The sequence below is a fragment of the Elgaria multicarinata genome, chromosome 9 (genome assembly GCF_023053635.1).
Source record: "Elgaria multicarinata webbii isolate HBS135686 ecotype San Diego chromosome 9, rElgMul1.1.pri, whole genome shotgun sequence".
NCBI lineage: Eukaryota > Metazoa > Chordata > Lepidosauria > Squamata > Anguidae > Elgaria > Elgaria multicarinata.
The window spans coordinates 32,116,234-32,187,971 of record NC_086179.1 but is presented as its reverse complement, the minus strand read 5'-3'; the positions used below and the strand labels follow the sequence as shown (position 1 = coordinate 32,187,971).

General features: G+C 45.4%; 2 protein-coding genes across 3 annotated transcripts in view; both read right to left on the bottom strand.

Moving 5' to 3' along the window:
* HMOX1 (heme oxygenase 1) overlaps positions 1–1,834 on the bottom strand; it is a 10,207-nt gene extending 8,373 nt beyond the window's left edge. The window contains exons 1-2 of the mRNA XM_063133455.1: positions 1,637–1,834; positions 775–895 (exon numbers count right to left, since the gene is read on the bottom strand). Coding sequence (XP_062989525.1) covers positions 775–895; positions 1,637–1,656 — 141 coding nt within the window. The 5' untranslated portion in view covers positions 1,657–1,834. The remainder of the gene's footprint in view (positions 1–774; positions 896–1,636) is intronic.
* A 19,538-nt stretch (positions 1,835–21,372) lies between these two features.
* On the bottom strand, positions 21,373–56,941 carry TOM1 (target of myb1 membrane trafficking protein). 2 transcript variants are annotated; one of them, XM_063133453.1, is made up of 15 exons: positions 56,822–56,938; positions 48,514–48,598; positions 45,708–45,786; positions 45,028–45,177; positions 43,865–43,999; positions 41,955–42,089; positions 39,749–39,865; positions 39,381–39,514; positions 39,244–39,277; positions 37,346–37,460; positions 36,460–36,580; positions 29,874–29,949; positions 25,003–25,062; positions 22,934–22,973; positions 21,373–22,517 (listed from the first exon to the last, which is right to left on the bottom strand). In XM_063133453.1, exons 1-15 carry the CDS (start codon positions 56,874–56,876, stop codon positions 22,375–22,377), a joined length of 1,479 nt encoding a protein of 492 aa, XP_062989523.1. In that variant the 5' UTR covers positions 56,877–56,938; the 3' UTR covers positions 21,373–22,374. The 2 variants fall into 2 exon arrangements, with proteins under 2 accessions (XP_062989523.1, XP_062989524.1); XM_063133454.1 differs by lacking the exons at positions 21,373–22,517; positions 22,934–22,973; positions 25,003–25,062 and adding an exon at positions 28,255–28,368 and having other exon boundaries at positions 56,822–56,941.
* Between the last annotated feature and the right edge of the window lie 14,797 nt (positions 56,942–71,738).

Sequence of the window (71,738 nt, the reverse complement as noted above, 5' to 3'; positions counted from 1 at the left end):
AGGATAAGGGGGGTAAATAAACCCGCTGAATCTTGCAGTCCTACTTGAAATGCTCAATAAGGGCTGGTGGCCCTGATTTCAATGGGGCTATGAATCCTTTCTGGGTTTCAGTCAGAACTCTAAGGAGCTATCCAAGGTGCTGAGCCCTTCCCCCAAATAGGTTCAGCACCTTGGGTAGCTCCTTTAGAGATCTGGCTGGTTCCAACTAATACCCAGTGTGAATTTACAGCCCCACCAAAATTGGAGCCAACAGCCTCCACTGGAAATGGTTAATTGTATCAGCACAGTTTATTATTTATTTATTTATTTATTACATTTATATCCCGCCTTTTTTCTTCCAAGGAACCCAAGGTACATAAGACTCCTCTCCATATTATCCTCACAACAACAACCCTGTGTGGTAGGTTGGGCTGAGAGTCTGTGACTGGCCCAAAGCCACCCAGTGGGGTTTCATGGCTAAGTGGGGACTAGAACCCGGATCTCCCGACTCCCAGTCCAACACTTTAGCCACTACACCACACTGGTTCTTCAAGCTTAACGTGAAAAGGCAGATTGAAGGCTCTGTTCTGGGTACTGTATTGGTTTAGATCAGCCTTCCCCAACCTGCGATGATAGGAGTTGTAGCCCAGCACAACTGGAGGGCATGAAAATAGAGACAAATGTTTCCGTGTTATTAAATCAGAAAAGTTTCCAGCCACCTAGGCCTGTGACCTGCACCAGCATCCCATCGTCAAGTCACCCTCCCCCTGCCCCCCCACACCAGGTCTTGGGTACCTTAAATTCCCGTAGCGACACCTTCCCCTTCTGGAAGCTCATCATGAACTCTGTGCTCTCTGCTTCTGCGTGCACCTCTTTGGTGCTTTCCTTCAAGGCTTCCGACAGGTCCCGAGACATTCTGTTGGGTACAGGGATGGCAGGGAAAACGTCAGAGTTTAAGAAACACCTTAGGCAGCGGCCTTATCCTGAGTCAGACCATTGGTCCATCTAGCCCAGTATTGCCAACACTGACTGGCAGCAACGGCTCTCCAGGCTTTCAGGTAGGTTTCAGGCACTAAGCCGCAGCCCCACCTCAGGAACACCTTGCCTAGGGGGAAATTGGCATTCTGTGTGGAAGCAGTGGGAAGCAAGGACATTTACAGGGACGGGGGAATATTAGCATCCTTCCTGGAGAGGGGAAGGAGCTGTCTTCATGAGAACGATCCAATTACTCCAAAGCCTGCTCCGAAGTGGAATTCCTTTGGACAACAAAGAGTTGTCGTACCTCACCTTACAGATTTAAGGCACAACACTATGCATGTTTAGACAGGCAGAAGTCCTACAACTCCCAGCATTCCCCAGCTAGCTGGGAGCTGTAGGACTTTCATCGGTATAAACATGCATAGGATTGCGCCCTAACAGTCGAACAAACTTTCTTAGAATAGAGTCTACATCAGATGCGTGAAATGCTATCCTCACTTTACAGGAATATGTGTATGTATGGGTACACACACACACACACACACAGAGAAAGAGAGAGAGGGAAGGAGAGAGACGGTAGACAGCGGTGCCCAATGGCCACAAATAGTACAGACTGAGTTTTAATGCAAATAGTACAGATTGAGTTTCTCTGAATGGTTGTCTCGAAATCCACACTCACCCTTCAGTGCACTGTGCCATTCTTGCCTCTTTGGGTTCTGTAACTGTTATCCGTTCTTTTGTATCTCTTTGGGCTTTTTGTTCTCTTCTCTCCAGAGTCTGAGAAGCCTTTGAGTTAGGCAGCTCTTATCCTGCATCTTTCTTTATACTTTTATGCTGCGATCACGTGCTCAGCTCAGACCCATGTGATCTCAGGGTACAGTTGTCTTGCAACATGCATGCATTGCTTTCCCCTCCCCCTTCTTTTCTCACTGGGGAAACTCAGCCCTTCCCTCTTCTTCTTCCTTCCCTGGGGAGGGAGGGAGGGAAAGTCACCTGATGCAGCTTGGCAACTAAGCACAACAGGATGTCAAGTCACTTTAAAGAATGCTGGGCACTTTGCCCAAGCATTAACCCTTCCCCTTCCCCGCAACAACCTATATTCTTGAGTATGGAATAGCAGTAGGAACTGGGACTCTGGTTAGAATATGCTGTTGCTTTACAATTGGAGCAGATGAAGGAGAACATTTTATGGCACTACTCTTGCTAGATTTAGGGAATGATCCTGATGTTGGTTGAAGGCCAGCTAAAAGGCCCTGTAACATGTCATCGGTACTGCTCTGCAGGTCACTGGAAGTCCCCCCAGTATGGAGGTTCCTCAGTAGGCATCTTCAAGGTATGTCAGGGAAAGCACCCATTGCAGACTTCCTTCTGCCCCCCCCCCACTCCAGTGGTAACACTACATGAATAATGTACCAACTGGGCCACTTACAGAAAAGAAAGTATATTATTCTACATCAAGTAGTATATTTGATGTAGAAAGTGTATTATCTATATCAAGCAGGATATGACACTTTGAAAACAGTTTGGAAACTATATGGAGTGTGTCCTGGGCCCCAACAGTTGTCACTGCTGTTATAAACCGTTTTAAAGCTTTAGTGTAGATCCTGCCCAGTCCAGGTGTAAAATGAGCTTGACTTGATCTTGTTCTTTGGATCCCAATTTAGTGTGCTTCCAGATGAGGCTTTTATGGCAGCATTGCCCTGCCTCGTTCACAGAATTTTATGGGGGGACGGATAACCCTCCTGTGTGTCCTGCTTTGTCTGGCTTTTTTCTTACCATGGGAGAAAAGACAGAATAAATGCACAAAGACTCCCGATGGGTATCACTAGGAACCACTGCAGAGCTATAGAAATAGCACTTCTGATAGCTTAGTAGAACCTCCATGGTCAGCAGCAATATACCTTTTCATACCAGAGATTGGGGACAAACACAGCTAGGAGGAGGAGGAGGAAGCCTGTGGCTTTCATGACTTTTAGGCTTCTGAGGGGCATCTGGCTGGATACTTTTGGACATGGAATGCTGAGCTAGATAGACTGCAAATCTGTTCCACTAATGCTGTTCTTGGGCTCTTAGAAATCAGCAAGAGAAGTTTTTCCTGGCATGGAGATAAGTGGTATCCCATACCAATCTTGTGGGATCATGCTACTGTGAAAGGCTCAGGAGCATGGGCAGTAATAAAGTTAGCAATGCAAGGCAGAAATCAATAATTGGAATAATGGTGTGATAAGGAGACAGTGTGGGATAGTGGTTAGAGTGTTGGACTGGAATCTATAGCAACTTGTGGCTTTCAGCCTAATTTCAGAAGCCTTCTGCAAGTGATCACCTCAGACCTCTGGCGCGAGCAATCGGTCCCTCCTCTGGTAGCCCACTGGGCAAGGCGGAAGAGATTTTTAAAAAATTATTTAATAGATTAATAAACATATTTTAAAATATTTCAAAGTCTTTCTCTAAAATTATGGGACAGAAAGGTCAGAAAGAGAGAGAGAGAATGGCTAGTGGATGTTATCTATTTTCATGGTAAACAGGTTGAGTTAAGTAGCTGAAAGTCCAAGAAAGGCAATACATTGGCTTTAAAACATAAGAACCCTGCTGGATCAGGCCAAAGGTCTCTCTAGTCCAGCGTTCTGTTTCCACAGTGGCCAACCCGACATCTCAAGTGCAAGCCTGAAAGCAGTGCGTGATTTACAGAAGCACCCTCTTGTTGTAGCTGACTCAGCTGAGTCTTTTTACAACTTCACTTTTCTTCTCTCGAAGCAACCGGAATATTCCAGAACGCCACTCTCAAGGCCCTCAATTCTCTGCTGCTTTACTACCTGATCCATGGTTACCTCGCTGCCATGTTTATTCTGACTATAACATAAAACTATTATATAATCATGCAAGGAGTCACCATTTGTGTACCCTCTGTCAGGCTGATGAATGTTGTTCTCATGAGTTGATATAACAAGGGACCAAATATGTTCGTGACTGTTTAATTGTTCTATGTGATGATGACTGTGTGGGCCTATTATCAAAGAATTCTTGAGAGATTTTAATTTAGGAAAGGAGCAGAGATGAAAACCTTCAAGTGACTACTTTTCACTTGAATAGCACATGGGACACTTTCAGGCACTGATTTACGTCATAGAAAGTAGTGACCATGTCATCCCAATAGTGTCATTGACGTCACCCATCTGTTCATCTTTGTTGTCCAGTCAAATCTTTCAAGCTTACAGCGGTCTGTCCTGTTGAATGCACAGAGACAGAAAGGGGAAATGTGGGGAAATGTAGCACAAGCCTGTGTTGTCACAAAGAGCCCACATTCATCAGGGTTTAAGAATAACACCTTGCACAGTTACTTTTACTATCCAATCTGGTGTGTATTGGATAGAGTAATGGACTTACTGGGGACATCAGGTTTTGAATCCCTGCTCAGTCATAAAGCTCTTTGGATGACCTTGGTCTGATCTTTATATCCCAACCTAACCTACCTCACGAGGTTGCTGTGAGGATAACATGCGGATGGGAGATACCATGTGTATGCCCTGGACCACCATGGATGAAGGATGGGATTGCCTATTGTTTTTATTACTTTTTGTTATTTTTTCCTCCTTATGGAACCCAAGGCAGCATACATAATCCTGCTCTCCATTTTATCCTCACCACAACAATCCTGTGAGGTGGGTCAGGCTGAGAGCCTGTGACTGGCCCAAAGTCACCCAGTGAGCTTCATGGCCAAGTGGGGACTAGAACCCAGATCTCCTGACTCCCAGTCCAACACTCTAGCCACTACACCGCACTGGCTCTCACATTCTTAGAGTGATTTTAGTTGTCTTTCTTAATCATTACTCAATTGTATCTTCTTCATTATAATTATACCCATTTTTCCTTTAGTAAGGCTAAAGCAGCTAACATGGGGCTACCATAGACACTAACCAGGTCCCTATTTCCTTCGCTTCACCATTGTTAGAGCACATGAGAGGAAACCTGAAAGTCAGCCTTACGTTCTTTGCAAGACTGGCTGTCTGTATTCCAGCTGCAGGGAACAACGCCAGAGCCTAACCTCAGAGGAAGATGCATGCATTACTCAGCAAAAGTGAAGCCTTCTTTACAAGGAAACATGGTATAGTGACACCGCAAGATGTTCTGCTGAAGTCTCGAAAGGAAATGCTGACTCAGGAAGCAGAGTGTACAGCTGAGTAACAGGAAAGCGCAGCAGCTTTTGGGGAAGTGGGAACAGTTTTGTAGAGGGAGAAAAGGTACTAACAATTCCTGAGCAAATTCAGCCGTTGAGAAGAAAGCAAAATCCATTTCACAAATGCTTCAATAGTACAGTTGTATTTGTTCACAGGCAGGTCATGGTTAATATTCCTGTCTGGAGATGAAGTCATTTAACTGTCTTCAGGAGCCTTCCCCAACCTGCTGCCCTCCAGCTGTTTTGGACTGCAACTCCCAGAATTCCTGGCCCCTGGCATGCTAGTTGGGGAAGGCTGAGCTACAGGCAGATTGTACATAGGGCTTGTTATTATGGTCCATATGCCTCATATGCTAATAAAACAGAGAGGAGTACCAAGGACATTGTAGGGAAGGAAACAGAGTTGGATGCAGGAGGGATGGGTGGTCCTGAAGAAATGTTTGTCATGTGAATCAAAGTTGTCATGTAAAACAATTGGCTTTCTAGCCCTCATGGTAACGGACACAACTTGCAACAAACAAAACATTACAGGGCAATCTGAGTACTCAGTACTTGTCCCCACCAATTCATTAGAAAATAGATATGATATTCCATGCAAGGCATTCATTCAAACACAAAACGCGACATGCCACGGGATGCTTCCAGATGGGGAACTCCTAGTGTTACCAATTAGAAGGCGTTGGATAGCTGTTACACCTTTTTCTCCTTAATAGATTGTCTGGAATAAGACAAAAGTCAGAAGGAGCAGTAGGAAAACACAAGGAGGTTTACAAATGCAAGACAAAGACCCTGTTCAGATGACAGGCTAAGCCACGGTTAGGCTGCTCACCCTTTTTCAGCAAATAATTAGTGTGTTTAAACCGTGCTTATGTAGCCACCATAGTTAGGAATGGTTCACACGACACACTAAGTCATGATTCAAAATGCTTAACCACCATGGTTTAGCATGTCACCTGAACAGGGTCAATGTTGTCAGCGTCCCCTCTTGAAGGAGGCAATGCAGTGGTGTGCTAAAAACCTCCAGAAGCATGTATAGTCTACTTGGTGGAGTGTTTGTTACAGGCTCAGATTTTACATTTAAGACTGCAGCCCCAAGCTTAATTCCTTGCAAATAAGTTCTGGTGAAATAATGGGATTTCCTTATGAGCACATGTGGAGCTCCAACAGACGAGTGTTTATTGCATGCTCATTGCTGGGCACTCACAGATTTTTGCGGGTCCCTCTCACGTCATCGTCTGCCTCCCGCCCCTTCTAGCCTTCTTCATGCGACAAAAACTCACCCCAGGAAGTCCGACTAAAGAGGGAAGTTGCCGCTGTGTCCTGCTGTGTGCAGGAGAAGCAGCGCGATCAAAGCATCCCACTGAATGGGCCATGTGCACGTTGTTTACTTCGTCTTTCAAATGCGATTTCCCCCTTTGTGATGACGCTCGTGGTTAGACTGGGATGCAGGTTATGCCCGCATCATCTTCTTGTGATATCACAGCCAGGGGCCGCCCTAGACTTGCTGCCAGCAGCACCTGGAGCCCTAGGCAAACCATGCAATCTGCGCTGCCACACCCAGACCCGAAGGGCAATCTAAGCGGAGGTTTTTGGTCAACTGGGAATCATTTTACCCCTATTTTCCATGTAATAAAGAAGCAAACCTCCCCACACATCTTCGGAAGCAGACACATTATCATTTATAATATTGTTTGTTTGTTTTACTAAGCAGTGTATCAGTACAGAGGTTCTGATAAAGACAACAAAGCTGAGCACAGTCCTGGAAGAAGGGTGCTGTTTACATCCTCGGGGAGACAGGGCAAAGGCAGCAGTGGCTGCTGTTGGAGGGGAACGGCCCTGCCTCCAACTGGGAGCAGCAGCAGAGCAGGAGATATCAGCCCCTCGTTCACCAATACAGCCTCGGTCATATTCCCTCTGTACCTGCACAGGTATTGAAATCATGACATCTGTGTTGTTTTACATTACCTATTTTTGTCCCTAGAACTGGGCCTATCTGGTCGGGCAGTCCCTGATCACAGAGAGGAGAGGAATACGTTACACCGTGCACCTCAGAGATGTTCTGGCTTAGCATCAGCCTTGGACAGGAGAGACTAAAGGCAGAGAAAACCATTCCTGCCGTGGGAACAGGCAAAGGGCCCCTGAGCATTGTCTTTCCCGGGAATCTTGCTTTCTCAATGTAGCCTGACAGAGAAAGAGAAAGAAGCCCTCTTGGTTAGTCTAGCATCCAGCATCTCCACCTGCAACATGGACAGGGGGGTTGGATTCCCTGACGGGGATCCTCAAGTCCAAAGTTCAAGGTAGGACACTAGCTTTGCTTGCAGAAGGTCCCAGGTTCAATCCTTGGCATCTTTGCTTCAGAGGATCAGCTTTAGATGAGGGGAGAAACTTTCCCCTCAGATCCTACCAGTCAGAAGAGACAAAGCTGGGCTAGGTCTTCCCCAACCTGGAGCCCTCCAGATGCTTTGGACTTCAACTCCCATCAGCAACAGCCAGCCAGTGTTCAGGAATGCTGGGAATTGTAGTCTAAGACATCTGGAGGACACCATGTAGTTTAACCTGAGATGAAGCAACTTCCTATAGCGCCTGCCCAATACACATGTGCTGCGTATGCCCACATGATTTTGATGAAATGAAAACAGATTGTGATCCTTTGGCTCACGCGCCGTTTCAAGATGGTGGTTGGTGGTGATCAGCTTCTCAATCATGAGATTATAGGCTTTGCCTCAGAGTAAGGCTTAGCTGGGAAGGCACATGGTTCTAGAGTCACAGCTCCTAAGTACATGAAGCATAAGATCAGGTGTACTATAGCAGGTCAATCTGTCATTGGCATGGAGCTCCCACAGGTAGCAAAGGCAACTGAAAGGCAGAGTACATTTTGTGCCCTGCTTAGGAGCAGGAAAGTCCAAGGAAACAGGAGAGATAATGGCACGTTAAGGACTGAAAGGGTGGCAAATAGCAACAGGGGAGCTCTTCCACTCTGAAATAGAGGACAGGAGGATCCTTTAACTACTGCTTGTTCCTCCATTGCAGGGTTCACTATCCTTCGGCAGATGCCTACTAGGCGAAAGCACCTCCAAAATTACTGGTGACCTGGATCCTAATTCCATTATCAAATTGTGCTCACCGACACAAAATGTATAATGTTGCTTAATAAAACTATTCCCGCTTTTGCTGCATTGCATCAGTTTTTGTAAAGTTTGCCAGCTTTTATTCTCATTCACTAATACAAGCCATTACAGTTTTAAAAACAAACTCCTTTCTTTCGACAGAGAATAAGATGCAACGTGGCTAAAACAAATAGCTTGGTGTAGTCTCTTTAAGAGCGTGCATGTTTTGTACTTCCTTTGTATTCATTAGGGGGAAGAAACAGTTAAAAGTTACTGGAGACAGAGTGCTCAGGCGACAATGGTTTCCAGACTCTGTTTCTCAACTGGGAAATGAGCCAGTTCAAACAGCTGCAATCTCAGGATATGTTTACGGCAAAGGAAACCACTTGATTCAACACAGGCTCACATGTGCCACTGTGACTCAGCAAAAATGTTCTCAAGACTGAAACCTTTACTCAGCATTGTGGAGACAAACAAAATCTACGTGCCATGACACTGCAGAATTTAGAAACAGGCACATGTCTTGCGAGGCCCTTGAAAAGGTTAGTCAGCACAACCCAGACAATTAGCTCTTTCTTTTATATTTGTAGAGTTGTTCTGTGGTTGGAATCTAACTCAGAAGGGATTACCAAAGTCTGATAGATAAACATGTAGAACTTTTATACTAAAGATGGTTTCAGTGTCCAGACAAATGCAAAAAAATATATATTTAAAATTCCATGTGATCAGAAGCCAGCAGGAGAAAAGGAGAGGTGGAATTTCTAGCCCAGGGGGGATATTTTGGCCCACAACTCCCGTCAGCCTTAGCCATCATAAACAATAGTGGGGAGTATGGGAGTTGGCAGCCAAAACATCTGGAGGGCCACAAGTTATCTATCCTGCTCTAGGTTGTAGTCTAAATGTCTGGTTTCTGATGACGACAACAACAACTTTTCCCAATGTCTTTTTTTTGGGGGGGGCCACAATCTTCCTTTGGAGCACAAAAGTCTGCATGTACCTTAGGGGAGTTCCAGAGATGTAAGGCTCCTAGGGTTACCATTCAAAAAGCAGTGTGCACTAATTTCTTCTTTTCCTCCTTAATGGATGTTTTTTCTGGTAAGAAAAAAGATGGAGGAAACCATAAGCAATCATAGAAGGCTTACAACTGGAAGGAAATATGATCTGGACCCCTTATAAAATTTCATGTTTGGGGCAGGGCCATTGCAGGGGAATACCCTCATCTGGAAGCACTTTAAGGAAGCAATCCTATGTGGATAGGCAGCAGTCTCTGAACTCGGAGGCTGCTGAGTATACAGTGCAGGGTGGGAGGACAGCAGAGATGATCTTTGCCCCCATGCTCCAGCCGCCCTGCATTTCTGCTAAATGGGTGATTTTGCCCATCTAGCAGCAACATGTAAGAGGGGGAGGGAAAGAGGTTGGAGCAGCCATCGGAGATGCCATACTGCAGATGACTTGGTCTTCTCCCCTCCCCACCCTTGGGAATGCCCCCTTTCCCCATGTCCATGCTCTGTTTACCAAGCATGAAGAAGTAGCTGGCATGATTCTCTTTGCATTGGCTAGAAGGGGGAGGGTGCACAGAGTTTCCTGGTTCCAAGGTAGAAACTCTGTCTCCAGCCTCAGACCCAGGAAACCGAACAATTCTATGGCTCTCTAAGGTACAACTGGTTGGGGGATTCTGAGAATTGTAGTCTAACACACCTGGAGGGCACAAGGTTGGGGAAGGCAGCCTTAGAGAGGAATCCTAAGGTGTTGGAAAGTGGTGAACAATCTGCTCTTTCTGGAGTCCTTCCAACTTGCATTGGCCAGGGCAGGAGGGTGTGTGTGTATCTGCATATGTGTGCTGGTGATTCACTGGCTGTTCCTTCTTGTTAACATTTTATTTCCAGGTCTGGGATGGTGTAGTTGAGGGGCCTGAATGTGCGGCCTCTCATGGAAGCCAAGGAGCTTTGAGTTTGGTGGAACGAAGGCCATCTCTGACATCTCCCTGGAATATCCCTATAACACTGCCTTTCGGGGGCTACCATTGGTAGAAGCACTGATGGAGGCAAATCTGAACCCACAGAGGTTTCCATAGATCTATCAGGCAGTGGTGTAGTGGTAAATTTTGAAGTGCAGGCACTCACTTATGATTACAGTCCCCATAGCCACGTCCCCAAGGGGAGTCCCAAAATTCAGGCACCTCTGTTCAGTGTTGATCCATATCAACAAACCACTTCAAGAAGTTTTCATCTTCCCCAGGACCAGGTCTTCCATAAAAGCAAATGGGTCTTAATTGGCTCTTCAGGACTGACCCCACCCCCAAATACTGGTAAAAACAACTTTGCCTCCAATCAGATGGAAGAGTTTCAACTATGAACAGCAATACATGAAAACAACAGGAAAGGTACTGTTGGTCATATTATAAACATTTCTAATGATCAGCACTTAAGTTCCAGTTCCACTTAGAAATTGTCAGCATTTCTGAGAAAGCGAGAGATAAATAGCCAATACCTAAGGCTGGAAACTGCCGATGGAGCAAAATCAGGTGGTGGAATTGTACCACTTTAGACTGCTGATAGGAAATCTGAGGTCAGAAGATCTGCAGCCAAGGCAGGCACAAGGCATATGGCTGCCTGAGGTGAAGACCAAGATGGTGCCGCCTCCCAGTCCATGTATGAAGGCTGTCTGGACCGCGAGATGACTCTGCCTTCAACACTGACCATGGTACAGTATTCTCCACTGTATCTGAAGGCAGAAGGCTAACTTAGGATTTACAGAACACGCTGGGTGGCACACAGGTTTTTCCTCCAACTTCTTTCTGCCACCTCCTAAGATCTGCTGCCTGAGGCGGCTGCCTCACTCTGCCTAATGGTAGGACTGGCCCTGCCTGCAGCCCGAACTGAAGTGGCGCAGTCCCAACTACCTCAGGGCTGTATGACCTCTCCTCCAGCTTATTCTTCTGTACGTGTAGACAAGACTGAGGTAGATTGGAATGCGTAAAGGCTGAAGGGAGGAATAAAATAGAAAGATGAATAAACACAATAAAATAGGGTTGCCATCTTTTCTTTTTAAAACTTTATCCTGGCAGCTGTGTGCCAGACAGTGATGGGGAACATGTGACCCTCTTCTGTGTTTGTCTGATGGACGTAGGTTTCTATTATCCTATCAGGCCTGGGGAACCCCCAGCTCATGGGCCAAATACAGCCCCATTCAGCCTGCCAGCTTCTTCCCTAGGCCCCATTTCTTCTCCCCAGGCATGGAGTAGATCCTATCTCTGATCAGAGATAACAGCTTTTCCTTGTTGAATGGTGAGAAAAGGAGCCTTTGCCACTGTGCGGCAGAGAAAAACTCTTATTTCTGATCAGCTGCTGATCAGAGCAGTGGAGGCTGGTGGCTCTGATGTCAGTGGGGCAGTGAATCTGCTCCAGATTTCAATCAGAACTCTAAAGGAGCTATCCAAGGTGCAAAATCCAAGGGTTACAGTCAGAACTGACTGGTTCTGACTGAACCCCAGAGTGGATTCATCGCCCCACTGACTTCAGAGCCCCCAGCCCCCATTGGATCAGAGGTAACAACTTTTCCCTGTGGATCTTTCATTCCCATTGTTGCATTCTGGGTGGGCAGGTTTAAAGTTCCTTCTCTAGTGTGCCATGTTGGGATAAAGGTTGGGACCCCTCTCTGCTCCTCAGCTGGCTTGTGCTGGTCAGCTGAGGAGCTGATCTACATCCCCGTTGTGGTGTGCTGGCTGAGGAAGTTTAAACCTTCCTGCGCAGTGTGAGAAGGAGCAAGTGAATGGCAACGCTGCCAGTGGCATCCTCAGCAACTTTCTCCCTGGCATGAGAAAGCAGCTGGGTGTCAACAACAACAACAACAATAATAATATAATATATTTATTTGTTACCCGCCTCTCCCTCTGGATCGAGGCAGGGTACAACACACCATAAAATACATACAACTAATTCAAACGTTTAAAACCAGTGCATCATGACAGTGAAGAGGAAGAGGATCCCAGAAGGAGAGATTCACAATGTTTTTAGAATGTTTGTAGGATGTTTTAACAATGTATATTATGTTTTAATTCAGTTTTATGTATTTTATATTTGCTGCTGTTCCCCACCTCGAACAGAATGGAGAGGTGGGTAAGAAATAAATTTATTATTATTATTATTGAGGGGTTCTTGCCCAAGGGAACCCCAAAACGCGAGGCTGGCACTGTTACAGATGATGCAAATGGCTACACTTTCACATCCACCCACCGACCTCTTCCCTTACACATTCTGATCTGCCCTTCAGAATCACCCCAAGCATCATGAGAGGAAGTGAATCTGAACAAGTGAAATCCTACTGATGGAGGCTGCTGCCCTCTGTGTTTAAGATTTCCTAAAATGACGGGTGTTTTAAAAAGAGGAAATTCTAGTTTACAAGACATTGCGTCCCTGGTTGACTAATGTGGAGGGCAGGTAACACGAAGACCCATCCCACCCCTGAAACCTCTCCGGAGGTCAAAGGGTTTATTCATTGCAAAGATAAGTTTCTATCACTCATAGCTGCAGGCGGAGGGCCTTGAAAATGTGATAGCAAAACAAATTCTAAAAGCAATGAGAAAAACAAACAATGAAAATAAGACCTTCAGGGTACAATAATACTATACTGAAGATTTGCCAGCAGGGATGAGCAGCAGGTGTACCATGGGCCACATGCCACTGTGCTGCCAAATTTGGCAGTAGTGATTTTTTTTTAAATTAAAAAAAGGAGCTTTTAGTGATATGGAGTGCTACAAGGATCAACATTTAGCTTGCAAACAAGCAAAATTTAATCCTTTTAGTGCTACGGTGTGCTGTGGAATTTTTGGCAGCATACTGCCAGTCCCCCCCCCCCCCATTTATACTATAGACTGCACAGTGCCCTGAGAACAGTGGCTTGCGAGGGGGCCCAGGGGACAAAAGTGAACCCCACACCTCCTGCAATTGCCCACCCCTGGGCTATAGAATTCAGTGAAAGCTTTGCTACACTAGCGGAATGCAAGATATGCTGCTGCCATGAAAAGTACACCAGCAGAACATCCCAGATAGAGCACTCTGCTGGTGGAAATGCTGAATGAGCAAAGGATACATTGGTGGAATGGCTAAGGCCGAGCAGAGGTGTGGCTGAGACATTGCTAACACAGGGGAGGAGCACATTTACTCCTAGTGGTATAGTGGAACCAGGGCTCACAGGGATGCAGCACCAGCACTTTTTATTAGCAGGGATGTTGAGAATCATTCGCCCCACACTCAGAATCCTCTGTTCCCTCTGAGCATAGCTGCAAATCCTCACCATTGCTTAGGGGAAATGAATTTTCCCAGCAACAATATATTGTTCCCTATTATAATTCGAAGTATTTGGAGTGGCTTAGTCTTCCTGGGGGCTGCCTTGATGGCTCCAGTTTGCCCCTGTTTTTTTTTTTTAAGAAGTCCCACACTTTTCCTGCTGCAGGGTGGCATCGAGTAATCCCCATGCAGGAGGCAGCATGGGCTTTCTGGTGACCATTTGGCTCACTGGGACTGCACCTCCTCACTTGGCTTCCAGCAATGAATGGGCGGCCGTCTTCTGCCCAGGAACACCCCCAGCAAGGCACTGGAGCGAAGACAGATGGTGGAAGAGCTGTATTGACCTCACTCCATCAGGAAAAGTCAGGGTAAGTTCCCAACTATTCGATTGCACAGCTTTGTGGGAAAGACCACAGTGGCTGCGAGTTGACTGCTGCATTATATAACCGACGCAGCAGCCCTGCACAGCCACCGCAGGGCTTTTAACCCATATTAGACAGGTTCCTGTTTGCAATCATGGTGTAATGTATTTCTATTTAAACTAGCTGTACCCGGCGTAACATATGCCGTTGTAGCGTATCTTAAAGTTTATTAATTAAATATCATTGCACTTTATTTATTCATTCATATATTTCATTGTAAACACAATTAACAATCTTGTTCTTCTCAGATACAACACTTAATGAGCCCAATGATTGAACTCTTGAGAGAGCAACATATAGTTGACCGTGACTGAATACAGGTTTCGGAAGGTATAGGCAGATTCTGTCAAAAGTATGTCCCTGTGACTTATTAAAGGTCATTGAAAAGGCTAAATGTATAGGAAACCTGGGGGGCAGGGAGGTCGGGGGGAGGGGAGCAGGTGTGCCCCTCTCCCCGGGGTTCCTGTCAGCCTTGAGCCGACCACCCAGCTCTCAAGGGCCCTGGGTGTGCCTCGCTCATGCTCCAGACCATGGCGCTGCTCCCTTCGTGGGGTGGGGGTGGGAGTGAAGAGGCAGAAAGTGGGGTAGGATTACCTTGGAAAGCCCGGAGGAGTCGGGCGAGGGGCTTAGCAACCTGTATCAGCTGATGTTACATGTTGTTATTGTTGCTTAGCAACCTGTATCAGCTGAAGCCTGTACGGAAACATACCTAAGTGTTTTATATATATAGTATGATAGCAATTACTTCTAAATTAGCATCTAACCCTATGCATCAGCCTATGCAAATCAATACCGCCTTTGGTCCTCTTTTCTGGTGAGCATCTCATCTTTGGGGGCAATGCATAAGTGGCCGCCCTATGGTTGGCCCCAAAACAAGCATACTTGGAATCCTGCACGTGCTGTTGGGAAGTGCAGGATTTTAGTATGAGCTGATGCTGTTTGCAGTCCGTATTGGCCAACTTTCCCCCCTCTATGTCCAATGCTATTAATATAGTACCATCAGTATCAAAGGTTATAAATTTAAGGAACAAATAAAAGAGAACAAGTCTTTAAGAAGCTTACACTCTAAAATTTCACATGGGGCGGACAACAGAGGAAGGGGAAAGAGATGGAGGAACAGGAAGAATGTGTCTTTTTCTACTTCTCATACTTAGGTTTGGATACAATAAGCTATGGGGACTACATTTTGCCAAAGGCTTCATGGCAATGGTGGACTGTGCGGAAGGATTGGAAGGAAATAAGTGGAGTGGCCTAGGTCAGGAATTTGGGGAGGCAGTTCCAGGCATAAGGGGCAGCAAGAGAGAAACTCTGGAGCTGTTTGAGTGACCAGTAGAGCTTTGATGGCACTCAATGCAACAGAGTTAAATCAAAGTAATATACACTTTTTATAAAAACTTCTATTGACTTATTATGAATAATAAAATATCAACAACTGTAAAACATAGCAAAGATCGGCAGTAAAAACTGTGTTCCCATACTTCTCTTTGTTTCATGTTTATTAAAATGGTTTATCCAGCTTAGTTTCCATCAGTCCTTATTAAACACTTATCTTCCACTGTATTAGTAAGTCTTTCCAGAATGATTTTGGGCATGTCAAAAGTTTATTTATTTATCTATTACATTTCTATACCAATCAACAGCCGAAGCTCTTTGGGCGGTTCACAAAAACTAATGATGTACTGATTATGGTCTATTGTTCCTCTGTTTATGAAAAAGATAAATGGAAACCAGATATCTATGAAGTAGTCATATTTTGCAATCCTTTACACCTAGGGTGACCATGTGGAAAGGAGGACAGGGCTTCTGTATCTTTAACAGTTGTAGCGAAAAGGGCATTTTAGCAGATGCCATTTTAGGCATGCAGCACCTGGTGAAATTCCCTCTTCATTACATCAGTTAAAGCTGCAGGAGCTATAATAGAGTGACCAGATACAAAAGAGGGCAGGGCTCCTGCACCTTTAACTGTTGTGATAAAGAGGGAATTTCACCAGGTGCAGCATGCATATAAATGACACCTGCTGAAATTCCCATTTCTCTACAACTGTTAAAGATACAGAAGCCCTGTCCTCCTTTCCATATGGTCACCCTACTCACGCTGCTCTACTGTGATGAGTTAATCTTACAGGAGCGCAATTTCCCATATTTTAGCAGACCAGTCCTATATCAAACATTCAGAATTTGCTTTCCAGTACTGGCAACTTCCAAATGCACCATTAACAAGCACCTCACCATATGGCAAATTACCCTGTAAATTGTTCGCCATGGATAGGAGTGGTAGGCGGAGATCAAGGAAAATAATATTAGCAATTATATTCAATATAATTCTGAAAACTGCAACCCAGAAGTTTTGGGCTTGGGAACAACCCTACCATGTATGGAACTGTGTTCCTATATCCCCACAACCTCTCCAGCTCTGTGGCAATAGAGAGGTGTCCATGCAATGCAGGTTGACTGGAGTATAATGCCCTCTGTATTTTGTTTTGTTCATGGTTTCTTTTAGTTCAGCTGAGATAGTCCTGAAGGGCCCCTCAACTACATTCTATCCTAACTGCCCTCATCAATTTGGCAGTTCAGGTCACTTTCCCAGGCCACCGTGAGCTTTTATGTGTCCCCATTTCATCCTAAAGTAAATTTTAAGTGCTGGTCAACACTCTCTTTAGATCCTCTGGTGGCTGAAAGCATTGGAATTCAAATCTTGTTAAAGGCCAAGAAATTTCTTTGGTCCTGATCCATCTCTAGGCAAATAATCTGATCTGAAGATTTTGGAGCCATCTTATATGTAAAAATGCAGCCTATTCTTATCAATTACCGTATATTATCATCAATGCCAATTAGCTTTTTAAAAACAACTTGTTTAAAATAATGGTAATATGCAATGCAAAGCTTCTGAAGGACTCTTTGCCCATATTTAAATGTAGCCATTGTTGCAAAACAGTTATCACAAAATCATATCAGTTCTTCTTTATTGTGAAATAGTGTAATGTATGCACTTTTGTTAAAAAAGGAAAACATTTGGGGTTTTGCTTCTGCTTTCTGAAACTCCAGTTATGCTGTGAGACTTCAAGAATTGCTCAGCAGCCAAGTGGCATAGTGCCTTTTCACCCCCTCCTGCCAGAGCTCTTGTATTTTCAACTGTTATTTGTCAGGCAGAAATACAACAGGTATAGTTTCCCCAGGATAGAGAATTGGTTACATAAGAAATGTCTACAGGAGAACAAGCTAATCCAAACAAGAGGACAAAGAATGTGAAGGAATAGCATAGGTACTTGTGCATTGGCAAGAAAGAAGAAATGCATCACCCAAAAAAGAGGACACTGGTTTGCATAAAATTAGCATATCCTAATCTATGCATGCAAATTTAGAAATTATTAGAATTTAAATAGAAATACAATTCATCAGGAGAAGATTGTGAGCTGGATGCCTGCTTAGGAGTTAACTGCTGATGGGCAATTTCAAGGACCCTGCTTGCTCTCCAACCTTATGCTTCTTTATCTTGAAAGTAGACTTGGATGGGGGCATCTCTTTAAATGATGCCTTCAAACAGACAACAATTCTTTGCAAAATAGGACACCTGGCCATCTTCGGTGGGCACTTCCAGTGTGACCAATCAAAATGTATTGTGCCGCTGTTCCACCTTTAAATAGTTTTTGTGGTGGGAAAGAAGACGGGAGGGGGGAATACAGGGGGGTTCCCATCTGGACCCCTTTCCCAAGTAAAATTCCACAAATTCAGTGGGGGCAAACTTGGAAACCTCCCTCGAAGAGCGTGCTCATTCGGACATGGTCAAACTCTGCTGACCTCTGCTGGCCCACTTTGGTTGTTGCTGTTGAATACAGGATTGTTTAACTGTTAAAAGGCCAGGATGTGATTTTATAGATATGAAAACTTGTAAGTACATCACAGTGTGTGGCCATCCCATACCATGTTTTTCACAGGATGTATGCCTGCTGTGAAACTGTGATTGGCCAGTAGCTCCTACTGCATAAGCAGCATGCGTACAGGTCATGAAATAAACATATAAGATCATCTCATTTAACCCTCCACTGGCAAATATATTGGGAACATGGTATATTTTCTTTGACCACTTTCATTGAATTTGAAAGAAATTGATTTTGGGAGAAAATATTCAGGAGGAGGAGGAGGAGGTGGTGGTGGTGGTTTCACCTGCATCTTGTTCTGGCTCAGAAAAAGATGATAAGGAGGATCAGTAGCTGCCCCTGCTACTGGCTCACTGACTCTCTGCCTGTCAAGCAAGCAAGTGGTAGCAATGTTAAGGAAGTGGCACAAGAGCAGCTAGGGACAATGGGGATAACAAGGCAGGGGGTCTTGCCCAGCCCTCCCTCAAAACCTGGAATCGGCACTGATTAGAAGAGGTCTGTGGCTCCTCCATCTCCAATCATGATGAGGATGGTTTCCAGCTCCTGTCTTCCCTGCCATGATGAGGACTTTCCTGGTGACATGTTTGCAGAGGTCCCTACAGCCCTGGCATGCCAGGCATCCAAAATGGCTAGCTTCCCCATTCCCTAGCTGTTCAGATTTCCAGGCACATGCACCTGGTTTGGTGGTGCTGTGAGGACAGAGGTCCGGGCTCCACTCCACGGAATGAACGGGCGGCCTACATAGGCAGCAGGGCAAGCTTGCCACCATTTGACATGAAGGACAGGGGCTCTGTAAGACTGCAATATTGACCTAGTTAGCATGGGCTCCCATCCTGCCATCTTGTCCTGGCCCAGTGGCCTGACACCTATGTCCATTCTGTCGACTCTGTGACAGCAGCATGCTCATCCTCAGAGAAGCCCAGGGTGATACATTCCCAGACTGCGACACTATATTGTTCTTGGCCCTGGTGCAATGCTGGTTCTGTCCTAGAACTCATCAAGAGCACTTTCTTTTCGCCCTGCTGCAGGCACAGCGGGCCTCCTCCGCCATGCTGTGCAGCAGCAGGGTACAGGCTGTCAAGACCTTGGACACCTTCTCAGGTGTCATCACATAGCCCCCATCATCAACCTTCCAAATGTATGTGCCACAACTCTACATGTCAGTTAGTTGTAGAGGACAGTGGTCCCGGCGGCTACCCACAGGGCAGGCAGGGGGAGGGCATGTGTAGCAAGGCCCTTGTCTGATGCGTGTGGCAAATGTGTTTCGCACTGACTCTTGTGCTGAAGCCTCCTACCCTTCTATGCTACCTCTGTAGCAGTAGCACTATATCTGAATGTGACTTTTCTCCCCCTCTGGAGTTTTCCTCTGCCCCAGCCATCAGGGCCAGTGGGGACAAACAGAAATCTAGCTGGGAGTGTATTCCCTTGAGAAGATGTCTGATACTTGAGAGCAGTATGCTCCTTGCCTGCTTCTCCTCAGTCCCACCCATGTTATCCTAGGCTTGAACTTCCCAGTCAATATCAAGGGTGTGTTTTGTGCATTATGTGCTTTTCCATTGGAATGTTTGAACCAATGGCCAAGGAGCATGTGTGCATTCATCATTCATGCATCTCTGCAATGGTATGGGCCATCTTCCTTTCAATGAATGATGGCTATTGAGAAAAGGAAAATAATAATTCTTATGTGGATTTGAACCAGCTACCCTGAAAGGGGACATGTGTTTGGGCTTGCTTTGCAAACTGGGTCACAAGGTTCTTTTGCTTATTGCTACTGCCCACTTCTTCTGCCTTACTGCTCTTCCATTGGAGAGTGCGCATGGTTAAAAGTTTTCCCTTGAGTGGAATTTGAAGCTGCTGTCTCCAGTGTTAGTGTCTGCTTTAGTAGGACCACAGGGCTCCCTTGACTGTGCCTTTGGCTACTACTTGTGTTTCCTGCATGTTGGCAGCACAGCAAGGTGATGGACAAGCCCCCAGCTCAGCCCCCCCCCCCCGTGTGGAATGTGGGTGCCGCTACCAGCTCAGACTGATCTATCAACGACATGGGTACATCTGCATTTTAATGCCATTTTAGGATTATACGACTGATGCATTTTCACATGCCTAAATGGGAGAGTATATGATACAGCAGTCGTTCCACTGGAGTAGTGATGGTGTAGCTCCATCCCCAGCACAATGAGTGTATACAACAGAAGTGAGCCACAGGCCTCCCCATCCCCCACAATGATAAAAACAAAATACTTTGCGGGAGGGAAAGGCATTGGGAGCAGCCATTTCAAACCTTTTAGTGCTTCTTGGCTGTCAAGGAGCATCAAAGGGTCAAAATTAGCTTGCAAATGAGCTACATTTGACCCTTTTGGAGTTTTGTCAGTCCAGATACCATTTTTCTCTGCTGCGTTTTGTGTGTGCATCCCACAAGGCGGCGGGGGGGGGGGGGGAATGCCCCCCAGACTTCCCCAAGTTGCTCACCTCTGGTGTGTAGGATTGCTCTTTAAGACACCTATCCACTTGCACCCCCTATTTATTGAAGAGTTGAAACAAGAAGCCAGTGGAGTATATTTGCTAGGCTTATAAATCATGAACCAGGAAGTCTCCAGAGCTGTGAGCGAGCCACTTCTGTGGTGGGAGGACTTGCAATGACAGAAGGAAAGAACTCGCTACACTTATCCCATCTCACCTTCCCACCCCAACTGTCCCTCACCTCACCACTCATAGGAACCACCTTTGTTCAGCTTATCAGTTTCAGCTTCTTTCCTTTTATTTTCTCAGTATTTTAACACTTAATTTAACTTAAACTTTGCTGTTTTAATTCCATATTTTAACCTATATCAATTTTTGCTGTGTGGTTTTTTTTTATCCTGGTTATGCTTTTTATATTGTATTTTGTATTTGTGTTTTTAAATTGTTGGTTGTTTTTATGCTCTTCATGGTTTTAATTTTTGTGAACTGCCCAGAGAGCTTCGGCTATTGGGTGGTATAAAATTGTAATAAATCAATCAATCTAGTGCACACAATTTAAAGCTAGCAATTAGGTAAACTACATTTAAAAAAGTCTTGCTGGGAAAACAAAACAAAACATCTCAACACACAAGCCCCTAGGCTTAGTCAATTTCAAACTCTACAAGTAAAGGCCTTCATGTCAAGCCTTGCATTCATGCAACCTTAGACTTCCCCCATCTGGGATAGGTGAAAAAGAAGCAGGGTGGTGGTGGAGAGATTCTCCAGACCTATAATTTTCCAGTCAGAGTAATCATACATCTTATTATGCTATACAACTTATTCCTATACAACTACTTGGATTTGATGGGAGCAGGACAAGGACAGCCATGGCCAATTAAATACAGATGGCGTCTGTCCTGACCAAGAGAGTCCATGTTCCCTCCTTCCTTGAGCCAACCCAGACAGAACTCAAGGAGGTATCTCCTCAGTTTAGAACTCACCTAGGAGTCACTAACTATGGCTTGGCTTCTTTCTGCTCCTCACATGACCAGATTGTATTTTATCCCAGTAAACAAAGCCCAAACATCACAGAAGGCACATATTCTCCGGTGAAGTCCACAATTTCTTTTTAATATGGAATATAAAAGGCAAGTCTCCCAGTTACACAGAATAAGTCATCCTTTCACCCCACAAGCTCCTCACCCACTAACCTTTAACACAAGGGAATACCATTTCTTAAGAGCGTTCTCTGCTAATGCACAAAGAGCTCAGCCTCTGTGGCAAGGGAGGAGAGGTTGTGGGGAGGAGCTCTGAGGGAACGCAGTGGTGGGGGATCATGATCAATGGGTCATATGAATCATTTTCAGAAGAGGAGAGTCTGCCTCCTGAACATGGCATCTTTGAAGAGACGAAGAGGCCACTCGTGGAAGGATGTGGTACCGCTGATAATGCATACACCCCTTCCCTCTATGCTCCATGAGGCTGATAACCTGTATTGGCTACCGTGGAACTTGCTTGGCCTGCAGGCAGGATGTAGTGCTTACACAACAGGAAAGAGGCCCTACTAGTGTGATTGCCCTAATCACAGCAGCACTCTCCTGTCACTGCAAAACAGTGTCTGTTGTTCCTGTTCTGCCAAGGGCGGGCAAAGTATGGAAAGGTGTAGGTGCAGTGAGAAGGAAGCTGCCCAGCTTTACCGCTCAGCACAGCTGCCTGTGGGACTGGTAAGAAACCACAAATCCCACCACCAGTTTTCAGCCCAGCTTTTACAGTCTCTTCATTAGGAAAAACAACAACGGAACAGCAGAGAACACATTTCAGTTTGCCTAGATGGCCCAGGAGAAACCCCAAACCTGTCAGCACATCTGGCAACACCTTTGGCAGCTTGGCATCCTCTTCCCACCACTCGCTTCTCTTGTGTCCCCAAATGCAGCAATGATTAATCTAACCCCAAAGCAGCCTAAAATAGGAGGCAGGAGGAGAGGAAAGAGGGAGGGTCTCTTCCCCTACCCACTCCCCTCTTGCTTCCCCCCCTCCACCCCCAAGAAGGGGGGAGTGCAGTGCAGCACACAGGTCCTCTTGCAACCACAGCACACCAGTCCACAGAGGGGCTCATAAAGCAAACATTCCGTCCTCTTCTTTTTCCTTCTTCCGGTGAGGGCTGGAGCCAGCGGAAGGAAGCCCAGTTGGGGGACTCGGAAGGGTGGGCAGCCGATCTGCCACCTTGGCTCGCTCTTCCAGGAATTTGTCAAACTCTGGCAAGAAAGAAGTTAGGGGGGATTTTAGGGAAGCAGGAATCAAACCAGAGCTGGAAGAGCTCTCAGGGCTACTTATGCTGTAATGGCCACAGATGAGACCCATTAACTTTGGGTAATTTGGAAATGCATAGTTCATGTCATTGCTGGGGAGTTCATTACACATGCAACTCCTTTGTACAGGACATTTCTGCAATGCACCGCAACAGAGCAGTGATGTAACAGCCATCTTCTGCAACCTTAAAAAACACAGATATGTTGAGAAGCCATTTGCATGGGTTGGTCATCATTTATACAAGATGTTTCTATACATTTATAGACATAGGCACAATAGCGGGAGAGTATCCCATGCTTGCAAGCATTAATGGGAGAAGCAGCCCTTTCAGGCAAGGGAGCAGGGTTTGGTAGCAACTTGCCTTCGCTGGTGACACCCTTCGCATCCACCGTCTCATTTCCCTGAGAAAGAACAGAAGGCAGTGTGGAAATCATAGAAGATCACATGAAAGCTCATCAGGGTCAATTTTGCAGACAGATAATTCAATTCTTACTGAGAAAGAGATTTGTTATACGTTTGTTTTCCTTGGCTTGCACCCCTCATGCCAGTAGAAGCAGCTAGTGTTTCAAGAAGGAAATGGGCTGAGATGTAGATGACAACCCTCCCCCTGGCAAAGACTACTGTTCAGTGACGGAGTCACCAATGGCCCCCAGAAAGGATGAAATGCAGAGATTCCCTCTGCACCAACATCAGAAGAGACCATCTCAATGACAGTCCAAGGGAGGAGGAAGGCAGGCAACATTTTAGCTAGTAAGTGGTGAGGCTGATTCACACAACCAGATTGCCTGTGGAGTGGAGTATGCTTTGTCCATGGCAAACTAATTGTGAGAAGACAGAAGGCTCAGGCCATGCTTGAGGTTGGTGACGATATCCTGGGCTAGAAAAAAAAATACATATATTAAGTGACCATCATATAATGATGGCTGTTCAAACCAGACTTTGATTCAATATTCTGCAAGCTGCCAATGTTTATAGTAGCCTGGGAAATACTGAGAATACGGAGGGGCACCATTGAACCTAACAACAGCCATGCTGGATCAGACCAAGGGTCCATTTAGTCCAACACTCTGTTCACGCAGTGACCAACCGTCAACCAGGGACCCACAAGCAGGACATGGTGCAACAGCACCCTCCTACCCATGTTCCTCAGCAACTGGTGCACACAGGCTTACTGCCTTGCTTTGGATACTGGAGGTAGCACATAACCATCAGGGCTAGTAGCCATTATAGCCTTCTCCCCCAGGAATTTATCCAATCCTCTTTTAAAGCCGTCCAAATTGGTGGCCGTCACTACATCTTGTGGTAGTGAATTCCAAAATTTAACTATGTGCTGTGTGAAGAAGTCCTTCCTTTTATTTGTCCTGAATTTTCTACCAATCAGCTTCATGGGATGACCCCAGGTTCTAGTATTTTGAGAAAAGGAGAAAAATGTCTCCCTATCCTCCACACCATGAATATCTCTCATGTCTCCCCTTGGCCTCCTTTTTCCCAAGCTAAACAATCCCAGCAGTTGTAACCTTCCCTCATAGGGAAGATGCTCCAGCCCCAATATCTTTTTTTAGGATCTCTACACAGTGAACTGCCTTATACTGAGTGAGACCATTGATCCATGTAAATCATATGAAAGCTCATCAGGGTCAATTTTGCAGACAGATAATTCAATTCTTACTGAGAAAGAGATTTGTTATACGTTTGTTATACACACCATGTTATATAGATTTGTTATACACACAATGGGTTCTAAGGCTCTCTACCCTCAGGGCTCGCTTAAGAAAGCTGAAAATGGCTGAGGCCCACCAGTCACAAAATGTTCGGCATGATCAGCTGGCAACTGTGCGCACAATTTTACATTGATACCTAATCCCTCTTTGAAAACAGCTAAATTCTTTGCCAGAGTAACTTCTTGTAGCAGGGAATTCCGTAATTCAGCTTTCCTCAGGTCAAGTACAGCTGTTGGCTCCGGAGGTATAATGACTCCGCTTCCTCATTTCAGTCAGAATTTGCTGATCCAGTAGCTCTAAGCAGAGGACTTCTTAATTTACTTCCACATGACTTTCAAAGTATTTTTGCTTATCTACTGTCATTTCTTTTCCCCTTCTCTTTTCATACTTGCAACCTATCCCTCCATACAGCCAGTTTCCTGCTGGAGGTATTGGGTGGGCTGCAGCACTGAAGACCAGCGAGAGGCTCACTGGTGCTCCCCAGCCCCACAGTCTGAGCAATGCTGGTCTACCTTGACTGGCAGGCAGTTTCACCCAGGAGCCTTTCAAAGCCCTACCTGGAGATACCATAGACGGAACCTGGGACATTTTGCATGCAGAGCATGTGCTCTAGCGCTGAGCTACAGGCTCTTTCCCAAGGTACCTGAGAGAGAATATTCATAGTCAACCTTTACTAATGAGCAAGTGCTTCAATTTGCCTATTACCTACCACATCAGTGGAGAGCCACTTTTCGATATCCTCCATGAGGGCAGCCTGGGGGACGGGAATCTGACAAGGAAAGAGAAAGGAACAAGGCAGAGCAAGAATTAAATTCAGCCTTGCAAACATATCCTCTTTACCCTGGATCATCCATTTAAGTACTTATTTAGGTTTCTTGCATGCAACAAGATGAGCATGTGTAAACAGCAACCTTCCCCAACCTGGTGCCCTCCATATGTATTGGACCGCAACACCCTAAATTCCCAGACATCTGCCATACTGGCTGCGGATTATGGCAGTTTCCAACACATTAGGAGGGCACCACGTTGGGAAAGGCTGTTGTTGAGCATTCGATTTTTGGAAACTGTGACAAACTGCCTATCACAAGTTGCAAAGTTTTCTAGTGAACTTCAGATATTTAAATATACAGCAAGCTCCTCCATATCACAATACTGGTGTAACGATCATGAGATTTCCAAAGCATAAATCTTCTGCATTTCTGTCCATTTCAGGATATTTTGCAAGCTTTCCTCCATTAGCAAGATTAGAAATTTCTGATTTTGTAAAAGGAAAGCAGGAGAATTTGCACCTGTTGAACCACTTTCCAATGGCAAGGAAAAGAACCTCTCTCTATTGCTACAGACAGAGAGAGAACCATCAGTCAATTGGGATTTGTCATGGCAGATCTGCCAGGGCTTCTTCATTCATTCTCCCTCGCATGTTCTTGTATTCATTCTGGGCAAAATTCACGGAAGGTGTTAAGGCAGTGTCAGCTGGGCCTCCCCTTTCACACTGACCCTGTTTAGATGACATGCTAAGCCATGGTGGTTAAGCATTTTGAGCTAAACATTCTGGCTTAGCATGTTGTGTGAGCCATGACTTAACATGTTGTGTGAACAACTCCTAACCACGGTGGCTACATAATCATGGTTTAAACCACGTTCACTAACCATTTGCTGCAAAAGCGTTAGGGGTCTAAGCATGGCTTAGTGTGAGTCTGAACAGGCCCGCTATCACTTAAGAAAGGTGCTGTGTTTACACCTCCAGTTGGTGAAATGTCCTGGGGTTTGGTAGCAAGCCCAGGACTGCCTGAGTGGACTGCAGGATCCTCTCTACATATCTGTGGACACTGACCATCTCCAATTGATGTATGCATTTGAGCTTCCTTTTATTCTTGCATGACTGAGCCTTGGGGTGCTTGAATAATACACCCATCTTCAGAACACCTCCTTAGAGAAAAACATGGAAGATAGACTATGTTGCAGACAAACAGCAGTCACCATCTTCATGTCCTGTTTGCAAATTACCCAGCGAGAGGACGGGTGTAGCTGCTGGCTGCTCATGGAAGCAGAATGGTGGATTATTTTTTGATGGGCCTTGGTCTGAGCAATTTTTATATTCTTAAAAATAATGGAAACACAAGGCCTACATACGCATTCTGGTGTTTTAGGCCAACAACGGTGTGATTGCTATTAGTGGCCTAAGAGATTTAGTCTCCATCCCAAACAGAAGATAACAGGCTGTGTAGTGCCTTGGATTCTCTGGAATCATATTGTAATTCCAGGAAAGGAGGAAGAGGTAGGCATGGAAAGAAGAAAGGGTCACTTCTTACAATAGTCCCTTCCAAAATTAGCCTCTATGCCAAGCCAAGTGATTTGGGGGGGGGGGGAGCTTAAGGTAGAGAAAATGAACTTTATCTCCAGAGCAAGGGTTTTCAGATGTGAGGTCTTTCCCTTATGCAGCAGAGTTGGTCAGAAGCGTTCCCTCCTCATTATTTAATGCAAGCAGTAGCTGGCCCAAATCTACAGGCCCTTGAGTGCAATGGGAATTTCCAAAAGAAGCTGAAAAAAAGCAAAGGAGGAAGGACAGTCAGCCATTCACATAGGTTACCTTAAGTGGAAGCAAAAGCAAGCAGGTTCCTGCTACTCAGTGCAGGAAAATCTGATATTTTGCTTCCAAATTGATGGGAAAGAAGAGAGCAAAGCCAATCTGAAAGAATCTAACTTTCCCAAGAAAAGAACAGATTTTTTTAAAAGCCAGTACCCAGAAGATGAGCTATTCCTTTCTTATTCTCTTTCCTCTGCCAAGATAAAGCTCTTCTTTCTCCGGTCCTAATCAGACTGTTTATCATAACTGGGATTTGGAGAGGCTGGGCATAATTAAGGAAAACCCAACCAAGATTTCCTTTATCAGAAGAGCTTTCTGGAACAGAAGGAAGAGAGACTTACATACACCTGCTGGAACAGTGTGTGGAGACACATTGGACAAAGCATTTCAGGGGGCAGTGGATGTCTAATCATGTGGCAATTTCCCCAACTGGTTTAATGCCAGGTAATGTTTTACCTGAGTTGGGGAAAGAAGGGAATGACAATATGGAAAACGTATTACTGTAATACCATTATTAGGTGAACCAAAAGGAGTGTAAGCTTTTGAGATCTATAGACCTGTTCATCAGGCAAAGTATTACAAAAACTAGGTGGGGGAAAGGAAAGAGAGAGAGAGAAAAATACTGACGATGTTAAATTAATGGTGTCAGCATGATCAAAATCTTGAGTTGGAATGGGGGAGGAAGGACCTGCGGACATTTAATTAAGACTCTAATTGAGTTGGAAAGGGGAGGAAGGGGTGAACCATTTGTCACCCTCTAGATATTTTTATCTCCATCAACCCCAGCCAGCATAGCTAATGGTGAGGGATGATGGGAGTTGAAGGCCGAAACATCAGGGAGAGGGCACACAAGTTGACTATCCCTAATTTAGCAGGTGATGCAATGGCTTCACCTGGAGCTGCCCGTAGGGCTGCTGCAAGGAAAAAAGGCAGACATGTTTGATCCTTCACTTTTGAAAATACAGAATCTGGAATATATTGAAAATATGGAAAACTGTGTGCCATTCATAAGTACAAATTCCTTTGCTGTAATAGGCAAGAGCTAGCCATTTACAGGCCCTTCCTCACCCCATTGGTGGTCACCCCTGATGGAGGAAGTCAACATGGGATATCTGATGTTGTTTGTACACTCTGTGGATGGAGCTGCATTGCTGGTGGATTCAGAGATGACAATTTTTATCCCACCAAGTTAGTGAGAATGAAAGTCTAAAAAAACCTGCTTGGTTTCTTTATTGCACTAACATTTCTCTGGTCCACAGACTGTTTGAGAATTACAATATTCCATCTGGAAGATGTTTCTTGGCTTCCAGCTCAGTTATGTTACTTTTGCCTGTCTGTCTCCACACCCTGTTCAGACAGCACCACACCTGGCTTAGCGGTGGCTCAGCTCTATGCTGCTCTTCCCCAGCAGTGACACATTCTCACCATTCCTTGGCGCATCATCCAGTTTGTGATCGGGGCTTCGTCAGTAGAAGTACCTGGTTCCGGCTAGTTAAGAGAGAGTTTGCTTTGAAAGCGGCTAGGAAAGGTGGGGGATGTGGGGCAGGGTGGAGAAATGCAGGCACCTACCACGATGCAATGTTCATGAGTGCAGCAGAGAGATAAGCTCCCTCTTCTACAAATAAAAGAGGGTTGGAAAATTCCCATTCTTCCTGCCATTTTTTCAGAGAGGCAAGTGGAATGAGTGAGAATCTCAAACTATGCTTATGGTGCAAGACCATAAAAAGATGCCTCTAGGGCAGTGTTGCCAAATTTGGTGCCTTCCAGGCATTTTGGACTATAGCTCCCATCATTCCTGACCATTGGCCAGGGCTGGTGGGAGTTTAAGTTCAAAACATCTGGAGGGTACCACATGGGCTTCCAGACAGAGTGGTCCTTGCAGTGACAGTCAGAAGGCACTGTGCAGCTCTTCCACCCTTTCTTCCTTAACGGATTCTCCGCAGTAAGAACAGAGATGGAAGCACTGACTGCACAGAAAAGCATGAAACATACAGTTTCCTCTGGATGAGAAGCATGTTTCAGATGAACTCTGTCTGAAGCCTGTGCCTTTGCAAAGTCAGCGCAGCCTCAAGAAAATGATATACTTAACTGCGAAAGCTGCCTACCATCTTGGCTGTATTAGCCTCTGGATAGATCCACTAGAAGGAGTCTTTGCCTTGCATACTTATTGTGATATTGTACTGTATTTATGTGGTTTGTTGTCATTATTTGGATGTAAGTTTTTATGGTGTTACATCTTGTATTTTTTATTTTTTTTACAATTGCTGATAGCATTACTCTTGTTGCTGATGTGCATTATAATTGCAAAGACTGGGTTTGGATGACATGATAACGGTGGGTTATTTTCAGTAGTTGGCTATTTTCATCGATTACAGAGTCTCCTGTTAAGAGCAACCAATGTGGCTGCTGCTGCTGCTCTAGTCTAGTCGGCAGAACTCACAATGGCTGATGAGAAACCAGCGGGAAGACTAAGGTGGGAGAGAGGACAGGGGATGTGTCAATCAAACACACCGTCAACTAACAGTCAACTCAACGCTGACCTTAATCCACATCATGGTTGATTATAATCGTGCCGTGTGGGGCATAATCCCTCGATAATCAACCATGGAGTTGACTATTAACCCACTATTGACTATTGCGTTGTCCAAACACAGCCAAAATGTATATGATAATTCCAAAATGTCACTGAGACACTCTATTACTATTATTTATTTTATACTTTTTAACTTACTGAGAATGGTTTTAAAATATTATTGTTCTATTTCTCCCTTTGTACTGAGTTTTTTTTAGTGTGATATATAGATGCTGATACATTTCTTTTCTTTGTATTATTGTCTTGTGTATTTTGATTTTTTGTGCGAGCTGCCTTGAGAACAATTCTGTGGAAAGGTAGTATACAAATAAATTGACTGACTGAAATCATTAACATCCCAAGTGGGTTGGGGAGATGCGTGACCTGCCACTATGGGGACAACACATAGATAGCCACTCACCGCTCCTGTATTCTGTTGCCTGGTATCCAAGGCTCCAGCTAATCCTTTCTTGGCGAGAGGGTCTTCATATTTTACACTGAAAGAGAGAACCAAGTTAAAGAGAGCACATAAAAGCAGAGGGGTTGCTGAAGATAATGGGGCCTGTTTGAACCATAGATACAACCATTCACATCTTTGGGGGTCCTGCTTTTCCTATGTATATAGGATCCTTATTTATTATGTTATGTTACAGAGAGTATCTGAAATTTGGTGAATGCCAACATATATGCATGCTCATTTTGACAATAGGGCCAAGCTGAAAACAGGGGAGGGGGATTTTGTGTAAATCTTAATACAACAACAATAAATAATAATAATAATAATAATAATAATAATAATAATAATAAAAAATTTCTTACCTGCCTCTCTCATTGGATTGAGGCGGGGAACAATAGCAAAAGGAACCCCACCCCAGCAGGACCCTCCAAACCGCCCAGAGAGCTTCAGCAATGGGGTGGTATAGAAATGTAGTAAATAAATAAATAAATAAATAATTTTAAAAGGATGATTCAACAGTGAAAGCATTGGCTAGGATAACCCATGTGACCAGTATAGAAAGCACTGACTAGTGACCTTACTCTTTTTGAGCATTCAAAAAATTAATAAGGGCACAGACATAGAAATGTTAACATTCACCAAATTCTGGGCATTCACAGTATCATATTCTTTTAACCTCCTATCAATGTTATATAGGTGGAAGCCATTGTTCCTTGGAAAATGGCTTTTATATTATCATTAACATTTATTACATTTATGTGTCTCTTTCCAATTTATGCATTACTTCCCACTGCAAAAAGTAGTCTCGAAGTGACTTACACACACAAATACAGAAATCCATAATTAATAAAAAACAAAATCAATATAAGCAATAATCATTGCTGCAATAAACACCATACAAACATAATCTTAAAAACAATACAGTATGAAAAGTGTTCACCCACAATACACAAAATCACACCCTCCCCACAACCTAGAATGACCACCACTCAAAAGCAGCCCACAACAATGAAGGCCTGAACTAATGTCCAAACGGCTGGGAAAATAACCGTATTCCCAACTACTGTTGAAAAGTGCCAGGTGAGCTTCTGTAGGGAGAGGGTTCCATAAACATGGGTCTATCACAGAGAAGGCCCCTTCTGTGAAATGCCACCCCCTGAGCTTCTCTTGGAGGGGGCACAGAGACAAGGGCCTCCTCAGGTCCGTTTGTATGGGGCAAGGCGGTCTTGGGGTCCTGAGTCATGTAGGGCTTTTTAGGTTAAAACCAGCACTTTGAATTTGTCTTGGAAATAAATTGACAACCCATTATATGAGAAAGGGAGCACCCATTCCGCAGTATGTGAAGACGAGCGGAAGAGCCTTTTTCCAAATTCCACCTCCGCAGGATTTCCATTTGCTACATATCTGGAATTCTCTTTTCAGAGAGATCATTCCTTTTTAAGCTTTAGGAGGCAGGTGAAAGTGTTTTGCCAGAGTTTTTATAACCAACAAGTCAGGCGGTGGTTACAATTTTACTGAGGTTATTGGCATACTTATGTTGGCTGGGCATAATGTTGTGATTTTGTAGCCCCAGCCATTCTAAATATGGCTGGGGCTAAAAAATGGTTGTAAATCATCTCGAGTACTCCTGAGCAGAAACCAGTGAGCAATATAAATAAATACACCCAATGAACATTATGGCTGAGCAACGATATTATGGTTTTTCCGATAGCTACGCCCAAGACCTTTTCTGCGATAGCACAGCTGGCTCACACATGTGAAAAGAGACTACCACAGCCTTCTCCAACCTGAGCCCACCAGATGCTGGCTGGGAATGATAGGAGTTGTTGTTCAACAACTACAGAGTTGGTGAAAGCTGGTCTGTCACAACGAAGTGGCACCAATATTCCATTATAGTTCTAGTGGAATTCACTGGGGACTTTGCCAATGTGATCTAGCAGAGTGAGTGTCAGCCCTGGTCCTGGGCTCAAATCCAGGCTTGGCCATCTACCATGTGGTTCTGGGCAAGGCATGACCCTACAGCTCCAATTCTACAACTGCAGCATAGAGAGGGTCTGACCTCAAGGGTCTAGAGGATGGTAAAATGTTGATGTGGTCCTTTGAGATAGGTTATAAATCAAAATTATTTCATGTATATATTAGGATAGTCAATTCCTTACACAAATCCAGCAATGCTAATATGTATCATATATCCAGGGCAATGTGTCCTCCAAGCTAGTATTTTTTTAAAGAATTTAATAATATTCCGTGCCTGGGCATTCCAAATTCAGCACCAAGAAAATATAATGTCTGCAGCCTGTATACATCATGCAAATAAAGTACATTTGCCAAACTGCTCTTATTTTCTATAATGTATCGTCTAATTTTTACTATGTTGCATCATTCGTTTCAGTGTTGCTAGCTGTGGGGAAGACGACACTGAAGCCTTGCAACGAGTCATTGGCAAACTGATTCAGGAACTGTGGACTATCTGTGCATTCTAGGCAGAGGGGCTAGAAGCATGTCTTTTATGATAAAAGGCTGGATTCTCAAGAAAGATGAATTCTGCTCCCAATATCCTATGCTCTTGCAGAATTGTAGCATACATACAGATAGCCCTCCACTCAGAGCTATTCTACCAAAGCACACAACCTTAATTCACATTCTACGGCTTTTTAAATTTCTCTGGTTCTGGAGGTGCTTATTACGGGTTGCAGTTTGACATGAACAGATGTAATTGCTCTTGAATCATCAGTGCATGCAGAACTACAGCAGTACTTTCCCATCCAAATATCACCTTGCAGAAGCTTTCTGACCTGCTTGCCCCCCTAAGCACCAATGGCTCTCTACCCTGCATGAGAATGCTCAAGACACACACACACACACACACACACACACACACACACACACACACACACACACGCCGCTTTTGCCTCGCCCTCTCATCTATGCCAATGATTTCTTACACAGGAAGGCCAAAGTCCCCTTGGGTCAGGACGTCCCAGCAGTGAGTTCCCCCAAGCCAGGCCTCCGCTCCTCCCATGCTCACTGGGAGGTATTCCCTCTCGGGGCCAGGGGGTCGGGCCAGTTGTGCTCAAACTTCTTAAAGAAGTGCTTGTCGGTGAAGGGCCCGCTGTGCACGATGGCATCAATGATGAAGAAGAGGGCCGCTACCATGCCGCTGATGAGGCAGAAGGGCAGGAAGGGTTTGAGGTGTTGCCAGAAGGTCCGCGCACAGGTGTTCATGGGGGCTCTGGGAAGACCCAAGCCTGCGAAAGGTGTCTCAATGTGGGCAAGCCAAGTCACAGGGGAAAAAAATAAATAAAGGCACCGCAGTGTGTGGGGGGCTGTAGAAGAGTCTCACGCTGGCTTGCCAGCAAGAAAGTTTAAAACAGGAGGCAGCTAATCCAGTTAGAGAATGAGGAATAAATAGAAGGTGATAAACAGAAGTAGCTTCTTTATCGGAAAGATCACACCCGCCTCTTGGTCAGAGGAGGATCAGGTTGTGCTGGAGAAGATATGCTGTCTGGTTCTCTGCAGCTATCCGGGGTGGGAGGAGAGTAGCCAGGGTATGCGCCAAGAGGTTGGGTTTCAGCACAAGATCAGCTGCTTTTCTGCCTCTGCCTCCTTTCAATACAAATCAGCTGGGAGCACCCTTTGTGCAGCTTGGTGCACAATCTGTATTCTTTCCCCGGTGCAGCAGCCCAACATTTGAGAAGGCAATTTCTGAGTGAATCAGCCCAGCACTTTGAGAAGCCAATCTCCGCATTATAAGCCCTTTGGCGGCTGTGAGAGGCGTCTAGAAGTGTGCTGGCACCTAGCCTACTTCACTAAGTGCCTGGGGTGGTGGTGTGCTTTTTGAGCTCAAGCATAACCTCACGTGCCCATAACAAGCGTCTGCTTCTAGCAGGGACAGAGCTGTGAGGAACTAGAGAATGGCCAGGCCCGCCACACATCGACAAAACTTAGCATTGATGGGACGCTTGTCGAGCATGCAAAGGGATTCACAACATTCTTATAGTGAGTCTTGAAACACCTATCCTGTAAGGTAGATCACCGTTATTATCATTTCCAGATTGGAAAAATCAGGACCAGGCCTGAGGCACAGAGAGGGAGGGCGGGCGGGCTGAGAAACCACTGGTTGCTCTAAAGCCATCTGGCGAATTCATGGCTGAGATAAGGTTTGTATGAGAGTGTTCCTAGTAGGCTGAGTCGAAGTGGACATCCCATTTTCTTGCCATCATTCCAGGAAAATGGAGGGGAAGGGGATTTGGTAACTTTTTCATGGGGTGGATGGCTACAAAATGGGGAGGGGCACCTGCTTCAGGCAGCGGCAACAGTGCTCCTCCTGGGAACCACTGTTTGACATTTTCCCCTCAGAGCACTCTCTCTGTGATGCTGCAGCACGTCATAGTGTTGCCCAAGAAGAGGCAGGGTGTGTTCTGGGAAAGATGACAACATCACTGCACACCCCCAGCAGTTCCTGGAGCCTCCCCCCACCTCCCGCACACAAAAGCTTTGTAATGGTATGTCCTGATATAGAATGTAGGATCGTATGGAGGATCTTGTGTGTGGGGTGGGGTGGGATGGGGGAATGCAGCCAGCACAAGGAGCACTACTATTGCTGCCACGCCATGACATACAAGTGGCGGAAGTAAAGTAAGGCAGAAGAGAATGAATCGTTTAAGTCCTCCTTTTGCCCTTGAAATTGCTCCAAAGTTCAACCAAAGGCTTTCCTCAGGAAACATTTAGCCCATCCTTATTACCCTGGGCTCACAGACTAGATTCCCCCTGGCCACTCGTCATGTTGGCTGAGCCTGACGGGAGTTGTAGTCCAAACCATCTGGAAGGCATCCAGTTGCCACACCCTTAGCCTATACATCAGCTCTTACAAAATCTAGAATTCCATAACTGGGACAGCAGGAACAGGCAAGGTGTGTCAACGAGGGGGGTAAAACAACACTGCACGGTGCAGGGAAAACGAATGGCAGGAAAATTCTTTTCCAGCCGAAACAAAATAAATCCAAACAAACATGACAGCTTCTTATACACGAGGGATTTGTTTTCAAAAGGTAGGAGGAGGGGGATATTTCAGATACCTTGAGAACTCCACACTAGGTTGCTCCAGAAAAACACTGCAATGTAAGCTAGGTGTGTTATGTGAGGTTCCCCTTGTTTTCCAGGCTCCCAGCATAGAAACTGAGCATAGAAGTAGCCAAAGCATTGGGGATTACCCTCCTAGAGACTGGCCAATATTCTGTAAAACACTGACAGACAGCTCTACCTTCTGTTTGGCCCATTCTGTTAAAATTAAATTATCCCATTTCACTGCTGCTGCAATTCTGGAGGCCATTAGAGAATAAGAACAAGACAAGGAGGAAACAGGAGTGGAGGAAACAAGTATGTGCTAACAAAGGCTCAAGTTTGCTTTTGGGAAGGGGGAGGAGAAAAACAACAACAACAACAACAACAACATGTCTTCTTAAAGATCAGACCCTAGGCCAGTTTGCATGTACAAACAAGCCACCATGACTTAAATAAGCCACGCTGGTCTGGTTTGGATGACATGATAATCCAAGCCCAGGAGGATAATGACTGCCGACGCACACATGGCTTGCAGTGTCATCTGGGCGGCAAAGCTTGTTTGAAAGGGAAACAACCCTCAAATAACCCAACAATAGTCTCTGAGTTGTTTGTTTTGATTTGGTGAACTGGGTCTCTGTGTGTTTAGAGTAGAAATAGTCTGCTCTTGAATTTTGCAACCCCCTCACCAAAAAGGAGTCAAACTGGGAAATTTAAAGTGGGAGGCTAAGAAGCCAAACAGCCTTTGCGCCACAGTCTGCATTTAGACTTCCCCAACCTGGTGCCCTCCAGATGTTTTGGATTTCAATGCCCATCAGCCCAATCCACATAGCCAATGGTCAGGAATGCTGGGAGTTGTAGTCCAAAGCATGTGGCGGGTACCAGATTGGGGAAGGCTAGTCTATTGTGGAAAAGACAAATGGAAGTCAACAAAAAATAAGTGACACACATGTGGCATTTCCCTTTCTTACCAAAATGGGGCACAAGGAGACTTAGCGAAGACACTGGAAAATACAATATCTAAAGGCAAAAGATTAGTTTCCCATTCCCAAAGTGCCCAGGGCTAGCACTCAAGTCTCTAGGGGCCTCAGCTTTCACCTGCAGTATGCTTGATGGCTTACTACTTGAGTCAAGAAGGATCTCTTACTAAATTGCTTCTCAATCCTACAAGAACCCTTGATTTCAGTTTCATGATTTTTTCCTTTTTCTCTGCTTGCAGAGCACTAGAATTAAGTACTCAGCAACTTCTTTATACATATGAAGAACATGCTAAGGGGCAGAGAGGCACAGACTTCTGTTAAATATGGACTGCGCTTAAAAATCAAATCAAATCAAAACTCTGCATGGATATAAACCAGAATTTGCACGAACAACGGCTGTATTTCACAATTTGTATATATTAACATATGGAAATTTATCTTATTTGGAATAATTTATTCTGCAATGTTCACCATTTCACCTAATTTATTCTAGAGGTGCTGCCACTCACTCTTTGCGCTGTTCAGCCAGGGAGCTGCCACGGGTCAGTGCAAACATGTCAAACTCTTCTTCCAGTTTGCCAGAATTGTTGAGGGACACCAGCCCTGCGCTGACACTACCAGAACCCAGATCTGTAAGGCACAAGAGACAGGAGCAAAGTAACATCCAATGCATGTTCAGATCACATTATGCTCTAGTAAGATACCATTCTAAAAGTCTGATAACAACAGGTTTTAGCTCTTTTTGCATCATCTCAGGTAAGCATAAACACATAAAGGCCTGTACATATACCTTGCTTCCCCCCCCAATCCAAGGTATGAATAGATTATGAACATTAAATACATCTGCATGATTCGCTACTTCTGCATTATTGATTCTATTATCCTATATTCAAAGTATTCCTTTTAAAGAAAGCAAACATATGGAGGAAAAAGTACAGAGCAGGGGTGTAGAACCTCAGGCCCGGGGGCCAAATCTGGCACTCTTGTGGTCCCAATGTGGCCCTCGAGGGTTTTCCAGCAGGCCACACCCCTTTCTCCTGACCCTCTTCCTCGCCCATTGATTTGTTTCGGTGTTTTCCTGGCTTTTGTGCAAAACTTTTTCCCCATTCTAAAACATTGAAATGACTCTCTTAAAAGCTTTGTGACTGGCAGAAAGAGCTTTAAGCTAAAAGTGTGCTGGGATTTAGGCTCCACCCCTTTTGCCTTCAGCTCCCCCCACCAGTGGAATGCAGCCCCCAAGAGCTTCTTCAAAACGGAATTTGGCCCGTGGGCTGAAAGAGGTTCAACACCCCCGGCGTAGAGACTCAAGACAGGTGGACTGGCGGCCAGAACCATGGGGTTGGGGTGGGGAAACAAGGAGCTGCACAGCACAAGGGGCGCAGCTGGGTTACTCACTCATTCCTGCAAGCTGGGACGAGAGCGTGTTGGGGGCTTCAGGCTCTTTTCCCACTGGTGTAGCACTAGGTTCCACGTCAATCAAATTGCTTGCATTTTCTGCATTGTTTTGTTGCTTGGAAGAAAGAGAAAATGGACTTGCCATTCTTGCACTATTCTCAATGATCCTGGCATTTCTGCCCAAACAAGGTCCCGCCTGGGAAGCCATGTGCATTGAACAGTTTGGGAAATGTCAAACACCACCCATCACACAAAAGCCTGAGAAATTTGTGGAATGAACAAAAACACTGCGATGCAAAAGACACAGCCAGTTAACTTGACCATCTAGTCAAGGTATTGATTACTTAATTAACTTTTGGGGGCTCTTCACTATTAACTGGGGTTCCAAGATATTATGGGCACAGGTCCCACGCACCTACCTCTCTAAAAGTATGGCGGTTTGGGATCTGCTGAAAACAATGGGTCTTGAATGCTTAACAGTGTCCTTGACTCCCACTGATCCAATGGAATTCCAACACTGTAGTTTCCCCTGGCTGACTTCAATAGCATGAAAGGGCAAAATGTCTCTAAATCTAGAATCTGTTTGTAATCCATCTATTGGGGTGGGGGTAGGGATGTTGTCAAGAAGTTTAAGATTTGTAATGACCAGTCATCATTAGGTTTGGCATAGGGTGAAAAACAAATGGGTCTCCAATTGTTGGATTATGTGCAATCTGTGAAGTTCCTTTGAAGCAGTGATCTTCAGCTCCTAAGAGTTCTTTGAAATGCCTTGCTCATCTGTTCATAATTTGTAAGCAGAGAGGGTGCATGTTCTGACCCCAATCCTTCTACCTCCCGTTATTGACAGGGACAGTCTGCAAGGGTGCTATGACTGTATTTGGCTGAACACGGTTACGGAGCCTTACGCCACCAGGAACCCAAGGTTCCCAACCGCATGGGGCTCTGTAACATTGTTCAGCCAAATGTGATTACAGCACCTTTCCCCGTCAACACAGGGAGGGTGCAGATGGAGGTGGAGCATGGCCCCTCTGCACTTGGCAATTATGAATGCCTGAATAGGGCTACTGTTCTGGAAAATGGGCAGAGCTGCAAAGGTTATGGCCATATGCCTGTGGCCTGACAGCGAATGTAGAGGAAGTTGAAGTGGTCCGAGGAACACAGGGAGCTGCTTTATCCTGGGTCAAATTGTTGGCCCATCTAATTCACCAGCCTCTCTCAACCTGATGCACTCCAGATGTTTTCGACTTCATTTCCCATCAGCTCCAGCCATCATTGCCAACGGTCAGGAATCCTGGGAGTTGTAGTCCAAAGCATCAGGGATGACGACACACCAGGTTGGGGAAGGAATATCTACACTGACCAGGATCAACTTTTCAGAGTTTTAGGCAGAATTCTTTCCCGGTCCTATCTGGAGAAGCTGGGGACTGAACCTACCTGCTCTATGACTGAACTACAGCCCTTCCCCTAGTCCTAGTGGTTACTGGGGTAGACCAAACCAGTGGGCCAGGTTTAACAATAAACAAGGCTCCTAGAATCTCCCTCTATCTGTAGTTGACACAACAACAGAGTGGTGGATGGAATGGAAAATTAAGTTCCCTTATATCTGTCAGAAGATGAAGTGCATCCTGAGTTAGGTGTCCACAGGATATGGTTAAGGAATTTCCATAAGGGGATCTGATCAGAACAATGTATGAACCTCTTTGATATCCCTCATCCTTACCAACTCTTTGAGTGTAATGGAATTGGCTTCTCCAAGCACAACACCAAATATTTAAATCCAGCACATTGAGGACTGTACACCATGGCTCGGTTACCACAGCATTCTACCTGATCTTCCCAGGCAATATGAATGACAAAACCTTGTTAGCATGCCCTAAAGGAAAGGAATGCTCAATCACCTTAACAGGCTGGCCAGATCGGAGCCGTTCAAACCTACAAGAAAGAAGGAGATGAGCTTCAGTGGAAGGTGGTGGGCTGCTCTGCTGGTGAGAGGGAAAGGGAAAGAGCAGGGAAAGGGGGAAGGACTTAGGAATACCGTTCATGGCGCAGGAAAATGTTGTTGAGGTTGTCATTGACAATGAGCAGCTCCTCTGTTAGCTGTTCATTGAGGATACGGGGGATCAGCTCCAACACACGCTGCTGCATCGCTTTACACGTCCGGTTCAGTTCCTACCCATGGCAAGAGAATGCAAATTGTGAGAATTGAACCAAGGAAACTAGGTTAAGCAGCGACAGTCAGTCATCGGCTGGGGCTAAAAATCCATTCCTACTACCCATGTCATGGACATGATGGATTCTTTTTGTTGGGGTAAGGTAAGCCCAGCTCAGTGGTTGTTGGGTTGAATGAAATCCAGCCCCTGCTCACAGCAGCAATGGCAGGTGTCTGTTCCAGCCACTTCCTACCTGGAGCAGTTCAATGTCAGAGGGTTCAGACTGTCCCGGGACGAGCTCAGTTAGCATCTCAGACATCACTTTCACATTTCCATTCACCACTTCCAGCTCACTGCGCAGCTTCCCAATCTGAAAGCACAAATGCAGGCATTACGTCCAACTGGGCTTGCCAGTCAAAATTTGTGGACCCCTGCTTAGGCATAGGTGGGCAATCTGTGCCCCGCATGCCCCTTGCCCCAATCTCTCTCAAATGCCCTCCAACCCCAGCATTTCCCGTGAGGAGAAAGATGAAGCTGGCAGGTGAGCAATTAAGTGCTTGTGCAGGCTCGTTCTTTGGAAACACTCTCAGTGTTGGACAAAAAAATATCGTTCTTAGGATTAATAAGCTTGCACCAGACGTATCTGTTATTATTTAATAGACTTATACACTGCTTGCCCCATCAGAAAAAAATCTCTATGTATAGTGAACACTATCAAAGCCCTTTGAAAAGTATGGATCCAAAACAAAGAGAGAAGAGCCCTTTGAAAAAAAACAGATAACAAAAAACAGCAGCAGATCCAGTCGGACCCAAGAGCATCCCTGCTTGGGTGGGCAGGACTCCGCCCTCTCCCCACTCAAACAATGAAAGAACAGCGCTTTGAATCTGTGAATCTGACAGCATATATGCTTTCAAAAGGCATCCAAGATGTTGTGTGTGTGTGGTGGTGGTGGTGGTGGTAGTGGGGTTGAGGGGTGGAAAGGGAAAGAGAGAATGAATAAATGGTTATCTGGAGTGTGCACTCTTTTCTTCATGAAGCTTTTATTGCGCACTCATCATTCCTCAGTCATGACAGTTTACAGATGCTTTAAATGACAATGTGTCCCTCCAAGTTTTGCTTCCGAATAATAATAATAATAATAATAATAATAATAATAATAATAATAATAATAATTTACCTGCCTCTCCCTCTGGATTGAGGCAGGGAACAACAGCAAACACAATATAATACATAAAATTAGTTAAAAGAGCATATAGAACCAATACAATATTAAAATAACAATCACAGCATCTTAAAATTCTTAGGTTTAAAAGCTCTTCTGTGGAGGTATTTAGAGCAGGAAAACTCCTGTATTTTATTTCACCTTGGAACATAGAGTAAATCCCTACGAGTGTAATTGCGTTACTCTGCTGTTTCACAGTGCCGCCTAGTGATTATGTAGTGGAAAGTATGGAAAGGCAGGAAAGGAAAAGCTCTTTGCTTAGAGAGCTGACCTCAATTCTGCAGTGAAACTGGAAGTAGATAGAGTGGGTCAACAGCCTTGACTAGTAAAGCTCTGCATGTGCTGAAGGTGGGTGAATGGAAGCCTGGGAGTGTGGAGTGTATGTGTGTGAATAGATGCCTGGGACTCCGGCCCCACTCACTCATTTCAGCTTCAACCACCACCGACTCAGCCAAAGTGCGTCCCTGACAGATATCCACGTGGTAAGAAGGTTGCCTAATCCTGCTGCAAGGATTACCGAGATAAGGTATGCAAAGTGCTTTGGATGCTGGAAATGCTAAGGTTCATGGGATACGAAGGGTGGATTTTCACATCCATTTCTTATATTGTCAGATCACCATACAATCATCCAGTGGACTTCCCTAACCTGGTGCCCTTCAGATGTGTTGGACTGCAACTCCCATCATTCCCAGCCAGCATGCCCACACCTAGAGGGCACCAACTAAAGGAAGGCTGACTTACATTATGGAATCAGCAAACGGGTAAAACGCTATATGTCTGCAAAAACCCCTCCTCATGGTAGAAACAGTGGTCCTGTGATGGTTCTCCAACAAATTTCTGAAGAACTGCTTTCTCCTCCCTCAAACATAGAGGTTCTTTTTATCTAAGATATTTGAAGTAATTTATCCCCCACCCCCAATCACCCTTTAATGCTGTAAATTGCCCTAACTTGTGCAACAGGGATATATCGATTCTGAACCTAAATAAGCAAATCTAAATACCCAGGTTTTATTTGAGGTGGGATCTTTGGGGAATAGCACTGCTTGTAGAGCCAAACCCTAGGAACAGTATTCAGAAAAGGATTGGGGTTGTTGTTTGCCAACTGTGGAATTTGCCATTGTGAAAAAATTGGGGTGATCTTCAATGAGACTATCTCTTCTATACATGGGGAACTCTGAGTGGCTGCTTGAACACAGAACATTTCAGGCAAGGCATACTGCAACATGTTGCTCTTACCTGCTCTGGTGTTGGTGTGATGGGGGCATGAGGAGCTCCTGGTAGAGACACAGGGTGCAGGATGGACTCTATTGCGTGAGGGGAATCTGCTGCTGGTGAATTCACTCCTGATGGGGAGTCCGGGTTATATACACTCTAGAGAGGAATCCAAAGAATGGGAAGGAAAGTGGTTCAGTGACAGGCAAAAAAAGCAAAGGAAATCCGTACTTATTCCTAGTCAAAGAATCCATCCAGTAATGGCTGGTTTGGCTGGCTAGGGGTGAATGTAATTCTGCAGAGAAACAGAGTGCATGTGGGAGTGTGTTTCTTTGAGAAACAGTGATTCTTCTGGGAAACAGGATGCATGGGGAGCATGACTCTTGTCCCTCCAGCCTGCCAAACAGCTGTTGTTGGGAATCTGACAGCGTGGCCACTTCTAGTGGTGATGCAGCCTCTTCTGCTAGCATTTCCCCACCCTGTTGGGCTCTGGGGTGGGGAAATGCAACCCCCACCCCACACACACTGAAATTGCCTACCCCAATGCGGATTCTCTCATTGTCATACCCACTGTTGCCCTTATATGAGCTGGACATGCAGCCCATAACTCTTCTCATGTTCTCTGGACAAGACCTTAATGTCTCTTTAGGGATTCCAAAACAGACTAGTGTCACTGCATCCTACCGCAAGCACAGGTCCAAATATGTTGGCTACAACTAGGCTATGCAGGTTCCATGCCTCTTCAAGTACAGTAAGAAATCTGGCAAGATGCAACATGCTGCTTATTAAAAACAAAAAATCTGAAGCAGAGATTCAACTTGACTTTGTCTAATTGGGTAAAAGGTTGTAACCAGTTTCTGTTCAGAAGCCAAAAACAACCTTGGGAAAACCTTACAATGATTGTGAGGCAAGATTCCTGAGTTCTGCATACCTCCTAGGCCCTGTTCATGTCAGTAATAAAAGAGTTACAACAGAAACATCCAACTGATCTGCTTACACAAGCCCTTTTCCTTTCCAAATTGAAGCCAATAAACCTTCATGTGTAGGTATTATTGCTTTCTCATAAGCAGTATCAGTTTGGATTGGATTTTTTTTTAAAAAAGGAACTAGTAGGCAACATTATTTTTACTATTACTAAACATTTCATCCAGGAGAAGTCTAAATCCTCCAGGAATCCAGATCTTGCATACACACACACACACACACACACACACACACACACACATATATATATACATACATACATATACACACACACACACACACTATATTATCTTAGAAGGCAGCAGCAATGTATACATGAGGGGTGGGCAACTTGTGAGCCTCCAGATATTTTGGCCTAGAATGCCCATCAGCTCTAAACAGCAAAGCCAATGGTGTTAGAGAGGATGGAAGATGTAGGCCAAAACGTCTGGAGGGGCACAAGATACCCATCCCTGTCCCAGAAAGAGGGACAAGACTGCCAACAGCAACACCCTTACTTAAAATGCTGAAAGCATTGATTTTTTTTTATACTTTGGGGCTGTTCACACAACACGCTAACCCACATTCAGAAGGTTGTTTGTTGAGCCATGTGTTAGTATGTTGTCTAAATGCAGCACATTTTCTACGGGGTGGTTATCAAGTTGTCTGAACACAGCCAGGGTGGGTTGTTAACCATCCTGACCAACCCAACAACAAACCATGGGTTGTCAAGATGGCTTGTTTGAGAAAATAAGCCACCCTGGCTGCATTTAGACAACACAGTTCAACAAACAGCCCATGGTTCAAAACAATCTACAATCAACCATTGAGTGTGGGTTAGCGTGTTGTGTGAACAGCCCAAATATCTTGATCACAGAATCTCGAGTCCCAATTTGATCCCCCCTGCCCTGTACAAATACTCCTATTTCTGGCCCTTTATGTTTCCCATTATACCTAAGTGCTAAACTTACCCTCTGTGGTGTATGGATGGGCGACAGCATATCCAGATCAGTCATGGGAAATTCCAGGCCTTTCCTCCTCAGATCCTCATAAACAGCTACAACCCCTGTCAGGTCTGGTGTACTTCGGAATGCATCAGCCCAGGACTGGAGAGACAGGAAAAAGGTACCATTATTATAATGCATATACGTTGTTTAAACTCTCATTAAAAAAGGGATGTGTGAATGCCATCACACTGGAAGAGCACAGAAATAGTGCAGAACATGATATTAGATGCAGATATCAGCTTCCTGAAAATCTCAGTTTTTGATTAATTTTTTAAAGACAAGGTCTTAGAGATATGCCTACAAAGATATTCTTTAAAACGTGTAGACTATGGCAGCTGAAAACTCAAAGAGCCAGAGGGATGTCTTAGTAAGATTTTCAGGAACTAAAAGGCAGGGCTTCAGTGTGCCCTGCCTAACTTCGTGCCCCTTATCATGATTAGCAACACCAGAATAAATTAAGCAAAACAACAAATACTGCAGAATGCATTATGAAAAATGAGAGACTACAAATTGAATAAGGTTGCAAAATTATACAGGCTGCAGAATTCTACTTTCCTTGGCAGAGGATTTGGAATGCACAGAGTTTTACTTACTATTAGTTTTTGGCCCGGAGTACACACAACCCTGAAAATAACCTGGGTGAATAGCACAGCCCAGGTTTAGACTCAAAGTAGCTACAGTGTGTGTTTGTGTGGGTGGGGTGAGGGAGGTCGTAAGAATTTCATTCTCTATTCTCATAGCTGGGAACTATGCCGGGAACCCTTCAGAAGTTCTCTATATAGACACATTAGTAGAGAGCTTAATAGACAGAATGGCATCCTGCAACGCTAGAATTTAGTTTGACTTCCCTTACTCTATGATTACTCTATGATTCTATATCTTCCCTTACTCTATGATTCTATATTCAAGAGGCAGCTGGACAACCATCTGTCAGGGATGCTTTAGGGTGGATTCCTGCATTGAGCAGGGGGTTGGACTCGATGGCCTTGTAGGCCCCTTCCAACTCTGCTATTCTATGATTCTATACTCCCCTCTGCTCAATTTGTTGTATAACGATTTGCCAATGAAGGAAGGCAAGCACTTTGCTACAATTGTGCTCCCTCCCGCGACTCATCTCAAGCACTCACCTGTATAAGGGTCAACACCTTATCATGCACAATGGCGGGGGGGTTGTTTTTTGGGAGGATGGTTCGCACTAGCACACCTTCCACAAAGTCCTGGCTAGCAATCAGTACATGGAAGCGATGGCCACAGTTTTTGACACATGTTTCAAGGACCTGTAGAGCCAAACAAGATATCAGTGAGGATACTTTTGGTCTTGCCATTGCTTGCTTTCCTCCTCCCCAATCGCAGGGGGGGAAATCACCATTGAGAAATACAAACACAGCACCCATCCCAACTTGAAGTAGTAGTCTTTCCACTGCAAAAGGCCCAAGGGTCCACACGGCAGAAAAAAGCCATGGGCCTGTCAAATGTGTCAACACAATTGGTGCTTTGCTCTCCAGTGTATTTCCTCTTGCTTTTGACTCTACAGAGTATTTATGACATAATTGTTGTAGTCTTTTGGTGCTTTCCCACTACTTAACCCAAGACTTAACATTCCAGCTTGGAGGTCACACCTCTTTCCCTGAGAGACACAACTTGTAGAACATTCCTGCCCTTTACTCAGCTGTTGAAGTCAACAGAGTTCTAGAGTTATGGTAACCTATCCTTTAACCTGCCCACCCAGCCGACAGATGGTAAGAAGCAAAGGCAGAAAACAGGAAGTGATATCTTTATGTTATTGAAAAAGGGGCAGGATACTCACTGTCAAAGCCAGCATGACCTCATGAAAGTTCTTATTTCCTATGATCCTTTTCTTTATGGCTCGGAAGGCATCTTTGGGTCTAAGAGCAGAAGAAGCAAGATTATAAAAACACTATCGAGGGAGGAGAGTCAAAATATATTGCTGCAGTCTGCCAGGCAAGAAGTTCTTGGTGAATTTTAGCCACACAACCAACCCACTAACCAAGCTAAGCTAAGTTAATTCATCCCCATAATACCAGCAGCAACAACTTTTATCTGCACAAATGTCATTTGCTCAGAACATGGGACCAAAGCGTAGGGAGTGCAAGGAGGAAGACGAGGACCTCAAGGCGCAAAATGGGCACAAACAGAAATATGGATAAGAAGAACATGAGCAAGAAATGTACGCCCAAGCAAAATCCAATGGTATGGGCTGATTTGGAAGGCCCCCTGGCCATTTTTGTGCCCCCCACTGCCATGACATCACTGAATTTGCTATTGAAATTTGGCAGCACTGCAGGGGGAAAAAGATGGTAATTTTGCTTTAAACTAGGCATGAAGGAAGTGGCAAATTCAGCAGCATAGCGGAGGGGTGGTGGCAGTGGGTTGGCAGGGGTGTGGCCCCCAGTGGGGTTCGGGTGGTGGTAATGCAGCCCCACAGCCTCCCAACTCCTGGACGTTGCACATCCCTGATCTACAGTAAGACAGAAAAGGGCAGCTACTGGGCTAAAACAGAGCAGGACATAAACAGCCTACTCACAGAAGAATACCCTGTTTTCAAAGGGCAAGTTGACGCTGAAAACTTGAGACCAGTACCACTTGTATCTTTACAGGTGGAACAGGGTACATGTTTCTTGTTGCCATGTTATGGAAGATGCAGAATTAAGGCAGCATGGCATGCAGAACATTATTTATTTTGGTAACGTCTCGCTTTCTCAATACTTTACAAACTTTCTGAATGCCCAGTATCTTATTATAACTTCTTTTAGCATTTAAAATTTGTTTTTAAATATTGTATGTTAAAGATTTTATATCATGTTTTTATTATCTTGTATCTAGCAATTTCTGTGAATCGCCCAGAGTGCTTTGGCTATTGGGCAGTACAAAAATGAAATGAAATAGCCAAAGTTTAATTGATACCTTGCAACCTTTCCTGACACAGGACAGGAAGAAGCTGATATGTTTGCTTTGTTGTGTTGTGGTTTTATACAAGTGGGCAGGAGAAAGGTGGAATGGAATGCGCTGCGGTGCAGAGGATGAGAAGCAGAGCCAGGATAATCAGAGTCAGATGTGGCCTTGCTATGAAGCAGGGGATTTCACATATCATTAAAGGTGGCCAAGGGTCACCCAATGGCGATCAGACTGCAACTGCTGCTACTGCCTGAACAAGTCCACTGAAGGAACCACTGATGGAGGAGGAGCACTTTGTTGAAGGCGCCTTTAAAACTGAAGGTGACCCTGAATAGGATTATTAGCCATAACAACACCATGCCCCTTTCAATATGCAAAGCATTCCACAGTGGTTATCTCAACAACAACAAGGAGACTTCTTGCAGCATTTTAAAGGGCTGACTTGAGCTTTTGCAGACTAGATCATTTCATCAGAGGCAATTTTATTTTATCCTGACTACAAATTTAGCCCTGGAGATTCCGAGTGGTCTCAAGTTACTAAGCTTACAGCTAAGCTAGGATGCGAGTCAACGGTGCCCACGTTTAAGTAAAATATTCTAACAGAACAGACTTGTTGAGCAATGATGGAATGTCGTGGCCAAGAATGCAGTACTGAAGAGAGGGAGAGGGGGAGAGAGAGAAGAAACGTGAAGCAGGATCACACTGGGCAGATTTTTGGACAGAGATGTGGAGCTGGATTAGAGACAGGGGGCTGAGAAGTAGGTGTGAGATACTGTCGACAGAAAGAGATGACACGGCTTCAGGGTTTATGAGAACAAAAAGCACTAGAAGGCTTCCCTCAGCTTCTGCATGGGAGAAACAGATGCAGCCACGTAAACACTGCTTTGCATTCCATGGAACACCACTCCTATTACATGCTGTTCTTGCCCTTACTGAGGTCACCAGCAAGCCCACCAAATGTTATTTATAGGGTTCAGCGTGGAAGGGTTTGGCATTAAACAAATTTCTGGATGTCTCAAGGCTGGTTTGCCAGGGGCTAAGCAACAATGCGGAGAAAGTATTTTTGGGGGGGGGAGTGTCAAGGGAGGGTGTGAATTCACACTTCCCTGTTATATCTCCCTGATTTTACTCTATCATCAATATGCCTAAGAAAAGATCCCACCTGGAACTGGATAAAATCAGAGCACTAAGCAGGCCAGCTAAGATTTTTTTCTGTCTCCTCACCACTACACAGAGTATTAAAATACCAGGAAGAGGGAAGAAGGAAGAGAGAGAAAGAAATTCACCAAAGAGTAAGCTGACTTTCATGAGAAAGAGATAAGAACACCCTTAAATTCTTTTTTAAAAAATGTCAAGAAAAGAGTAGGAGACTGTTGGTACCCTTATGCAAAGAATTATAGGTAATATAGCTAATGGTGTCTTTGGCAGGTGATGGCACAAATGCACATTTTGAACAGCACGTCGATCTGGCAGTTTTGTCTTCTGAAAGTGTCAAGGGACCCAGATTTGGGTTTTTAAGTCGAATAACTTACACTGCTTCCCTCTACACAGATAATTTCCTCCTGAACTGGGTGTGCCTAAAAGTTCTTCAGAAGACTTGTGCTCAGCAGAATAAGCTGATGAAAATACACCAGTGAACACACCCAAGGACACGAATAAATGTCACCTGGCCTTTTATATCACCATTGCCTCCTTACCCTTCTTCTGTCTCATTAATGATGTCACAGATCTCCATGTTGAGGGCCCAGTCTTCATTCTGCAGGGAGCCATCAGTAGCTTTCTCTGTGTGGGGGGAGAAGAAAAACCAACAAAAACAAGACTAAAGTCATCCCTAGATTGGCTTTTGAAGCGAGAAAGATTGCTACAATAGAACTATTGCTAGAGATGAGATTGGAAGAGAGGAGGTGGCACTCTTCCAAAAATACACCTCCTGTGAAAGAACAGCATCCATAAGCTGTCAGAAGCATCAACAGCCAGTGAGGTCATGCCATCAGCGGGCACTACTAGCCACTCAGCAGCTGTGTGCCTGCATGGGCCAAAGCTAACAGCTGCCACACCTTTGCCTCATGAAACTCACTGGAAAGGGCACTAGTTCCCCTTCCTCATGCAGCAGCCAGGTGCTGAAAGCCTCCAGTGAACTGCCTCCAGAGCCACAGCTGGGCAGAAGTGTCCAGCCAGAAGTGTGCATCAGCTTCTGATTGGCATAAGTGCTACAGGCAGCCTTCCTCAACCTGGTGCTCACCAGAGATTTTGGAGTTCAACTCCCATCAGCCTGAAACAGCATGGCCAATGGTCAGGAATGGTGGGAGTTGTAGTGCAAAACCACATGGGGGAGCACAAGGTTGGGGATGGTTGTGCTACAGTCGATCAAAGAGAGCACCATTCAAGCTGTCTCTTCATGCTGCCGCCCCCGCACCCCACACATCTCCAGTAGCAAAGCATAAGAGATTGAGAGAGAGAGAGGGAGGGACAGCTACTCCCTTGTTCCTCTCTGGTGCTGTACAGGGAGTGGTACTTGTGGGACACTGGAAGGAAGCAACAGATGGCTATCATGGCTGGCAGATAGGACTAGCATTGCCATATTCAGAGGCCAGACCAACAATGAGGTATGACTCTCTCTGTAACACCTATTTGTGAACATCCAGGAGCAGATGGCTGGTCAGACAAGCTACTCCTGGGGGACGCAAATTGAGGAGCAAAAGTATGTGCACATATAAGGAGGAAGAGAATTAAGCATCTCCCCCCATATGAGTCCTGCAGTTCTCTATAAGCCTTCCCGCATGAGACAGATCGAGGTGGATCATCTCAGTTTGGAATGTGTTGGGGTAGCTAGAGATGTGAAGATCTAAAAAATTCACACACACAGAGAGAGAAAAAATTGGGGGAAATATTTTTCCTCAGGGATTTTTGAAAAAATTGGGAGGAGAAACATCCCCCCTAAGCTTTTCCATCCCCCCACCCAATTCCCCCACCCACAAGCCTTCACATCTCTAGCTATACCACTACAGGCATGTGGTTGCTCGCTTCATTTATTATTATATTTTTACCACTGGGATGAGATAGGAGCCAAACTAACTTACGCTATCTCTGCCCCCCCCCCCAATGTTGCAGCTGTTTACTTTGTAGAAGGTTCTTCAGAGATAGGAATGAGAAGAAAAATATATTAAACTGTATGGGATGGACAACAGAACTAGCTGGAGGCAAATCTAGTCCTCATTTCATGGTGTCCCATTCAGTTAGCAGTTCCTGAAACCTCATGGAGAGCGACGAACAACAAACTGTTATTACCAGTTGCCAGTGCCTACACCCTGTAATCAGCTCAGCCTCAACCCCCTGGGGCAAGGGGACTGAGTACGTCCAAGCGGGAGCACTGCCAGTGTGCAAAAGGAAAATGGATACCAAGCCAGCAGCAGAGGTAGCTGGGAAACAACAAAGTAACAGTCTGGAGGGAAAAGCAGAATTGAGAGAGCAACTCAATCCATTTACAAGTGGCCAATGGAGTAAGCAGGAGAACCAAAAATACAAGTTAGGGCACCCAGACATACAGGTTAGGGTAGCCACTGATTTTTCCTGGTAGTGTTCCTGTGCTTTTGACATGTATATAAGCAAAACTTCATTGCTTCAATCCTTTCCCATCACTGCAATATGAATAGCAGGGAAAACTTTCCTAGCTGAATTTCTGCAGGCTTAGTAAAGGAATAGGGGTGGAGATCTTTCCACTGCTTATTTTACTTATTCATTTATATGTTAAAACATGAACCCGTAAGTGATGCTCACAGGAAAACACACACAAATTAACCATTTTAAACCATCATTACAATATATCAACAAAAAAGAATTAAAATATTAAAACAGCAGCAAAATGCAACAGAACAAAAGCAGTAAAAATCATACTTTTACATTCCTAGAGACTCTTAAAAATAATGTTCAGTAAGGCCCAAATGCTTTCCTAAAAAGGAAGGTTTTAACCATTCTGTGGAAAGCCATTAGAGAGGAGAGGAGGCGAGGCGGGCCCCCTTGGGAGGGAGTTCCAGAGCACTAGGCACCTCCTTTAATTTCCCCTCAAATTAAATTGTGCTCAAACCCTATGAAATTATTTGACCGAATAAACTAGGATTACAAATAGCTTGGCTAGGAAAATCATGACAAACAACACAAGCAGAGCTGGGTGGGTGGGGGCAAGGACAGATGAAGAATGGCAAAGATTCAAGAACTACAGGGAAAGAAAGGGACAGTCACGCCTTTCTAAAAACACTGACAAATATCACCTTTGTTTTAAGAATGTGCCATCTTAAAAGATTTTCCCATGAAGAAAACTAGAAACCTTTGGGAAATCTGTACAGGTAACAGCATTCTATGCTCTGTGTGAGGAATATGCTCCTGGTCTACAAACACAGCAGTGTTACTTGTCAGAATTGACTGTGCTACTTCAGATTGCAGGTGACAGACACCACTTTTGAATTTTCCCAGCTCACGCAACTAGGCCTGTGATAAGTGTGGTCACTCTAGTGTTCTCCTCCACTGCGGCTTTTTCTGCCTGGGTGTTGACAACAATGTCGCTCACCTCTGTCCCAATGCAAAGTGATCCTGTCAAGGTCCCAAAATATTTACTTTGCAGAAAGGAATGTAAACAAGCAGTACATACATACTCCTCTGACTGTCTGGGAAAGAGGTGTTCTTAAAAGAAAAGGAAAGTCCAAAGGAGCAATATCCAGCCAAATGGCTACGACACTAGGTAAAGGCTAGTAATCAGCCATCATAGGATCCAGTTTTACTCCGGCCAACGGCTTGGGAAGTGAAACAATTCCCTATACTTTGACGGAGGTAAGCTGCATGCAGATACCAGAGCAGAGAGCAACGCTATCAAGTACATGGTTGAGAAAGGAGCACGATTAAGAAAGAGGTCCAAGGACAGAGCAAGCAACAACCTGGGGGTGTACAAGGAAGGCTAAGAAAGCTGTGTATCTAAAGTAAAATAGAAAATCCAAAGTGCTCTCAGAATGAAGTGTGCACATTTGCACTGTGCAAATTGTCAATGCTGAGACTGTTTTTAATGCAAGCAAAGATTTACTGGAAGCCAAATTTCACACCTTTTCTCATGCTGTGTTTTGTGGCCAGCATATGATACACAGTTTTACATATAAGCAAGTTTTTACAACTGGAGGCCAAGAGTGTGAGCCAAGAAGCCCTTAGTCCAAATTGCACCAGCCATGAACTCACTAGGGAGCTACAGGCAAGCCAGTATACTTTAGTCTCAGTCTCTCTCCTGTAATATTGGGACAATAATACTGCCGTATCTTACGGGACTGTTACTGAACTAATGAATGTGAAGCACACTGAATTCAAATTTACAATGGTCCCATTCAGAAGACACCTTAAACCATGGCTTTAACCACAGTAGTTAAGCCAGGCTGTATTCAGAAGACCTAAAAGAAATGGATTGTCTCATTCTGCTTCTGGATGTGAGAGGAGCAGAGAGAGAGAGAGAGAGAGAGAGAGAGAAAGAGTATTGCCACATGGGACTGCTGAGAACGAACTAAAGAATTGCCTCAATGACACTGTGCCCCACCAATCACTGACTACTGACAAGAGAAGTTGGGCACACCTACTGCGATTGTCAGTGCGTTGATTGGGTTTAGTAAGTTGGCATTCTACCTGCAGATCTAAGAAACACACTTCCCTAGGTGCATCACACTCTGAGTGAGAACCACTAGCCTGAACTTAGCACAACTTTCCCCAGCCTTCCTGATGTGTTGGACTACAACTCCCAGCATCCTCCAGCCAGCCATGCTGAGAGCACCAGGTTGGGAAGGCTGTTCTAACGTATTTTACATACAGCCTTTGTGTATCACTGTGAACAAGCATTTTAAAGTGATTTTAAAATATTTTGAAGAGCTAGAACTTTAATCTTTCCCAGCCTCTCAAATAATGCTTCTTACCCTTTAAGCCCATGAAGTGGATTCCAAACTTAGGATTTTTATTTTTTTTAAAAAGGGGGGGGGCAGAGGGAGGAAATCCTGGATTGTACTCATTTGATGAAGCTTTTCAGAAACACAAAGGCTATTCATTGGTCACATGAAAGATCTGGATAGGGGGGGGCAGCTTCAGGAGCTGTAATTAGAACCATCCACACCTCCTGAAATCTAACCCAGGCCAACATGGCTTCTGAGCCGCGACTCAGACAACAAACACAAGAGCCCGAGTTACACCCGACAACAAACTCTCCAAATTATGGGTTATCAAACAGAGGGCCAGAGACTAATTCCAACTGGCAAGCTGAGCATTCTGAGCTGGCAACATGTGCGAGCGTCTCTAGCAAACTTCAAACCTAGTTCAGAAGGGCGTTCGACTGCCTCCAGGGCGTGGTGACTGGCAATTGTCACATAACACTGAGGCATTTTGTTTTACAGGTTGGTCAGGTTATTTCAGATTTCAAGGGGACTGGGGATGCTCTGAAACTGAAGTGTTTACTTGTTGTCCTCAAAGGAAAAATGTGACAGGAAAAGATTCAGAGAAGATTCACATTGTCACTAACAACTTAAGCATAGAGAGACTGGGAGGGAATATCAGGGTCTAGGTCATCTAGCACAGACTGAGCAAGTTTTGTAGTTTTAAAATATGCATTTTAAATAACACTTTAACCCAACTTTCCCCTGTGATTCAGTGCTGATTAGTGTTGTAAACAATGAATATGCCTCTTGAATTAGATAGTGATTCAGAGTTGGTTTTCAAAGTTGCTTATTAACTGAGAGCTTCATTTCCAAAATATTACCTGTACTGTAAAACTACCAATATTTCATTCAATGTAAACATTTTTTTACTCAACTGATGTTATCAAGAACATTGGTCCTAATTAATTAGGTTTTAATACATTGTCTTGTACATCAAGGATGAACACGAAGTACATTGGGATCTACTAGAACATATTGGGGGTGACCTGCAAGGGATTGGCTTTCAGTGGTTTAACAAAAACAAAAAGGATGCCCCATTCCCCACCCCTAAATTAGGTTGCTGAAATGAAGAAAGCTTTGGAAGAAACTAGAGGTGAATTTATATGTAAAAGGAATATGACAAAAAAAATCTTGGGCTGAGCAAGTGCTCAGAGGCACCCAGGTCCTTAATTCTAAGTGTACAGAAGCTCCATGTCAACGTTTTGTATCTGGCTCCTGTTGGTGGATCTCAAGGTTGTAGTGAAAACATCAAGCCTAATCTGCCCACCCTATTTATACACTGTCTGCCAATTTTTTTCAGACTATGTTGGTTAATTACCACCCAATACTATTGTCAATGTAGCAAATCAGTATGTAGCATAGAACTATGCCATCTCTTGCTCCAGTTTTAACATCCGAATCATATTTCATTAATCAGCCACTATCTTAAGGCCATTCACCATTTAAAGTCTAGTACAAACAGATAATGCACACCTCTAACCAAGTAGTGACTATAACATTCCCACAACAAATGTCTTTTAATCCAATGATCTCCAAATAGCGTATCCTGATTCACCAGTGGGTCACCAGAGCCCTGTATGTGGACTGATAGACACTGTTTTACCCTGCTCAATATAAGCCTAGTGAACCTTAAATTACCAGAAAACAGATGTGAATGACAGAGCTCTCACGTATTGTCCAATTTTTAGTGCATCTAGGACTAGCCAAAACTGGTGAAAACATGCTGGATTAGGCAGACCCCTGCTCTTAAGGCTGGTTTTTGAGTTTCAGTTTGCGTAGAATGTACAAGTAACACTCCAAATATACATGTATCAAGGATACGTCAAGATGGAGGGCTCCTAGCACTAAAAATTGGAAGGCATTGTGCAGCTGTTCTATCTTTCTTTCCTTAAAGATTTTTTTCTGGTAAGAAAACAGATGGAAAAAATGTTAAAGAAATGGTTGAATAGCACAGGGGGGCTATAAATGGAAGGTGACATTGTCTGGACCTCCCATAAAATTCCATGAATGCACAATAAAAACTTCGTCTTGAAGCACTCCAAGTGTTATAAAACTACAAGGGAATGTCTTCTGTGAATCTATGCAGCAGGCCAGAGCATGATGTAAACAGGAAAGAATTCATCTGCAAAAGGAGCATGTGAATCACTCACATAAGCCTGTATGCTTTTACATACAATTCTATGACATTGCAAAGAATAACTTCCCTACTTGCCGTGGAGTTTTCCCTAGCAGCAAAGAGTGGCATGGCACCAAAGTGAATCTGTAACTTTTCCTCTTGCCATGCAACTCTTGGCACCAAAAGGCATCACAATCAGGAAATGATAATTTTTCCCGTGCCGTCACCTTTAAAAACCACCTGTAGCATATTCACCATGGATATCAATGGATTGCCTGAGGAATTAGTTGTACCTGACCTCCCATACAGAGTCAGCATTATCACTTGGCACCCATAGGCCCTGTTGGGCATACTAGGCAAGGGACTAGGGCCCTACTGCCCTGGTGGGCAAACTAGCAGGGCCCAGTGTTGATGCCTGCCCTAGGCTACATATATTCCCCCCTCCCCCCACCACAGAGGGGTAGTGTGTTAGCCTATTGCAGCAAAAATGACAAAGAATCTTGTGGTACCTTAAAAACTGACAAATTTATAATGGTATAAACTTTGTGGACTACAGCCCACTTCATCAGAAGCATAAAATGTTATCTTGAGGTAAAAGTATATAATTACACACACACACACACGCTTGAGGGCGGGGGTATTGTAAACAGGGAGGTCAGGGAAAATGAAATGCAGGAAGGAAAGACAGTGATAATTACCTTATGCCATAATAAGTTTGTTAATCTTGAGGTGCCAGAAAACTCTTTGTTGTTTAAAATAGTTTTTCTGGTCAGTTGCCCCAAGCAGAAGCAAGTAGCTATTTCAAGCTGACATTTACATTTCCTTCAATGCCCTGGAGAAATGCTATGACAGGGGCACCATCTAAAAGAGGAAGGGCTCCATTTGGTGACCCCCCTGTAAACCTCTCTGTCCCTAAGGATTTTTCTCTAGTAGGGACAACCATATTTGAATGACATTTGGGACTGGCTTTTTAAATTAACTTTAAGGGCCTTTATGCAAAGATGAACTATTTGTAGGGTTGCTCTGAGGTGCAAAGGGAAGGAGCCATTAACTCAAACTCCACTCAGTCAACTGACCTGCTAAGAAATTCTGTTTTGACACATCCTACTTCTTCCACACCTCACTTATTGCCTTTAATTTGGCAAGCAGCTGAGGGGAACAGTGGCTTCCAGGCTGCTGACAGATACTTTAAGCCAGCCTTCCCCAACCGAGCGCCCTCGAAATGCATTGGACTATAACTCCCATCATCCCAATGCAGCATGGTCATTGATCATGCTGGATGGGTGATGTGGTAGTCTAGGGGCAGGCAAGCTAGTGCCCTCCAGAGGTTTAGGGCTATAACTCCCATAATCCCTGACCACTAGCTACGCTGGCTGGGGTTTATGGGAGCTGTAATCCAAAACCTCTAGAGAGCACAAGGTTGCCTCCCTCGGTTGTCGTCCAATACTTTTGGAGGACGCTGGGTTGGGGAAAGGCTGCTGTAGACTCCCCCTCCGTGGTTCTCAGACAGACCCCTTGAAAACATGGCTGGAATGAGCAGCAGCCTACGGGGCACCTTCGTTCAAGGGGGCGTGACGCTCGCTTATTCGAAGACGCGGCCTCTTTAAATAAACAAACTTTTATCTTCTGCGCGAGACCCCTACCGTCCCCTCACCGCGCCAGGATTGGCTGAGGAGGGCTGCCCTAAGAAACCCGCCTCTCCGATCGCTTCCCATTGACCACCAGCTGGCGTCCATCAAAAGAGCTCCGCGTTCCTATTGGCTCCGATGACCCTGAAACCGCCTAAGGTGGTCCATAAGCTCCGCCTACCCGCAAGTCCCCCCACCCCCATCCCCGGGTCTGAGGTAAAAAATACATATATATCAATTTAAAAAAGCGCACGGTTCGACCTCGCGGGTCGCGTCAAATGAGGTACACGGCGAGAGGCGACGGGCTTACCGATACGCTGCCCCACAGGAGAGCTGAAAGGGTTGCCCAGGAGAAACTCCATCATCGCCGCCGCTGCTGCCACAGCTCAGCAGAGATCAGCTGACACGGCCGCCCGAGCGCGTCACGTGACGGCCTCGGGACCGAGCGGGGCGTGTCCCCGGTCCTCCCTCCGTCCCACCCCCAGCCGTGACGTCGGCGCCCGCCCCCTCCCTAACTGAACTTAATACGCGAGGCTGGTGACCCTTGTGGAGGGAAGGAATCAGTGGAGCCAAGGGTGAGTCCAGAGCCCGGCCCCAAACATGCTGACTCGGAAGTCAGCCCCACTGAGTTCAATGGGACTGACTTCTTCGCGAGCACGCTTGGGACTGCCGCTGTCCAGAGAACCTGCGGAGCGGAAGGGTCTTGGGTTGTCTTATGACGGCAGCAGCAGCAGCAGCAATGGATGACGTTATAGCGGGCTGCAAACAGGTTCATTGACCTGTCGTCAGAGTAGCTGCTGAAGAGGGCCCGCTCCAGGAGCAGCAGCAGCAGCAGCAGCAGCGACGTGGACACGGCAGGGTCTCTCCACTCCTCCCCAAATTAAAGGCTTCCCAAGCTGAAACTGATTTTTAAGGAGACGCTTTGCCCTTCACCATATATGCCACGCCTGCTCTGCTCCGGTTCTTTTGCAGTAGCGTCTCTTAGGGTGCCACCCTACGCAGTCTTAGACAGAAAAAGACCCCCCCACACACACACACACACCGCGCGATTTGCAGCTTCCTGGGGACGTACTAAACCGAAGGACACCGAATGGCCATTGAAGTGCATTGTGTTATTCCGAATGGCCATAGGAAATCATTGAAGGAGTTTAGGGATCATCTACAAATTAAAATATCTAAAGGAGTTAAACATTTAGTTTTCATAGAAAACCACACAGAATCAAAATACAAACCAACAAAGTGGTTTTGGGGAACAATTCCTATGACCCCCAACACAGTGGTTTCTAGGGATCATCTCCAAACATAAAAAGAAAACAGAATACAATAAAGAGAAGGTGACTGCCGTTCCACGCAATGCTTCATAGGCACCAGTTTTGAAAGACCAAAATAAGTGGAGGGGGGTTGCCAAAAACTGTCACAGATTATTTCCATGTTTACAAATCCCCCCCCCCCCCCGCACCCTCTCCTCACAACTGGCTTACATTTCAAAGTGGTCATAGGAATACATGGGAATGATACCACAAGCCCCTTAAGAATCAGATGAAGCTGAAAATGCTTACGGAGGTTGAAATTAGAAACCCAAGCATCCTAAGACTCTGTGCTTGATACATGTTGCATTGGACTTGCCCCCAACTTGTGCATAGCCATAATACGGGGTGTCATTCAGAATGGCCATGGGAAAGCATTAGGCTGTCACAAGCAGGCACGCAGAAAAGAGGGGGAGCCCCAAAACGCTCATGGAGATTTGAACTAACCCCCCCCCCCAAAAAAAACCTAAGAGTTTCTACTGGAGACATGCTCCACCGGAAAGACCCCCACATTGCACATGGGCCCATAAGGTTCCATCAGAATGACCATAGGAAAGCATTGAACAGTCACGCAGCCCCAGAAATCAAGGGGAGCCCCAAAATTCTCATAGACATTTGTAATGAGACCCTAAGCATCCTAAGAGTTTTTGCTGCAGACGTGCTCCATTGGAATGGCCCCTAAGCTGCACACGGCCACGTGAGGTTTCTTCAGAATGGCCATAGGAAAGCATGGCGCTTTCTGGCAGCCCCAGAAACTCAGGGGGAGCCCTGAAATTCTCATAGATGTTTGTAATGAGACCCTAAGCATCCTAAGAGTTTTTGCTGCAGACGTGCTCCATTGGAATGGCCCCTAAGCTGCACACGGGCACATGAGGTGTCTTCAGAATGGCCATAGGAAAACAATGGGCTTCTCTGGCAGCCCTCCCAAATCAGGGGGAGCCCCAAAATTCTCGTAGAGGCTTGTAATGAGACCCTGAGCATCTTAAGAGTTTTTGCTGCAGGTGTGCTCCATTGAAATGGCCCCTAAGCAGCACACGGCCACATGAGGTTTCTTCAGAATGGCCATAGGAAAGCATGGCGCTATCTGGCAGCCCCAGAAAATCAGGGGGAGCCCCAAAATTCTCATAGAGGCTTGTAATAACACACTAACCACGCTAAGAGTTTTTGCTGCAGGTGTGCTCCATTGCAATGGCCCCCAAGCTGCACACGGGCACATGAGGTGTCTTCAGAATGGCCATAGGAAAACAATGGGCTTCTCTGGCAGCCCTCCCAAATCAGGGGGAGCCCCAAAATTCTCGTAGAGGCTTGTAATGAGACCCTGAGCATCTTAAGAGTTTTTGCTGCAGGTGTGCTCCATTGAAATGGCCCCTAAGCAGCACACGGCCACATGAGGTTTCTTCAGAATGGCCATAGGAAAGCATGGCGCTATCTGGCAGCCCCAGAAAATCAGGGGGAGCCCCAAAATTCTCATAGAGGCTTGTAATAACACACTAACCACGCTAAGAGTTTTTGCTGCAGGTGTGCTCCATTGCAATGGCCCCCAAGCTGCGCACGGGCACATGAGGTTTCTTCAGAATGGCCATAGGAAAACAATGGGCTTCTCTGGCAGCCCTCCCAAATCAGGGGGAGCCCCAAAATTCTCGTAGAGGCTTGTAATGAGACCCTAAGCACCCCAAGAGTTTTTGCTGCAGATGTGCTCCATAATGGCCCCTAAGCTGCGCACGGGCACATGAGGTTTCTTCAGAATGGCCATAGGAAAGCATGGCGCTATCTGGCAGCCCCAGAAAATCAGGGGGAGCCCCAAAATTCTCATAGAGGCTTGTAATAACACACTAAACATGCTAAGAGTTTTTGCTGCAGGTGTGCTCCATTGCAATGGCCCCTAAGCTGCGCACGGGCACATGAGGTTTCTTCGGAATGGCCACAGGAAAGCCTTGCACTTTCTGGCAGCCCCAGAAAATCAGGGGGAGCCCTGAAATTCTCATAGATGTTTGTAATGAGACCCTAAGCATCCTAAGAGTTTTTGCTGCAGGTGTGCTCCATTGAAATGGCCCCTAAGCTGCGCACGGCCACATGAGGTGTCTTCAGAATGGCCATAGGAAAACAATGGCCTTTTCTGGCAGCCCTCCCAAATCAGGGGGAGCCCCAAAATTCTCGTAGAGGCTTGTAATGAGACCCTGAGCATCCTAAGAGTTTTTGCTGCAGACGTGCTCCATTGGAATGGCCCCTAAGCTGCACACGGCCACATGAGGTTTCTTCAGAATGGCCATAGGAAAACAATGGGCCTACCTGGAAGCCCCCCAAAAATAGGGGGAGCCCCAAAATTCACACAGACATTTCTAATGAGACCCTAATTATCCTAAGAGTTTTTGCTGCAGCCGTGCTCCATTGAAATGGCCCCTACGCTGCTCATGGGCACTTGAGGTTTCCTCAGAATGGCCATAAGAAAACAATGGGCTTCTCTGGCAGCCCCAGAAAATCAGGGGGAGCCCCAAAATTCTCATAGATGTTTGTAATGAGACCCTAAGCATCCTAAGAGTTTTTGCTTCAAACGTGCTCCATTGGAATGGCCCCTAAGCTGCGTACGGCCACATGATGTTTCTTCAGAATGGCCATAGGAAAACAATGGGCTTCTCTGGCAACCCCAGAAAATCAGGGGGAGCCCCAAAATTCTCTTAGAGGCTTGTAATAACACAGTAAGCCTGCTAAGAGTTTTTGCTGCAGGTGTGCTCCATTGCAATGGCACCTATGCTGCGCACGGGCACATGAGGTTACTTCAGAATGGCCATAGGAAAACAATGAGCCTATCTGGAAGCCCCAGAAAATCAGGGGGAGCCCCAAAATTCTCATAAATGTTTGTAATGAGACCATGAGCATCCTAAGAGTTTTTAATGCAGGCGTGCTCCATTGCAATGGCCCCTAAGCTGCGCACTGGCACATGAGGTTTCCTCAGAATGGCCATAGGAAAGCATATTGCTATCTGGCAGGCCCAGAAAATCAGGGGGATCCCCGAAATTCTCATAGACATTTGTAATGAGACCCTAAGCATCCTAAGAGTTTTTGCTACAGACGTGCTCCATTGGAATGACCCCTAAGCTGCACACGGCCACGTGAGTTTTCCTAAGAATGGCCATAGGAAAACAATGGGCCAATCTAGAAGCTCCAGAAAATCAGGGGGAGCCCCGAAATTCTCATAGACCTTTGTAATGAGACCCTAAGCATCCTAAGAGTTTTTGCTACAGACGTGCTCCATTGGAATGGCCCCTAAGCTGCGCACGGGCACATGAGTTTTCCTAAGAAAGGCCATAGGAAAACAATGGGCCAATCTGGAAGCTCCAGAAAATCAGGGGGAGCCCCGAAATTCTCATAGACATTTGTAATGAGACCCTAAGCATCCTAAGAGTTTTTGCTACAGACGTGCTCCATTGGAATGGCCCCTAAGCTGAGCACGGGCACATGAGTTTTCCTAAGAAAGGCCATAGGAAAACAATGGGCTTCTCTGGCAGCCCTCCCAAATCAGGGGGAGCCCCAAAATTCTCGTAGAGGCTTGTAATGAGACCCTGAGCATCCTAAGAGTTTTTGCTGCAGGTGTGCTCCATTGAAATGTCCCCTAAGCTGCACACGGCCACATGAGGTTTCTTCAGAATGGCCATAGGAAAACAATGGGCCTACCTGGAAGCCCCCCAAAAACAGGGGGAGCCCCAAAATTCACACAGACATTTCTAATGAGACCCTAATTATCCTAAGAGTTTTTGCTGCAGCCGTGCTCCATTGAAATGGCCCCTACGCTGCTCATGGGCACTTGAGGTTTCCTCAGAATGGCCATAAGAAAACAATGGGCTTCTCTGGCAGCCCCAGAAAATCAGGGGGAGCCCCAAAATTCTCGTAGAGGCTTGTAATGAGACCCTGAGCATCCTAAGAGTTTTTGCTGCAGACGTGCTCCATTGGAATGGCCCCTAAGCTGCGCACGGGCACATGAGGTTTCTTCAGAATGGCCATAGGAAAACAATGGGCCTACCTGGAAGCCCCCCAAAAACAGGGGGAGCCCCAAAATTCACACAGACATTTCTAATGAGACCCTAATTATCCTAAGAGTTTTTGCTGCAGCCGTGCTCCATTGAAATGGCCCCTACGCTGCTCATGGGCACTTGAGGTTTCCTCAGAATGGCCATAAGAAAACAATGGGCTTCTCTGGCAGCCCTCCCAAATCAGGGGGAGCCCCAAAATTCTCGTAGAGGCTTGTAATAACACACTAAGCATGCTAAGAGTTTTTGCTGCAGGTGCTCTCCATTGCAATGGCCCCTACGCTGTGCACGGGCACATGAGGTTTCTTCAGAATGGCCATAGGAAAACAATGGGCCAATCTAGAAGCTCCAGAAAATCAGGGGATCCCCGAAATTCTCATAGACATTTGTAATGAGACCCTAAGCATCCTAAGAGTTTTTGATGCAGTCGCGCTCCATTGGAATGGCCCCTAAGCTGCGCACGGGCACATGATGTTTCTTCAGAATGGCCATAGGAAATTAATGGGCTTCTCTGGCAACCTCAGAAAATCAAGGGGAGCCCCAACATTCTCGTAGAGCCTTGTAATAACACACTAAGCCTGCTAAGAGTTTTTGCTGCAGGTGTGCTCCATTGCAATGGCACCTACGCTGCGCACGGGCAAATGAGGTTACTTCAGAATGGCCATAGGCTTGTAATAACTCACTAAGCCCATTCTTTTCCTATGGCCATTCTGAAGAAACCTCATTTGGCCGTGCACAGCTTAGGGGCCATTCCAATGGAGCGTGACTTCAGCAAAAACTCTTAGCATGCTTAGTGTATTATTACAAACATCTATGAGAATTTTGGGGCTCCCCCTGATTTTCTGGGGCTGCCAGAGAAGCCCATTGTTTTCCTATGGCCATTCCGAAGAAACCTCATGTGCCCGTGCGCAGCGTAGGTGCCATTGCAATGGAGAGCACCTGCATCAAAAACTCTTAGCAGGCTTAGTGTGTTATTACAAGGCTCTACAAGAATTTTGGGGCTCCCCCTGATTTGGGAGGGCTGCCAGAGAAGCCCATTGTTTTCTTATGGCCATTCTGAGGAAAACTCATGTTCCCGTGCGCAGCTTAGGGGCCATTCCAATGGAGCACGTCTGCAGCAAAAATTCTTAGGATGCTTTGGGTCTCATTACAAACATCTATGAGAATTTCAGGGCCCCCCCTGATTTTCTGGGGCTTCCAGATAGCACCATGCTTTCCTATGGCCATTCTGAAGAAACCTCATGTGCCCGTGCGCAGATTAGGGGCCATTCCAATGAAGCACGCCTGCAGCAAAAACTCTTAGCAGGCTTAGTGTGTTATTACAAGCCTCTATGAGAATTTTGGGGCTCCCCCTGATTTGGGAGGGCTGCCAGAGAAGCCCATTGTTTTCCTATGGCCATTCTGAAGAAAACTCATGTGCCCGTGTGCAGCTTAGGGGCCATTCCAATGAAGCACGTCTGTAGCAAAAACTCTTAGGATGCTTAGGGTCTCATTACAAACGTCTATGAGAATTTCGGGGACCCCCCTGAATTTCTGGAGCTTCCAGATTGGCCCATTGTTTTCCTATGGCCTTTCTTAGGAAAACTCATGTGCCCGTGCGCAGCTTAGGGGCCATTCCAATGGAGCACGTTTGTAGCAAAAACTCTTAGGATGCTTAGGGTCTCATTAGAAATATCTATGAGAATTTTGGGGCTCCCCCTGATTTTCTGGGGCTTCCAGATAGGCCCATTGTTTTCCTATGGCCATTCTGAAGAAACCTCATGTGCCCGTGTGCAGCTTTGAGGCCATTCCAATGGAGCACACCTGCAGCAAAAACTCTTAGGATGCTTAGGGTCTCATTACAAACATCTATGAGAATTTCGGGGCTCCCCCTGATTTTCTGGGGCTGCCAGAAAGTGCAAGGCTTTCCTATGGCCATTCTGAAGAAACTTCATGTGCCCGTGCGCAGCTTAGGGGCCATTGCAATGGAGCACACCTGCAGCAAAAACTCTTTGCATTCTCAGGGTCTCATTACAAGCCTCTACAAGAATTTTGGGGCTCCCCCTGATTTGGGAGGGCTGCCAGAGAAGCCCATTGTTTTCCTATGGCCATTCTGAAGAAACCTCATGTGCCCGTGCGCAGCTTGGGGGCCATTGCAATGGAGCACACCTGCAGCAAAAACTCTTAGCATGGTTAGTGTGTTATTACAAGCCTCTATGAGAATTTTGGGGCTCCCCCTGATTTTCTGGGGCTGCCAGATAGCGCCATGCTTTCCTATGGCCATTCTGAAGAAACCTCATGTGGCCGTGTGCTGCTTAGGGGCCATTTCAATGGAGCACACCTGCAGCAAAAACTCTTAAGATGCTCAGGGTCTCATTACAAGCCTCTACGAGAATTTTGGGGCTCCCCCTGATTTGGGAGGGCTGCCAGAGAAGCCCATTGTTTTCCTATGGCCATTCTGAAGACACCTCATGTGCCCGTGTGCAGCTTTGGGGCCATTCCAATGGAGCACGTCTGCAGCAAAAACTCTTAGGATGCTTAGGGTCTCATTACAAACATCTATGAGAATTTCAGGGCTCCCCCTGAGTTTCTGGGGCTGCCATAAAGCGCCATGCTTTCCTATGGCCATTATGAAGAAACCTCACGTGGCCGTGTGCAGCTTAGGGGCCATTCCAATGGAGCACGTCTGCAGCAAAAACTCTTAGGATGCTTAGGGTCTCATTACAAATGTCTATGAGAATTTTGGGGCTCCCCTTGATTTCTGGGGCTGCGTGACTGTCCAATGCTTTCCTATGGTCATTCTGATGGAACCTTATGGGCCCATGTGCAATGTGGGGGTCTTTCCGGTGGAGCATGTCTCCAGTAGAAACTCTTAGGTTTTTTTTGGGGGGGGGGGGTTAGTTCAAATCTCCATGAGCATTTTGGGGCTCCCCCTCTTTTCTGCGTGCCTGCTTGTGACAGCCTAATGCTTTCCTATGGCCATTCTGAATGACACCCCGTATTATGGCTATGCGCAAGTTGGGGGCAAGTCCAATGCAACATGTATCAAGCACAGAGTCTTAGGATGCTTGGGTTTCTAATTTCAACCTCCGTAAGCATTTTCAGCTTCATCTGATTCTTAAGGGGCTTGTGGTATCATTCCCATGTATTCCTATGACCACTTTGAAATGTAAGCCAGTTGTGAGGAGAGGGTGCGGGGGGGGGGGGGATTTGTAAACATGGAAATAATCTGTGACAGTTTTTGGCAACCCCCCTCCACTTATTTTGGTCTTTCAAAACTGGTGCCTATGAAGCATTGCGTGGAACGGCAGTCACCTTCTCTTTATTGTATTCTGTTTTCTTTTTACGTTTGGAGATGATCCCTAGAAACCACTGTGTTGGGGGTCATAGGAATTGTTCCCCAAAACCACTTTGTTGGTTTGTATTTTGATTCTGTGTGGTTTTCTATGAAAACTAAATGTTTAACTCCTTTAGATATTTTAATTTGTAGATGATCCCTAAACTCCTTCAATGATTTCCTATGGCCATTCGGAATGACACAATGCATTTCAATGGCCATTCGGTGTCCTTCGGTTTAGTACGTCCCGTACATAAGGTTTCTTCAGAATGGCCATAGGAAAGCACTGGGCAGTCAGGCAGACCCAGAAACAAAGGGGGAGCCCCAAAATTCTAATGGAGGTTGGTAATAAGACTGTAAGCATCCTAAGAGTTTTTGCTGGAGGCGTTCTCCATTGGAATTGTCCCCACTTTGTGCATGGCCACATTAGGTTCCACAGCCCAGTGCTTCCTGTGGTCATTCTGAAGGAACCTAATGGGCCATGCGCAAAGTGCGGACCATTCCAATGGTGCACGCCTCCAGCAAAAACTCTTAGGATGCTTAGGGCCTTATTACAAACCTCCACGAGAATTTTGGGGCTCCCCTTTTTTCTGGGGCTGCCTGACAGCCCAATGTTTTCCTATGGCCATTTTGAAACCAGCCTGTTGTAAGGTGTGGGCGCTGTGGCGGGGCGTATAGAAACATTTAAATAATGTTTGGCATGTTGCGACAAAATTCCTTTCTCATATTTGGGTGTTTTAGAACTGGTGCTTATAAAGCAGTGTATAAAACTATTACCCTCTTTTTATTGCATTCTGATTACTTCTTGAATTTGGGGGTGATCCCTAGAATCACAGTGTTGGGGGTCATAGTAGTTGTTCCGTAAAACCACTGTTAGTTTGCATTTTGATTCTGCGTGGTTTTCTATGAAAACGAAATGTTTAACTCCTTTAGGGATTTTGATTTGTAGATGATCCCTAAACACCTCCAATAATTTCCCACGGCCATTCGGAATAAACCAATGCATTTCAACGGCCATTCAGTGGCCTTTGGTTTAGTATGTCCCTCTTTCTAGTTCACACTTGTTACCAGCTTCACAATAATACATATTGTTGTGGCTTTCCAAGAAAATGACAAAGAGACCAGTGAGACACTAGCAACAGCTTTATTTTCGGCAGCAAAACAGAGCACCTATGCGGGCTGAACCCCGAGAGGAAAGGCCCAGAGAATAGCTATGGCAGGCATTTTGTATTGCTGAGTAAACAACCTCAGTGTGTGTCTTTTTTCCATGGGAACTAGCTAAAATGCATTATCTAATAAATTTCTATTCCATAGTTCTGGCTTATGTATGTGCAGCAAGAAGTGTTAATCACGGCACAGACTCTTCTTCGTGCTGCAAGTAAGACATCAAGGGTCATGCAGTTTTGTAGTGTGACTTGTGAAATCTCTTGTTTCAGCTTAAAGGGCAGAAATGGCATCAATTGTGGCAGTTTCAATTGGCCTCTGCTGTGTCAGAGGTTTACTGGAAGCAAGATCTTCATGAATTCATGGGATCTAGTGTATCCCGTTTCCAAAGGATTATTAATAGCCCTTTTGACCTTATGGTTGTAAATAATGTCTGCTGTTAAACTGGTGTGTGAACTGAGACCAGGCAATAGTTCTATGGCAGGATCTTATATGCCCATGGTCCACATAGCCAATAGAGTCTGTGGACATTTAACGCTGGATAGATTAACCATTTCTCACCTTTGGAAAAACATACTGGTAGAGGAATATGCTCTGCACCTTCTGGAATACCATATAACAGAAGAGGAAGATCTCTCTATTATTTGGTTGTAATCCTTACGGCATTTTGCTACATTGGGTTTACTGAAAGGAGGAAGAACAGTGCTACTAATAAAGAGGTCTTTGTATTTGCTAACATCTCTAGCTTGAAGCCTCCAATTGCAGGAAGTGTCTACCTGAAACTTGAATGAAGTCTAAAAAATTAACATTGTTTTATCTTTAAACCAGCAAGTGCAATCACATTATGGTCAAAGGAGAGTAGACAAAGAACTCGGAAACCCAAAATCTTGTGCAGCGTTCTATCTCTTAAAGCTTTCCCATAATTAGTGCCAATCAAGGCCAAATCTACACATCGTACTGAAGGCGCTTGTGTGCGCCGTGAAAACGATGGTGTAGACGGCGAAAGAAGAGATGGAGGAAGAGGCGGCTGGGGAACCGGCTGCGTCCTTGCCACTGCCGCCTCCTGCTGCCGGGGTAAGTGCCACCCAGGTCGGAGAGCTCGGCTTCCGGCGGCGGCAGCGGCAGCGGCAAGGATGCGGCCGGTTCCCCAGCCTCCTCCTCCTCCACCTCTTCCTCCGTCTCTTCTTTTGCCGTCTACACCATCGTTTTGATGGCGCACTGGAGGCGAGCGCCTTCAGTACTACGTGTAGATTCCCTCCAAGTAATCCACAATAACTTTTGCTGTTTGCCTAATCTCCTACGGGTTGTCACTGAGTATGTGTGGCATTCTGATATGGGCCATTGAACTGGCAGCGTAGAGGGGTTTCAGACTGGGATGGATTATATTCCATCCTTTATTTCCTTATTTATTTATTAAGCACTTTTATCCTGCCCTTTAGCCAAAAAGGCTCTCAAGGCAGCTTACAAAAATGTTTCTTAAGACAGTCCCTGCCCACAGGCTTACAATCTAAAAAACATCCCTGCGCACAGGCTTACAATCTAAAAAACATGACACAAAAGGAAAGGGGGTGGGGAGGGAGGAGGAGAAAGGGGGATGGAAGCAAATTCAGTCACTAGATTCTCAGCTGCAAAGTCTATATATCTCTGTACCAAAGTTTGTTCATTTTCTTTGGTGATGTTTTGTTCAAACTGGTATGCCTTCTACCCTTCTTTTGCCCGAGAGAGGCAGGCACACCAATTACAGGTATGCCTTGTTCATGATGGGCTGGCATTTTTAATTATTATTATTATTATTATTTATTACATTTATATACCGCCCCATAGCCAAAGCTCTCTGGGCAGTTTACAAAGATTAAAAAGATTAGATTAAAAAGACTGAACATTAAGAATCGATATACAAATTTTAAAAACAAAAGCATAGGAACAGCTAAAGTTTAAAACAATAAAAGCACATATCCATCAGTTTAGTAAGGTTAACTAAGGTTAGTAAGGTTAACTTTTATATGCCGCCCCATAGCCGAAACTCTCTGGGCGGGTTACAAAGATTAAGACTGAACTTTAAAAATTGATATACAAATTTTAAAAACAAAAGCATAAAAACAGCTAACACTTAAAGTAATTAAAGCACACATCCAACAGTTTAATAAGGTTAACTATTTCTGCTACTGCTATACTTAGTTGTACTATTCCCTTCTTTATTTCCTGTAAAGCATAGTTCAAAGAGAACAAGACCGCCGTACTGGAACAGAGCGGCCATCTCAGTCATCGTTGGCTGCCTGGCGAAGTCTGTCTTCATGCAGCTGGCTGGACTTTTGCCAACTCTACCAGTAGGATGAAACCTTTTTGGTTTCTGGAGAGTGGCTGGGCATTATTATGGCCCTTAAATATTTGTAGAGTAAAGTTAGGTGGTCTCCGGGCATGATCCGCTGGGTCTTGGGAGAAGCAGTAGACACCTGCTGTTGGCCGTGTCGAGGAGAAATCGCCTGCGTTGTCCTTGAGAGCACCGCCTCGGTTGCTGTCTACACTTGACTGGCGAAATCTGGGTCAACGGCCCTCTTGCAGGGTGATGTTTGGATCTGGGAAGATCTGGTAGGGACCTTTCCACCTGGACGCCAGGGCACTCTTGTCCACTGAAGAACCGTGATGCCGGTGGTCGTGGCAGGGCTCATCTGGGTGTCTTTAATCTGTGAATGACAACCTAAAACTACCTCATTAATGCACGGCCATAGTCTTAATACTTGATCATCTGTTAGCTGGAGTTCGGTGGCCTGAAATTTAGTAGGGGGTGGGGGGGAGTCATTGGTTTACCCATGAGGGTTCCCATAAGGACTAATCTCTTGTTCGTAAGTGCCAGAGGCCGGCCACACACCCAACTGCTCTGCCCAACTAGAGTAATTACGCTGTTAATCATGGCGTTATCAACTGCATATAGCTCAGACTACACAGAAGGTATGAGCTTGCCCTTTCCTGGAAACATGGTGTGCCCTGATATCCTTGATAATCCCTTTTCTTAATTGCAAAAAAAGGATTTCATCAAATTCCAAGACCCCCAGGTGATCAGGCTGGAAGTTTGGATTTCATGAAGCGGAATCAGGAGAACACACACACCATGCTTTGCAGCAAGGTCACAACATATTTAGGGCATCAAGAAATGCTTCATGTGGTGAGTAAACCTTTATTTACAGAATAGCTTTCTGCTTAAAGAGGAAGCATGTTGGTCTGGATAGTGAAGCGGTTAGTTAAGAAACATGCCTACAACAGTTATAGTTTTTTTAGCAGACATTGTAGCTGTAAGGAAATCTTGAAACGTTAGTGTAGATCAGCTAGCTTTATGAGGTGTCTGCATAAGCTGGCCAGGCTTATTAGGACACTCATTTTCTAGCGACCAATTTCACCACAATAGTGGCAATATTCTAGGGTGATTTTGCTTTTTGCTCACACCATGTTCTCATCCATTGCCTCTGCCCTTGAATCTACCATGGATTCTGCATTGTTCTTGTTTTGTGGGCTTCTTAAAAAATGAGATTCTTAATTGCTTGAACTCTAAATGCAATTTAACTCTTCAGAGTCTGAAATTTCTACTCCTACAATTCAATACTAGTGATACATTAAAAAAAATGCAGGTAGCTTAAATATACAACAGCCTAAAAATTCTTTCTTTCTTTGCCAGGAGAAATCTCCCTCCCCTTTCTTTCTCGGTTCTTGTCTCTAGGCTCCACAACACCTTTTGCTAGGTGCCAGATTTAAACTCTTCTTCTTCTTCCTGTCTCTTTGCAAACTAAGCCACAAACCATTCAACTTCTTCCTAGCTATCTTAAAGAGAATCTGAACAATTTAAGTGTTTTCGAATTTGCAGGTTCTGGCCCATAACTTTTGTACATATACACCGTGGGTGTCAACGACAGCTCTGTTCACTTGCTTCCTCAGGTACCTGTTTTACTGACCTGTCTTTTGCACAGGGCCCAGCCATGTTAAACCTCATCTGCCCCTCCAATGGACCAGGCCCACTTTTCTAAGTCTGTTTTGCTGGGTCTCACAGAAGTCTTGGATTGGGAGTCCAGTGTGAACCAGACCCACGGTGTCACCTGAAACAGAAGGCTAAGCCAATAGGGATTTCAAAAGGTCTCTTACCTTGGGTACGTGCTGGAATGGCAGTCCCCAGAGAGCTTCTGCCTGTGTGCTTCTGACGAGTGCTGTCAAATCCCAGACGAGGCTCCCCAGGTATTGTCGTGGATCTCCAACGCACAGACAAAGAGACCAGTGAGACACTAGCAATAGAATTATTTCCCACAGCAAAAGAGAGTTTGCACAGCGATGGGCTGAACCACAATAGGAGAGGGAAGGCCCAGAGTACAGTTACAGCAGCATTTTTATACTGTGAAGTAAACAATCTCAGTGCAAATGTCTCTTTTCTGTGAGAACTATTTAAATACATTCTGAACTCAGCCTTCAATATTAGAAGCCTGTGTTCTGTTAACTCCAAATTACAAGTTTGTGATCATGCCTGTCAGTTCTGAAATCAGCCATCCCCATGAAGAGGCAGGCCAGGCTGCTAAGTCCCTGAACTTCAAGCATGGCCTTCTCCATGAAGGAAGAGCTGGCTCTGCTTCCTAGGGCACCTTCATTGGCCTGAGACATCCCATGAAGGGAACCCTGGCTGTGTGTAACACAGTTCTAAGTCCAGGTCTGGCCCAAGGTATTTTGCTGCCCGAAGCAATCCCCAAATTACTTTAGCAATCCCCAATAAAACATGACTAGGTCATGAAACAATTAGGTCGACCTGAGCCAGGTGAGGGACGTGCAAGCCTGCTTGTGTCCTTTGCCGGGAGAAGGACCTGCAACCCTGTGGACTCCCTTGGACCTCTTATGCTATCCTTCTGGGAAGGCTGTCTTGGGTTGGGATGTGAAGTCATGTATTGCAACAGTTCCGCTCCTGCCTAGAATGCCCCTTAGAGAAGGTGGTGGCAGGGGATAATGGGTCTGTCCTATGGTGGTCTTGCTACAGGGTGCCTCAGGGCTGTAGTTGACCCCCATGCTTTCCAACATCTACATGAAACTGCCGGGACACGTTAACCAGGGGTGCGGGCTGAGGCATCACCAGTGACACGTAGCTCCACCTCTCCTTCTCAGCTAAACAGAGGTGAGGCAGTTGAAGCTCTGAACCAGCGCATGGGCAGAGGAGTGGGCTGGATGAGGGCCCAATAAACTGAGATTCAATCGAGACAAGACAGAAACACTGTTTGTGGGTGGCTCATCTATCCGGTTAAGTGTCAGTCACCCTGTTCTGGAAGGGGGTTTCAGACTTCCTAAAGGGCGAGGTCTGCAAGTTGGGGACGATGATGGATCCGTCATCGTCCGCAGAGGCACAGGCTCCCTCAGTGGTTCAGAGCACCACCTTTTAAAGGGATGTTTTTA

Bases quoted from the DNA above. Each gene is read 5' to 3' on its own strand.
- TOM1 (XM_063133453.1), bottom strand. From the start codon at position 56,876: ATGATGGAGTTTCTCCTGGGCAACCCTTTCAGCTCTCCTGTGGGGCAG. The intron at 25,063-29,873 runs GTGAGTGGCTAT...TTTCCTTGTCAG, and splicing joins GGCAACAGAATACAGGAGCG to ATTCCCGTCCCCCAGGCTGC. The intron at 22,518-22,933 runs GCAAGTTGCTAC...CTTTCTTGCCAG, and splicing joins GAAGGGTGTCACCAGCGAAG to AGTTTGACAAATTCCTGGAA.